The sequence below is a fragment of the Streptopelia decaocto genome (genome assembly GCF_964273445.1).
Source record: "Streptopelia decaocto genome assembly, chromosome: 10".
Classification (NCBI taxonomy): domain Eukaryota; kingdom Metazoa; phylum Chordata; class Aves; order Columbiformes; family Columbidae; genus Streptopelia; species Streptopelia decaocto.
Window position 1 is genome coordinate 15,185,870 of NC_138665.1, and position 71,578 is coordinate 15,257,447.

General features: G+C 42.9%; 1 protein-coding gene across 1 annotated transcript; it reads left to right on the top strand.

The window, feature by feature from the left end:
- The first annotated feature begins 2,538 nt into the window (after nt 1-2,538).
- LOC309444235 (transmembrane 9 superfamily member 2-like) lies at nt 2,539-33,247 on the top strand. Its single transcript, XM_082061898.1, has 17 exons — nt 2,539-2,801; nt 3,280-3,347; nt 4,655-4,748; nt 6,395-6,522; nt 6,748-6,877; nt 9,135-9,262; nt 10,778-10,889; nt 13,686-13,765; nt 14,388-14,496; nt 17,596-17,728; nt 19,107-19,226; nt 19,403-19,460; nt 22,665-22,824; nt 23,442-23,593; nt 25,073-25,184; nt 25,593-25,764; nt 32,611-33,247. Exons 1-17 carry the CDS (start codon nt 2,685-2,687, stop codon nt 32,676-32,678), a joined length of 1,941 nt encoding a protein of 646 aa, XP_081918024.1. The 5' UTR covers nt 2,539-2,684; the 3' UTR covers nt 32,679-33,247.
- Nucleotides 33,248-71,578: the final 38,331 nt, after the last annotated feature.

The window sequence follows — 71,578 nt, forward strand, 5'->3', positions numbered from 1 at the left end:
CTGCTCTTTGTGTTAGAGAAAGCAACATCACTTCGTAGATTTGTGGAGAATACAAAAGAAGGCAGCTCTCAAACACTTCTCCAGACTGCAGTGCATACTTAAAGATGATCACCTTTCAAGCATAGATGCTGAGAGCTTCTGGATGCTGTTACTGTGCATGGGAAAAGGGAAAAATGACCTTGGGTAATGAAGTGGGAGGGCACTGCACATGATAACAATGCAGTTGCTGAAGAATGGCATAGCTAGATACTCATCCAATTATCATATGAAAAAAAGGTTTGAATTCTAGTTTCAATACAGAACAATTTAAACCTCAGAGCCTCCCTGGAATGGATAGTGAAAACTAAAGCCAATTGTTAGTCTGGTAAGAAATGTTCTAAAAATAGTCACCATCTACATGGAAAATCTCTGTGTGCTTCTGTGACCTACATCAGTGTATTTGCTGACTCTCTCCCAGGTAATTGGAAAGATAAGCAAATGCAAACTAAACTCTCTTTTCTCTTCCTCTGATTAAAAGAGTAAAATACTTCATTGGTAACTCCAGGCTTCATTTTATTAACATTCTGTTAACATGTACTGTACATGTAGGTAGATGTGATTAGCACTGAAATAATTTACATTGGCAACAGCATTTGAACATAACTTGTATTATTTGAACATAAATTGTATTGGGGCCAAATTCTTCTATCCTTTGTCCTAAAAGATATCTTCACCAGGCTTCTCATCAAAATCTTAGTTCCACCTACGTTGCAAACTAGAACAGTATTTTAGTATATTCAGCTACATAGTTTATATATGGTCTTGCTCCAAGTTCAGTAAGACAGATTTTTTTCTTAGAGGACTAGAGGATATATAATTCTTCTAATTCTTTCCCCTCCTCCTTTTTTTTTTTTTTTTTTTGTAAGTTTGAATTTTTTTAGAAAAATGACAGAAACCTTCAGGGAACAAACTGTAGTCTGAATGCAGACTAATCCTTCTTATTCTGTGTTCAGTAAGAAGTTAAAGGCTGAAGAGCCAGGACAGTTTCTTTTGCAAATGATCTCTCAACTTTGAGTTTTCTGGTAGGAAATTAAGATAGTAATAAGAGGTCCTAATATTGGCCCCTGCAGAACAGGGAACAGACTTACATCGGATGGCAGTACTTTGGACCTCCCTTGTACTATGCTGCACATTTTCATCAAACGTATTGGCCTTTTACCAAGTTCATCATACTTGGAGTTTTAACTGGATAAAGGGTTCAGGAGAGCTGGGGAACGAGGACTAATATATAAATAATCTGATCACATAAAACTCATTCAGAATGAATAAAAAAGGAATGTAATTCCCTCTAGATAGATAGTAAAAAAAAAAACAAACAAAAAACCTAGTAACGGGAAACATCAGTTTAATACTTTCATGACAAAAAGCAATTTTCAAGACAGCTGTCAGTTGATAGGTATTTATAGAAATTCAGCAATTTTTTGTCTGTAAAACAAAGTCTAGAATGGATGACAACAGCACAAAATAATTGTTTCTGGCACTGATTTTGTCAACCATTTCTAAGCTGGAACTCGATTATGTGCTTCTCCCAAATCACCTGCTGGGGATCTAATTGTGCCCCCTTTCAGTTTAGCAGTACAAGGTGACCATGAGTCCCCAACATGTAGCTGGAGCTGCCTGAAATGACCGTTCAAATTTTCCAGGCTCAGCTGAAAAGACACAAGATAAGCAATTATTACAAACTTTTTATTCTTTCTCCTTTTGCCTTGTGCTGTCCTCTGCTAAGGGCAACTCACTACTAATTGATGATTTGAGTAAAATTGTTGGACGTGGGGGTTTTTGCAGGGGCAATGCAAATGCAATGTCACAGGTTGGAAACCAGAGTGACAACAGCTTGCCTAAATGGAGACAGAGAGGAAGATGGAGGTGTTGTCTACTTGGCATTGACAGCAATGCATTTAGCCTAATGTTTTAGTGAACAGTGACTATCTGTCTTGTCATGGTAGCACAGAGCTGGGCTTGCAGCCACTGCTTGTACTTACTGTGCTTCTCAGAAAGGTTTTTGCAGTCCCTGAGCGCTGCTCGTGCCTCTGCTACCTGAACAAGTGAACCTGGAGCTCGGCGTCGTGCTCATGGCAGCGCTGGGGACACGGTGGTGCAAGGAGCCACGAGGCACCACGAGCTGGTGCATGTCCCGCTGCTGTCGGCTGCAAATATCACAAGCTGTTGTGCTAGACATCAAAGCATCATCAAATATAATTCTTAAAAGTCACAAGAAATCTTGACTTTTCCACCCATAATTTCTCAGCTGGTAAAATCCAGTTTAAGTCTCTCTGCTACGCTGGGTGCTAAAACCTGAAAAAGAGGTTCTGGTACAAGCCACCACAAAGGGCTTTGGGAAAAAAGGACTGAGGTGAGAGTGGAAGGCAAGAAGAAAGGAAACCACCTCCCCAGCGAGAGGGAGGAGACAGCCCGCCCAGAGCTCCGGCAGCCTCCGTGAGGAGAAAAGCCGCCGCGCCCCCGTGTGCCCTCCCTCAAGATGGCGCCCAGCGCCTCACCGCCTCACCGCGCAGGCGCCGTGCCCTCAGCGCGGTCGTGACGCCGCCGCTACCGGGCTCGGCTGAGGCGGCCTCCGCCAGGCGCTGGCCGTGGCAGTCGGGGGTGCCGCCTCGGCTCATGGTGCCTTCGCGCCTTCAGCCTGGAAGATGAGGCTGCTGGCAGCCGGTCTTTTGCTTGTGGCACCTCTCTGTGCCGCTTTCTACCTGCCCGGCTTGGCGCCTGTCAGCTTCTGTGAGAAGGGGGAGGAGACCGAAGGCTGCAAGGTGAGAGCCTTCACGGGAGGGCCCGACACAAGGGGTCCCCCCGAGCGGTGCAGGCGAGGCGGGGAACCGGGGGAGCCGCCGTGTATCCCCGGACCCGCTGCGTGCTGGCCCCGGGCGGTCTCCCTCAGGCGGCAGCCTTCGCTTCGGGAAGCAAACCACCCGTCCTTTGGGTGCACCCGCTGTGTTTTTAGGGTGAAAACCTCCCCTTTTTCCCGTTGAACTTTTCAGTCAGCGCCGGAAGGGTCTCTCCCCGGTGCTTCGTTCGTTGTTTTAGCCCCAGCGGGACTGCGGGGGGAGCGCGGCAGAGGCGCGGCCCAGCCCGGGGCCTGTCAGGAGCTGAACTCCGCTGTGGGACAGCGAGCTCCGAGACGTGTAACAGTTCCTGCCAGCTGCCCATGCGTTTCGTGTCGGCCGCACATCTGTTCCTCCGAGTCTGTATTTTCATGTTTTTTTCTCCCCCTGTCAATCCCCGTTTCAGTCACTGATCGAGCTCTTCGTGAACAGACTGGACTCGGTTGAATCGGTTCTGCCATATGAGTATGATGCGTAAGTACATCACAGCAGCCCCGCAGAAGTGTTTGGAAAGCCTGTTTTCTGGTCTTAGCGCAGGGATGCAGCTCCTGGTACAGCACGTGTGTTTTGGGTGTAGGGGCGGAAAAGTAAACCCAGCGTTCAGCAGCACGAATTAAGTTCAAGAGGGTGGGAAGGATGAAGGTCATACCTGTGCCTCCTAACCATCCTCAGTTATTGAAAAATGCTGCTGGGTTTCTAGTGGGTGCGCTTTTTTTGAGCTGAGTACTGGGTTTAGTGTTTAGTGTTGATTGTTTGCTATGTTTGAAAGTTCTTTCCGTTGGTCAAATATGAGAAGACAGGAGCTTTGTATTTCTTGTTTCTGGAAAATAAAAGGAATTGGAAGAAGGGTCATTGTTATTTTTCCTTTGTCTTTGTTTGGTTGTGTTTTGTTGTTTGAGTTTGTTCTTTTTTTTGATTGTTGTCTGTGAAAACTATTACCTGTTTTGCAGATATTTATAGGTATGGATACACAGTATGACTTAGTGTCTTGCTCTTGAGCTTACAGAATAGAGTAACTTGCTGGTGTTGTAGATCTTAGTGTAGTGAAACAGTAGCAGCAAGAGCAGTGACAAGCTTAAGAAGTGCACAGTGTCTCTATTTGCATTAAACTTTATGGAAGCCAGTTAATTTAGGAGCGCTTATTGAGGAAAAGTACTTATTTGTCAAGGATAAGTGATTTTTTTTTTTCCCTATAACCTACTGCAACCCCGTTTAACGAAGATCCAGAATGGCTATTTTCTCTTTCCCATATTCAACTGTTTCAGACTCTGTATAGTTGAAGAGAATTGATGAATGACATTTGGTAGTGTGACACATTTAATATTAAAAGCACTTCCCTTCTTTGAAGCATGTTACACATGAAATACTATTTGTAAGGACTCCTTAAAGGAAGGAGTGTAGTTACTTTTCTGAAACTTTTGCAAGAAAGATGGACGGTCTGTAGTAGTCTTTTTTTTTTTTCCTTAATATGAAATGTTCTATTGTTTTAAATTGCCATTTGAAAAGTGTTCTTGGACTAAACATCATTCATTGTGTTAAACATACTTCAGCTGTAATATATCTTGGTTGAAATGGATATCAAAATACCACTATTTCAATATAGTATATGCCAAATTTATTTGCAAAGGCACTCACAATTCTTACTAACACTGGCTGATCCACCAAAAAGAAGCATGAAAGCTGCCATATTAAGGACATAACTTAAGAAATTGTGTTAGCCTGATATTTACATTTATATGTCAATTAAAAATTAAAGCTAATATTTTCCACTTTTTTCCCAGTTTTGACTTCTGTCAAGATACGGAAGAGAAAAGACCATCAGAAAATCTTGGACAAGTGCTGTTTGGGGAAAGAATAGCATCATCTCCGTATAAGGTTATTTTGTCCCTTGAAGTTGATCCTGTTTAAATATGATAGCTGTCTTTCTGATGGTGGTAATCCATAGACATAGCTGCAGATTTCATGATTGTGTGGTTATCTTTTTTTAATATAAACTTTATACTGTTTATATAATAAAAACAACCCCTCACCATCATAAAGACATCTTAGGGTGGCTAATTAAAGTTGGGAAGCTGAGCCAGTAATAATTTGTCTTTCTTGTTTGTCTGTATTAGAGAGAAATCCAGAAACTGTATCTTAAAGGTGTGTAGAGTGTTAGATGACATGAAATCATTAGTTAAATGTAATATTGGAGGCTGTAAACTGGTGGTTCAGGAGCTGTTTCATATACTTGGTTGTACTGTAGGGCAATTTCCAGAGTGGGAAAGACAGGCCAAGTTGGAGCTCGCTTCCAGCTTTTCCCTGCTTGTACACACTTTAACATCTGTTGTCTAAAATGAAATTTTTCATTGTTGATGCATGTCACTGGGAATCTTCTGTAAAATAAATGCATGGAAGTATTTTGTAGATTAGGTATGTAATATTTTTCTGTCTTGTTCCCTGCATTAGCAATGATCGAATGTAAAGGCTCTAAAATGCTGTCCAGTCAACTTGGGGAAATTATTGGCAGTGAAGGACATGTAGTCAAACACTGGCTCTTAATGCTTGAAAGTGTATGCTGTTCAAGTGTAGCTTCCAGACTGGGATTTGCTGGTGAAACTGAAAACTGGGCTCTGTGTGTGAGGGTTGCTAGATAACCCAAAATCCTGTGAGAAAAAGAGGGAGCAGAGTTTGAGTCTGCTGCTGCTCAGTCTACAGGGACTTAGTCACATCCTTTCACAGGACTGTGAAGGAGGTGATGCCTCCTCCCTTGGGTAAACTTCTAGAAGTCTCTCTGACTCTCTGAGCTAATGTATATGAATGCTGGCCACAATAAGATTTGAAATATGTAGCATGATGGTTCATTTGGACTGGATACCCATTGAGTAGATTGAGTATTATAACAATTACTTGTGTGAAATGGCTGTACATTACAGTGATTAAAAAATACTATTGTTATTTAGCACTTCAGCGTTGATAAGGTTACAATTTTCAGTCATGTTTTAGGTATGTTGGCTCACTAACAGGTAAACCCCAACTGGGTTAGAAAAGAAGTTCAATATACAAATGTGAGCATGTTTGTGTTAGGTGGTGTCCGCACTTGAAGCGTAGATGCTGTGCAACTTGTTGTGTTTTTGGCAGCCTTGTCTCATAACTTAGCCATGATGAGGAAATGCAGCTAATGTTACATGAAACATTCGAAAAGGGTGTAGTTAAATTCTGGTTTAGCAGATGATGAGATTGCTTTTTTCTTTTACCAGTTTGTTTTATTTTGGCAACACCTTTTCTGCTAATTTTCAATCTGAAGGTCTATCTGGAGGTAGTTTATCTGGGCTACAGATTTTTAGAAATGTGAAAGGGGATTGTTGATGCTGGCTATACATCTGATATTTAAGTTAAAGCTGTATGGGAAATTCTGGCTGTAGAAAATTTGATAGCAAGGAGGTGAAAAATCTCAAAAAGGTCAGCTTTACATGAAAAAGGGACTCTACAAGATTTTTGAAGCAAAGCTGAAATACTCTTTGTGTGTTTTTTTTTAACAGTTCACTTTTAAAGAGCAACAAACATGCCAGAAGGTTTGTACAAGATCATATGACCCAGAAAACAGTGCTGATAAAAGCAAACTGGCTTTTTTGAAGAAAGGAATGCAGCTGAATTATCAGCATCACTGGTAAGATGAGATGTGTCCTTGAGGCTGGGATTTTTTTTTTGCTGGCTTTTTTTACATTGTTATCTGTGCTCTAAGTGGTTGTCTTCTTCCTTCTGTGTGATAGTTTTCATCTACGGTGCACCTTGTGAGCACTGTTGAAAACTGTGTGCATTATGTGAATGTTAAATGTCAATGTGAAATAAAGTGCATCCATTTCTTAGGTTGTGTTCTTTGATTTCTGTTTAGGATTATCGATAACATGCCTGTAACCTGGTGCTATGATGTAGAAGATGGACAAAAATACTGTAATCCAGGATTTCCAATAGGATGTTTTGTTACTCCAGATGGTAGAGTTAAAGATGCTTGTGTTATAAATGTAAGTGGTGGAACTTTTTAAATTAGTATAGCAGATGTAATTTCATTTACAGTTTTATTTTTAAGCTTTTCTGAGAGGGAACCTTTGTAAACATGGTTAATGTTCAAAATGTGGACATTGACAAATCTGCTGCTTCTGTATGCAGTTCTTACTGATACAATTGTCTAAAAAAATATGTTCATATAGATCTTTTGGCCAATATAGATAAAACAACTGCATTGGTGTCTAAAAGCCTTAGAAAAGGGAGTTTTTGTTCTGAAATGTCATGTGTATTTATCCTTGTACCTTTTAATTCTTTGTCCATGGTGTATATGTGTGCAAAACCTTCTTTTATCAGTGTCAGATAGGAGCTTTCTAGTGAAGACCTAGAAATGGGTGCTGTGTTCTAATTGCAAAAGTTATGTCTAGCACAGTTTACAAGTTAAATGTGTCAGGATTTTCCCAGATGGCTGGAAGATAACTAACACAGCTGTGACAGGGAAAGAACTAAATTGATAACAGTTTGAAATGCATCAGTCATCCTAGAGAGTTCTATGGTAAAGTAGTACAGTTAAAGATAATAGTGTTACAGTTTTATCTCTCCTGGGATGAGGGACCGTGCTCCTCTCAGTGAGGAGAGAGCTTTCTGCTCTGCTGCATGACTTGCTGCTTGTATGCAGTGCAGTAAATTTACGTGTATTCAGCTGGTGCGATGCTTCTTGGAGGTGATGCCTTTGTCATGCATGTTCAGTTTAATTGGTTGACAGTCACTTTCCAACTCCTCAGGCTCCCTAAACCATTGAAAATGGTCTGTAAATTGAATAACCTATTCTAGTTAGGTGTTCAACTATATTTGTATGTGAGGGTTTTTTTTTGTTTTTATTATTTTAAATTGATGCTGGTGTCTGTTGAGTTGCGAGCTGTCTGGTACACAGAAAATGGTTGTAGCAAAATCAGCAACTTGGATGAATAGTTGTTTGTTTGTTTTTTGGGAGGGTGGAGCTTCATACATAGGCAGCAGTGGTTGAATTTCCTAATGAGTGCTTAGGGGGCTTGTACTGTGTATCCATGAAGTGCTCTGCAAATCATATGTGCTAGCTGTGCTGTGGATGCTCTGCCAGTGTATCTGCTATACCCAGTGTCAATTTTAGTCTGTAGATTCTAAATGGGAGGAGAATGTTGCATAGTGTAGTGTTAGAGGGGTGATTGTTACATGGGCAAATTAAAAAGTAGCCCCAAGGATATGAGTGTAATCTCTGGGCTGAGTTGCGGAATGTCATCCTCTTTTAGGAGTATACCCAAATGCCTATCCCAGCAGATATAATTATCTCTTCAAAAATGGGGCCTGGAAAGGGGTTGTTATAATGCAGTGGCACAGCTACAGTTCATTCTCGTATTTATGCAGCTGATGAGCTATGTTATCGCATCAACTGCTACTTTGGAAATGGAGGAAATGAGTATCTAAAGATGAGGTTATAGTATGGCACAGGTATGATTCTGGTCTTCTCCGGATGGGATTCTTGATCACAGTGAAAGAAGAGGAATCCAGATAAATTTAATGCAAGATACCTTCATATTTTCCAGTGAGAGGGCAGGGTAGAGAAGTTGTATGGCAATTGAAATACACATGGTGAATAAAGGTGTTTGTTTTTTTTTCCTTGGAAACCCAACTAGCAGTCTGTCATCCTGCTCCCCTAAATAAAATTAAAGTTTTTTAAACAATGACAGTGTTGAGGAGAACAGAAAATCCAAGTCCACTTTCATTTGACTCTGGTATCATCTGAGCTTTATGTAGTTCTTCGTAATTCTGAATTCGGAAAGGACAGGGATGACAAATCAGAATAGCTACTGAAGGTGAAGGTAGTTTTTTGAAACAGAACTTGGTTTGTAAGCTTTGGTAGCTGGAGTGTCTACCAGGAAGAGTGTGGAGTGAAGATAAATGATGAATTTGAATTACTTGTACATTGAATAAATACATCTTTGAACTTGTTTTGGCAGCTTTTTGTTGCAAATGCAAAAATGGTGTCAAATACATTTAAATTTTACTAGTAACACAAATGTGATACTTTATTATGTGGGTTTGTATTTCTGTAATACGACAGAATATATAGAAAATATATAAATATTTTATACAGGTATATTAAAAAGAGTGAATGTTCACGTATTTCCCCTTCTTTCTTGCTCCTTCATTGGACAGTAGTCTCATTTTTAAAGTTCTTGGCTGCTTGCGCCCCCTCCTGTTGGAGAGGTTTCTCAATCTCTTGATGATATTTTGTAGTCAGAGTTTAACAAGAAGAACACTTTCTACCTCTTCAACCACGTTGACATAACAATCATGTACCATAGTGGGAAGGATGAAAACTGGCCGGGTGCGAGACTGGTGATGGCAAGGCTGAGACCACAAAGGTAACTGTCCATTAAGGCAGCAAATTCTAGTACTAGGGAGTCCTGACAGTAGTTGCAAACTTAGAAATGATACCTGTTGTCAGTAAGTTTTGAGGGATGGGTTATTCTGAATTCTGATAAAACTTTTAGTATAGTGGTTCAAAGCTGGAACTAGCATTACAATGAGTAGTTCCACAACTGTAAATGTCATTTAACTTTGCTTTAGAAAGGTGCCCCAAAGTTTCTCCTGGTGGAAAAACTGCTTATGCAGACTCTCAGAACCTGACGCAAACAATAAAAGCTTGCTCATGTGTTTATTGATGTGCCTCTGGGTGCGCATTACCTTATTTTAAAAGGCATGTTTTCAGATGCACTGAGAAACATCCTTTAACTGAGTGACAGTTTCCCATGTCATCTCTATTATTGTTGCTGTGTTGCCTCCCAAATCTACTTTATATGAAGGTACAGTATTTTTACTGGTGTACTTTTCCCTGTGTTAGTTTGGATACTGAGGTGTAGGCAAAATATCAAGTTAATACTGGTATTCAGAACAGCAGAAGACAGCAACTGATTTTCTAAAACTAACTTATTTTCTTAAACAGTGGCTTCTTAATTTCTGTATTTCTGTTGACCAGAGAGGAGATGCAACAATTCAGAGGTCAGAAACAGACAGAAGGGATTACTATGGCCTCTTGTCAGTCTGTTCATGCACAGTTCATACTTACCTATATTGAAAAGCACAGTCTGTTTTTAGAATTTCAAAGTAAGATGCTTCTTTATTTTTTAGCTAAACTCTTCCCTATTTTCTACAGAGATTAAGTACATTCTTAAATTACACTACCAGTTTCTCAAGTCATACAGACATGTATGATACAACATGACTTGGGTATACTTGCTTTTTCTGTTGCCATGGTATAGTGTGTTTTTAGTGAGTTATACTTGCTGTGCAGGTTTACTCCTTCCATTTACCTCTGCTCTGGTATGGTGGCAAGAAGAATCTACCAGCCTTCTCCAATCTTTAAATTAACGCTTTTGCAGTTGCATCCTGACTCTTTGAAAAGTGAGAATTTATCTTTTCGCCAGTAATGCAGACCACAAGGGGGCATGGTTAGGTTACACATAACCTTAATTTTGTTGTTCTCTGACCTGATGTTTTCCTTGGTGCTTTGCTTCAACCTTGAAGCTCTCCTGAGAACTAGTGTTCAGTTCTGTTGTGGTTTTAAGGCTGTTACAGAAATTCTGAATACTTATGCCTAATTATATACATGATTTTATTTTTCTCATATTATCTCTAGCCACATACATAAGTATTCATAAAATATACGTTGAGATCTTCACGATTTGGTAGAAGAACAGAACAGCAGGTTCTCAAAGAAGTTGAATAACTGATACAAAGTAATATATACGGCTCTCTTGGTGGTGTGTTTTGTTTGGTTTTTATTAAATAACAAATTCTTTTTACTTATAAAAGAATTTGAGAAAATTCATCCTTTAGAGCATGTGCAATTTTATTTAAGTTTCTTTGTTTCCCCTTAGCTACAAACATACAGATGAGAACAACTTAAGTTGTGAAGGTCCACCTATGGAGATTCCTGGAGAATTCACCAATAAACTGAATTTGATCTATACTTACTCTGTGACATTTGAAGTAAGTATTGAATCTGTTACATGAATATGTAATTCTCCAAAAGAATGACATCAAAACAACTGGATAATTTGCTGATAGCCATAAGTGTATTTATGCAGTGTAAATTCCATATTGTCATGTGAAGCAGTTTACCCAAGACCTATTACTTTTCCATTACTGTAGTTTAAGTGGTAATTGGAATGTATAAAGACCCTTTTTTTTTTGTCTTATTTTAATATTAATAGCTAGTAGACTGAATAAATGCAAGAGTTGTCTTCCTTCAGATATGCTTTATTCAGCCTGTTTGACTTAGGAGGAAATGAGAGTTTCTTGCGAGCCTTTACCACAATGTGGAGAGTGAGTCTTTTGGGGGGGTGAGAGTAATTTGGTTCAAGCTCCTTCAAACCTTGGTACCAGTCTGTCCCAAAGCATGGTTATTTTTCTGGTGTAAGACACCAGTCTTGCAGGATTTGGCCTGAGACCACCAGTTAATTTTGTATAGGCAGTCAAGCAGCCGTCATACGGAAACAGCTTTTGTTCTACCAAATGGAATTTGAGTGAGCGTAGGACCTCATGGTGCCTGGCCCTGTATTGTATTGAGACACCTGCTCTTCCTTAGACCCTCGTGTTTCACTACGTGAATGAGCCTTCTGTCTGTTAACACCTGTGCTGAAATCTTGGTGATAAATTGCAATTTAGAATTGCAATGGGAGCTTTGGCCGGTTATTTCCATCATGTGTCTGGCTGTTGGGCTGCCCGCGGGTGGGCGTGGCGGGTGGGCGTGGCAGCGGCAGGTTCCGGCGCGTCCAGCAGGTGGCGCTCGGCGCGTCTCAGTCTCCCTGTGCCTCAAAACTGTAGGTTTTGTATTCTCCCTTGGCCCTGGTTTGAAATACTGCCCGATACCTTTTATTTTTTTTATCAATGGTTTCAAAATAACTTTAAAAGGGGAGTATTTATCAGCGAGAAGTATTTCTAAATACTAGGGAAGTATTTTTAATATATTTATGTATGGGTAAAATAATTTTATATGTATTTTAAGGAGTAAGGAAGCGATTGTCCCTCTGTACTGGGCACTAGTGAGGCCACACCTTGAATCCTGTGTTCAGTTTTGGGCCCCTCGGTACAAGAAAGACATTGAGGTGCTGGAGAGAGTTCAGAGGAGGGTGATGAAGCTGGTGAGGGACCTGGAGCACAAGTGTGATGAGGAGCAGCTGAGAGAACTGGGGCTGTTTAGCCTGGAGAAAAGGAGGCTGAGGGGAGACCTTATCACTGTCTGCAACTACCTGAAAGGAGGTTGTTGCATGGAGGGTGTTGGTTTCTTCTCCCAAGTAATAAGTGATAGGACAAGAAGAAATGGCCTCCAGTTGTGCCAGGAGAGGTTTAGGTTTGATATTAGGAAAAAGTTCTTCCCAGAAAGGGCTGTCAGGCATTGGAACAGGCTGCCCAGGGCAGTGCTGCAGTCACCCTCCTGGAGGGGTTTAAAAGGCGTTTAGACGAGGTTCCTAGGGACATGGTTTAGTGCCAGAGTTAGGGTAGTTGTTGGACTTGATGATCTTGAGGGTCTCTTCCAACCAAAATGATTCTATGATTCCATAAATAGGAGAATATCAGTTTCACTAAGCCTGAATACATAAACCAGTAAAATGTGTAACTGTTTTATGGTCCTAATATGACAGCTGATTTCTGATGAGAAAGCAATTTTATCTGCTTTAATTCATTGAAGTGAGCAAAGTATTTATCTCTGTGTATATGAAAAATATGCACCATCGTGCCTCTAGTGTTTAATACATAAGTGTACAAAAATCTAAGTATGTGGGCAGTTTAGCACTCAAGTAACAAACTTTAGAACCACACTTCTGAAACTCTCTCACAACTAGCTGTAAACTACTGATCAGCTGCTGATTAGGCCAATAAAGTGCAATTTATGGCGATTTCAGCCACCTTGTTTGTCTTATGTGTTCTTGATCCAGAGGATTGAGTCAGAACTTAAAAATTCTGGGCTGCAGACATAGTCTAAATTTTGAGAATTAACCGTACAAATCTATCACGCGGTGAATAAATGAAGTTTTGCTGAACTTCATGCCAGCCAGGAGTCAGAATTTGATAGCAGGACAGCAAACGTACATCCCGTGAGACAAGCTGTAGAGGACAAGGCTTGTGGTCAGAATCATTGCTTGTACAGCTGTCGTATGAAGTGTTTAGAGGAGGAGACAGAAAAGAATGGAAGCATCTTTCAAAGGTGAAAGTGCTGAATGATTTTTTAAATCCTTCACAGGCATATCTGGAAAAGAAAGTTATCTGCCAGGAATCAGAGTGGAAAACAGTCTGTATCAGACATCGTTATAGCAGGGAGCAAGGAAGCCTGTGCTAAATACATTAAAGATGACGAGAGAGAAAAATTCTAGGGGCAACTACAAACATACTCGTAAAGTATGTTTAACAAAATTAAAGTTTCAAAATCAGTGTGTTGTGCTGGGTGTAACTTGTGGTGATGTGGCGTGATTGATTTTGAGTGTACACATGGGAGCTGCAGGCATCTACATACCAAATCATGGAAGGATGAGGCTTAGTGAAGCCTCATTTGAAGGCAGAAGATGTGAATAGGAGATTTCAATAAACAAGATATTATTTGAGAGGCTCAAGAGATACGAAGAATTAATGCAAGAGGAAGGTCTAACATCCAGGGTTGATACCAAGCTTAGATATTAATGCTGAATGGGGAAGGTTTGTGGAAGTCATTTTATGTACTTATTCCTTCTCAGAGACTGCAATAAATTTGTACTTGTTTATATTAATTGCTATTTAATTTTTTTATAGGAAAAGAATAGTATTAAGTGGGCTTCCAGATGGGACTATATTTTGGAGTCTATGCCACATACAAACATCCAGTGGTTTAGGTAAGATTTGCATTGATTCAGTGAATAACCTTGCAGGGGGAGCACAAAGATTTTGAATTTGTGCTTCTAGGGATATATAACTTCTGCTATGGTAGAAAGAAAGTCTGTTAGTTTTCAGGCAAGAAAACTTTGTTTTCATATGTGAAATAACTTTTATCAGTCTCCCACCTCTTGGGAGTAACTGTAGTATTGCATTTGTCCAAATGAATGCACAATTAATGTCCAAAAGGCAGCTTCCATCATTTTACTTTTGTCATCTCCATTCTGTAGAACTTCTGAGACATTGTTGCTCTGCAGTGTTCTTATTGTTAACTGTCTGGCTTTCTCTAACTGCCAAGTGAGAGGTACCTAAGTGTACTGCATGGTTTGGGCTCAGCAGCTGCTTACAGTAAAAAGAAGGGCTTTTTTATGAGTAAAAGATGTATATGAAAAGCTCTTACTTATTTCCTCTGTACCATGCAAATGATACCAAGTAAGTATATAATTTATGTTGAAATGTTAATGTTTTGCAGTGTAAAGTGTTTGAAAAGACTAATCTGATTAAATATATGGTATGAATTGGAGCGCATGTCCTGAAACCTGAATAAATGGATTGAAAGCTTGACTTTTTCTTTATCTACAGTATAATGAATTCCCTTGTAATAGTTCTCTTCTTATCTGGCATGGTGGCTATGATCATTCTGAGGACTCTTCATAAAGACATTGCAAGATACAACCAGATTGACTCTTCTGTGAGTAAGATTTACAGCTCTTATGTGGGCACATTTTTGGTCTATCAATGATGGTAGTTTTCAATTACAATCTAAAGAGATGTATAACTATCAAGAATTTAATACATGGTAATAGATAAGTGTTCTGGCATTGGTTCACTATCAAGATGTGGAAATTTCTCCTGAATCCTGTGGTTACATTATGAAGTCGATCTGGACACGTAGCTGGTGGTGACACTGACCTAAGCAGCTAGTGTGTTATTTATGGGATCTCCATCCTTGGAGATATTCAGAAGCCATCTGGACATGGTTCTGGGTCACCTGCTTTAGGTGGCTCTGCTTGAGCAGGGGGATTGGACAAGATGACCTCCAGAGGTCCCATTCAGCATCAACCATTCAGTAATTCCGTGACTATGGCAATCTGGGATTACTTAAAATACCTTGGCAGCGCAGCCCTGTTTAAAGTCACGTTATGTGGCCTTAGCACAGGACCTGCACTGTATCTGTTGCACAGACATCTGTAGCACAGAAGCAAAGACTTTGCTACCCACTTTGGTCTATTTTTCTCTCTAAAAATGCATTTTGCAGTCTGAACAACTAAGCTTGTGAAGAGAACAGTTATTTTTTTTGATAACTGTCTTCTCCTCTCTTCAAGAGATCAGGCTTAAAATGACTGCAGCCAGGTATTGTCCCCATTGCAATGATGCCACATTAGGAAGCTCAATTGCTGTAATTTTTCCATTTTTGAGGTGGTGTTTCTTTATAGGAGTTTGTGGGATAGTTTGTCCAGAAAGGAAGTGTGCTAGTTTGTGACTTGTGAAGTTTGGAAAGTTTGTGGTCTAGATTTCACGAGAAATATGATGCTACGGAACTTCATACAGAAAAGTGTATTTTTTTAAACCCTACATCAGATGACTATTGCAAAAAGGATCAAAAATTAAACCAACAGCTAGTAATGGAGTGAAAGTAGTGTGAGAATCAGTAATGGAGTGAAAGTAGTGTGAGAATCAGTAATTGTCACACTAAATATTATGAAAGAGATTCTGATTAACATAGACCAATACAAATTGATGTTGCTCTTTGTCTACAGTTAGGAGATTGTAATATTGCAGTTCTTGTGCAACACACTTCTGATCTCTAATTGCATTAGAACAAATTGGTGTGTGTATTTTTTTTTTTAATTTTACTTTAATACAATTCTCCTGATGATCACTGTGTCAAGCTGAGCCTGGCTTGTCTGAATTAGCATAGAGACTGGAGCTTGTTGCCATCCAGCTGAACCTACTGCGAGTTCTTTTGAAATATATACTCCTTAAAATAGCAAAGGGGCAGGTCCATGTAGTGACTTGCTGCCTTGGTGGAAAAAAATACAACTGATTGTGAGTTTAAAAGACTTGACCAGTTCACTGTGAGTGGAAGGCTGAGTAAAAATTACTCTTTCTCACTAGTAACAGTGGCATCTGCAAGCCAAAGATGAGAAATGATGTCAGATACTACAAAGGTTTGAATTTTCACTGTTGTTGCTGGCTATCTGGATAAAGAAATACTTTAAAATGCACAAAAATGTTTCATATAGGAACTAAAATATTTGAAAGTACTTTTATTCTTCTTTGTGGTTTTGATATTTAATATCTTTTGTTAATGCAAATCCAGAGAGTAATTAAAGTGGAAGAATTTTTCCACATCCTTTTAACTGATTGTTTTTGTGAAGCTTCTGTTTGATCTCTCAATTAAATTACGTTCAGTATGTTATACTGTGTTATCTTTATTAGTTGGTCATTCTTAATGCGATAAAGAACAAGATTTGTAGAAGCTTCATTAGTTTTCATGGCTAACAGTAGAGATAGGTATGGATTTAAAAAAATTACACTTTATTTTCTCACCAGTTCTAAGAGTCTTAAAGATCTGTTGCAGTTCAAGGAGCTGATTTTAAAAAGTTGTGAAGTAATTGTTCAAAAGAGAACCTGGGTTGAGGAAGCTGCAGTGAAACAAATTAGTATCTCACAGTTAGGGAATGCTGGTGATTCTACCTGCAAAGAGATAGATGCACAAACCAGTGATCGTGGTCTTAGTATGTTCATTTAACATTCAACTAATACCAACTGGCCTTCACTGTGATGTAGATTGAGTGAGACATAGATTAATGAAGTGTTTAGAAATCATTAGATTACTTTTAGGGTCTTGTGGCTAAGAGAAGATTCCCGAACTGAATTTAAGGCAATTCACATCAATATCTTTTCAACAGTGAGAGGCAGAACTCCTATCCTCTCTTTTTAAATCACTTTAACCTGTCTTAAGATGCTGTATATCACTCACTGATTTGGTCTGTAATCTTTGTTACCCTATTTCTTGTGTGCTGTAATTCTAGTGGTAAGCAGTCCATTCAACTAAACTCAGTACTCCTAGGTGGAATGAAACCTGTAGCTTTTAACCTGGTGAGGAAGAGAGTGGTCTTCTTGAGCCATTGGTTATTTGTGGTCTGGCGTGTTTTTGTTTGTTTGTTTTTATGAGGTGTTTGTTTTGAGTGACTTTACTGAAAAGTTTTATTCTTCAGCAGTGGTTCCTTAGAGCCACTGGATTGAGGATCCCCCCACCCAGTGCCTGCCATCCATCCATCCATCCATCCATCCCTGACAGTGGGACAAAGGGTGTTGGTGCTTGCCCCCAGTGACTCTAGGGAGCAGATGTTCTTCCAGGGTACAGGGACCGTTTCATTCTCTTCCAATGTTGTCATTGAGACTGATATGCTTTGTAATGGAAGCAAAAAGAAAGATGAATGCTTGAACTAGATTGAAATGCTGTAATCCAAGTTAAATTAAATGGAATGCTTTGTTTTAGTTTTAAATTTAGAATGATGTTATATGGTGTGGCTAATTACATTTCATTTTTACTTTTTCTTGCTTTAAGAGATGAGGGTTTTCTTGATAAATTCTGCCTTTTTCTTTTCACTGAACCATTAGGGGGTTATAAAATCAATGAATGATGAATCAAATGCAATTAGTGTGCCTTTGGATCTAAACTGGAAGTTAATCAAACTTTAAATATGTATTTTTCATCTTGTTTGTGTTAATTCACTCTGCATTATGCATCTTTGCTAAAGACATTGTTGATTTTATACAGGAAGATGCCCAAGAGGAATTTGGCTGGAAGCTGGTTCATGGAGATGTGTTTAGACCTCCAAGGAAAGGAATGTTACTGTCTGTGTTTCTGGGCCAAGGAACGCAAATTTTCATTATGACATTTATTACTTTATGTAAGTAACTTCACTAAGGCGATGCGTTTGTAGTGTCATACTGTAAGAAAGATACAATATTATTAAACAAATGATAGAGGCTTGCTTTTGGAAACAAAGTCCTTCTTTTAGTAAAATGAAATACTAACACTGTTTCATAACGATAATCTGGATCACGTCAGTAATGCTGTTGTAAGTGGTGTCATTCAAAATATTGTGGTATCTGGGCTAATTCAGATTCTTAGTGATTGCAGAAACTGAGCTTCCTGGTTACAAGTTTCTTTTTGAAAAACAAAACCAGTTTGTCATGGTGTAAATTATCCAAAGATCCAGTAATGCAAGTTCAAAGACATGTAATCAAAGCTTTAATGTTCTCAGAACACTTTCTATCTAATACATTTGACACAACAGCCTGCAGCCACGCAGAAATAAGAGCAAGAATGTCTGCCAATGAAATAATACTGACACAACATTGAGATAATGAGAGCCTACCATAAATAGCTATATATGCATGTGATGATGTAGACTCTCACGAGTTGGTGTTTATATGTTACCTATAAATTATATCACCATTTACTTTCTTACTCTCTAGTAGAACTGGAAAGTAAACTGATAATTGTTACAAAAGAAAAATTTTTCAAATCCTGTTTTCCAGGTTTTATTCAGATTTTTTTTGTCTTTCATAGAGGAGTTGCCTTTTTTTTCTATTGATTACATGATGCTATAAGATAAATAGAATTTTCTTGATGGGCTTGTCTTTCAGTGTTGGTCACAATTCTTTGTATATTGCTTGACTGTAGTAGTTTCCTGTGCAACCAGTGTAGTATAGAAAGAAAGTGAGGGGAAGAAAAAACATCCTTTCTCTGTTTAAAAACAAAACTTCCCGCTGGAGATCACTGACAACTCCTGAGAGTATCTCTGGGTTGGCCTCTATAATTGGTTCAGACACAGGCAGCCTTGAGTAAATGTGACTCATAAGATAGTCTGTCTTCGCACTTATTTCTACCTTAAAAAATCAAAACCACCCCCCCGCGCCGGTAAAATAAACCAAAAACCAACCAAAAATCCCCAAACCCCCAAAACAAACCCTAAAAAAATCCCCAATAAATCCTCATCCTCCCCCCAATAAAAAAACCACCTTAGCTCTGTCAAAGGTTTTTGTGTTTTATTTTTCAGTCTTCTGGCTACAAGAAACTATTTAAAAGATGTGGTAGAAATAATGCTTTTATTATGAATTAAACAGTGTCATTTGGAGTATGGTCATGTGATGGGAACATATGATAGGTTATGCACATGGTCTTCATTTAAATATTTGGTAGTGAAAGAAAACAGTGTGATATGTGTTACAGGGAAATTTTGACATGTATCCACAGGTGACTAAATCTTTTTGTCTCTTTAGTCCTAGCTTGCCTTGGTTTTCTTTCTCCTGCCAACCGTGGTGCTTTGATGACCTGTGCAGTTGTATTGTGGGTCTTACTGGGAACTCCAGCTGGTTATGTGTCTGCTAGAATGTACAAGAGTAAGTACATGTGTTTGGTTGATGTGACACAGCAAGTTAAATTCATAATTGCTGGGCTTAATATAAATGTTGGACTGGAGCTGGTGTCTCAGACAACACATCTGCTTCTTGCTGCCATACTGCAAAATATTTGGAAAAAGTTCTGAACTTGAAATTGTTTTTACTTTTTCCCTCAGCGTTTAGAGGCGAGAAGTGGAAGACAAATGTTTTGCTTACAGCTCTGCTTTGCCCTGGGTTAGTATCATTTCCCCTCATTCTTTTCTTTATTTTTAAGTATAAATGAATCTATGGCAGGAAGGAGTGGGGCAAAAAACTGATTTGTTATGATGCTTGTTTGTGTGGTTATTTTCTTTATTGTTCTCCAAAGTGCTGTTCGTTTTGTATGTGGCCTATCTGTGAATATCATGAAAACTGAATTCTGAGGAGCTGGAGCCCAGTACTCTAGAACAGTTTTATTAGCATCTCGGTTTGTAATCAGCTGTGGGGCAAGAGGAATGACGTGACTCTCTTGCATGGTAGTGTCACAGCCTTTGAGAATCACCACACCAGAACATTAGGAATAGTGATGGGGAAATTCTAGTTTGGTACCACAGCACTTGGTGTGGTCCAGGTAACGGTGTTTTAACTGGTAATGGCTGCGGTCACTTTGTTGCAAGTAGGTGGTTTTGGGGCAACTTTGGAGTGTCTGTAGTGTGCTTCTGTAAATAGGGAGAAACTGCACTTTAGGGAGAATCTCTATTACCTTTTAGTATCAGTGTTTTATTGTAACTATGCTACTGAAAAAGATACAAGAAGTTATTACTTTTTAAAGTAAATAGTTATATACTGTTATACCATACAGTAGAAGTTAAGTGTGCTTCTGGGTGAGAATAATGTGGAGATCCTCTTAAACTGGTTATAATCATCTTATATAAATGTAGGTAGTGTCCATTTTTGGATATGGCTGCAGTGAGTATCATACTGTGCCCAGTACTGTTGTGCCTGGGAAGAGCGATAGCTCTCCTCCCTTTCGTTTTCTCGTAGCTCTCAAGACATCTTATGAGAATTAGATCAGTGAAGAAAGGGAGCAGAGACTAATTTCTTCTCCAAGTTCTCCATATTTCTTAGTTGCAACTTCGGGGACATGAAGCTATCCCTTGACAAATGTCCTTGGCAAAAGTTGAGGAAAAGGTTATAAATAATTTCTTACGGTATTTCTTCCCTCCAAAAAAGCCAAGAATGAATAAAACATGACTTGGTTTTGAGTATAGTAGAATTTCATCAAATGAAATGTAATGCATTCGATAACTACCGAGTGTAGTATTTCTATGAGGGAATCTTATTTCTAAACAAAATGTGCATCAGTCTCCCTGCTGTCATTTAGATATTATCTTGAGAGAGAAGAAAATATTTATTGGTGGAAGAAATATCATGCTGATCATTTAAACTCCCAAATAAATTAAGTTTCACAGAGGAAGTAAAATGATTTGGGATGGTAAAATAGGAACAGATGTCTTGATTATGCTATGCTAGTTCAGTGAATTTGCATAATCTCATAAACAGCCTAAGGCCATATAGTCTCAGTAGACTGATGGGAGTTCATATTTGCAGGGGTTTTTTTTCTAACTTTGGAGGGGGTAAGTGGGGTCTGTGTTACGAGTTTGAGCAGATGATGAAGATTAGCAAGACTTCTAAAATGGATTTGATTTTTATTTTTTGTTCAACAAGATGGTTACACCAGAGGTTGCTTGGTTGTGCTTATTTAACAAGTCTATTCCCCCAAACAGCTTTGGCAAGTGTAAGGCCTCTCCTAGGGAAAAGGGAGCCTGCCTAGTGCTCTGATCCTTCCCTCTTCCTTTTTAAATTAAATACAGTGCAGGATGCATATTTGCTTTAGGGCAGTGTGAATTCTGCCTCAGGACCACTTTTTTAACGAAACCCAGATAATGGTGCACTTTGCAGGGGCCCTTCCTGAGGATGAGTTTTCTGTGATACATCTCTGAATCCATGAATAACAGCAATTCAAGCAGGCTTTTTTATGAGGTTCCTTTGCAGTACTTTTTGCCTTGTTTTCAGAATGAGATGTTTGAAATCTTCATTGTGTATCTTGGAGTTCTTTTCTGGTGTTTTCCCAGGATGTTTAGAAAATGAGGCAGATGCATTTAACTGGGGAGGGAAGAACAGGTCTGGAAACATGTCATGACTGATGCAGTCTTTATTTAAATTCTCCAAAGGTGCGGACTGCTTAACTGTGTAACTCCCTGAGGTGTTAATACAAAGATTTTTGTTGTAGGAAGACCCCTGTTTAATCCACCCTTCTGCTACCCCATTGCTGTGACACACACTGTGGCAGGGTATACATTTGTTGTGAGTGATGTGCAGTTTCCTAAATATGAGATGTTACTATCACTGTGTTTTTTCAGAGGGGATTTACTGATTGTAAAGGACCTATAAGGGTAATAATAGGAAAAGTGATTCACATAAGAGAGTCCCAGAGTCCTGGGGTGCATCAAACACAGCACAACGAGCTGGTCAAGAAGGGTGATTGTCCAACTGTATTCAGCATTGGTGTACCTTGTGTGCAGGTCTGGGCTCCACAATTTAAGAAGGATGTGAAGGTCCTTGACTGTGTCCAGAAGAGGGCAACAAAGCTGGTGACATGGCTGGAAGGAATGTCCTAGGAGAAACAGCTGGGGATTGGGACTTGTCTTGTTTGGAGAAGGGGAGGCTGAGGGGCGATCCTCATGGCTCCCTCCAGCTTCTCGAGGAGGGGATGTGCTGAGCTCTTCTCCCTGGGATCCAGTGATGGGACACGTGGGAATGGCTCAAAGCTGTGCCCAGGGAAGGTTTAGACTGGACATTACGGTGCATTTCTTTACTGAAAGGGTGGTCGAACACTGGAATGGGCTTCCTATAGAGGTGGTCAGTGCCCCACGCCTGTTAGTGCTTAACAGGCGTTTGGCCAGTGCTTAATAATGTGCTTTTGGTCAGCCCTGAACTGGTCAGGCAGTTGGACTAAATGAGGATTGTAGGTCCTTTCCAACTGAGATAGTCTATTCTTTATCTTTTAGTACTATGTATAGATTTTTACTATGGTATATTTCTGTTACTTTTTGGTTTTATGTGCAGAGTCTTTGTTTAAATAGTGGCTTTACCACTGGCACCGTTGGATGTTGCAAGCGTTTTTATGTTAACTGCACTATTGCAGAAAGTAGCTGGAACTGTTAGGGAATGAAAGATTGCAAGAAGCTACGTTTTTTTCTCATGCAGACTTTTGGCTGGTTTCTGTGTTTTTGGTTGTGTGGTGTTGTTTTGGTGGTTGTTTCTGTTGGTTTGGTTGCTTTGGTTTGTGTGTGTTTGGGGGGGGGGGGTTGGTTTGTTTGTTTGTTTTAATACTAACTGGCATTTATTCTTTCCTGAATATTTTAATACCTTTTATGATTTTTTTTTTTTTTTCAGGATTGTTTTTGCTGATTTCTTCATTATGAATCTCATTCTGTGGGTGAAAGGATCCTCAGCTGCCATCCCTTTTGGCACTTTGGTTGCTATCCTAGCTATGTGGTTTGGAATTTCAGTCCCACTAACCTTTGTTGGTGCATATTTTGGCTTCAAAGAGAAGGTATGGCTCTGTGAATACAGATCAGAAATACATCTATCCTCCGTGGTTGAGCCACTGAATCCCTAAGCATACAAGAGCTGGTTGGATTGAAACCTCTATGGCCTTGTGATTGTAAAGTGATGTTTCACTTGGATTTTGAAACTGAGTATATGCTAAACTTTTTTGCTTGTGTACATTCACTAGAATCAGAATTTAATAGTGCTCTTGGAGGTCTTCCTTGCCTTTTCTACTTCAGTAATATGTCAGCACTTTCACTTTTGAAGTAGCATTTCAGAAGTGCTTCAGTTTGTACTTCACTAGTTTGAGATAGTGCCAGACAACTAAGAAAAAGGTTGTGGTGTTTTGTTGTGGTTTTGTTTTTTTTAATGACTGAACAGATTCTTTCCTTCATGCTCTGACTTGCTTACTCGCCAATAGTTGGAATGTTTAAGGCGTATGTGTTTTTTTTCCTAATGATAAATATCAAGTTTGTAGTTTTTTGGTTTAGTAACTTGTGATGGTTTCTGAATGAAAATAATGTTATGCCTACTGAATTTTTAGATGCCAATGTTAGGGAAAAGCAGTAATCTTATTTACGATGTAACAACTTGTATTTTAATTATTGATTTCTTTTGTAGCCTATTGAACATCCAGTTCGTACAAACCAGATTCCTCGCCAAATTCCAGAACAGTCGTTTTTCACAAAGCCGTTGCCTGGTATCATAATGGGTGGTATCTTGCCATTTGGCTGTATTTTTATTCAACTTTTTTTCATTCTGAATAGCATTTGGTGAGTATCACTCTTGTTCTAGTTATGCTGGTTTGATGATGAACACACAGCAAGTTTGAACATCCCAAACCAACTAATATAAGAAATAAACCAATTTAATTTTTTTTTCTAATCTTCTGGCAGACTTTTGTCTGCATATGTATTCCTGTGCTTAGAACTTATAAATTTTTTTCTTATTGACAACTGCAAAGTGTGAAATTAGAGTCCTATTGCCTTGTTTTATCTTTCTGGCTCTGAACAGCACAACCATGGTTTAATGCTGTTGTGGTTAGGTGGACCCTAATCTGGTGTGTAACTATATTGTGATTTAGGAAACTAATATGATCAGCTATTAAATCAGAATCAGCTCATGATCTTGGGATTCAATGTTCTGCAAAACAAAGATTCCAGTCCCTGTGAAACATTGACACCGCTCCTAAATCTTGTCAAAATCTAATCAAGCAGGTGCATGGAAAATTAAACCAGTGCAGTCTTTCATAACTTTCACAATGTAAATACAAAATGTTTAATATATTGTTCAGTTGAAAATATTAACCTGAAGGTGCCAAGTTTCAAGGTGTCCTCTGTTTATGTTAAGATTTCTTACAGAATGGTTTTAAAATCAGTTCTTAAACAGAAATGTATGTTAGCCTTTTATATTAGTCCTCAACAAAAGTAGAAACTGTGTAATGTGCTGGAAAATGCATTCAGCTGACAAACAGGGTACACTCTGGCTTTTTGGAGTTGGAATTACTGAATTCCCAAATTGTTGCTCGTTATTTCTCCTACAGAAGGGAACAATGGAGGGAACGTGCACCTTCCACTCCCTCTGTCAAATCTTGCACTGCAGTAATTGTCATCGTCACTCAATAGAGTTGATTTAGTTACTTCCCTTAGCTGAAAGACACCAGATTAAAAGTAAACAAGCATGTTTCCCTTGAATTTATTTCTGTGAGTGTTTTTGTGTTTAGTTTGCCCTTGGATGGGAGTCAGACTTTGTGTGGGGATAGTCTGGAAGTGGTGGAGTGTCTGGTTGGGTTCAGTGAGGAGGTGCAGAGACACCTGGAAAGCTGAGCTGCTTGAGGAGGAACGAGTGGGTCTTGTAACTAGGGAAGAGTACAGGTGGTGCAAGAGTCAGGGAAGTGAAAAGTCCTCTGAGAGACTGGAAGTGATAAACATCTCTGGTGGAAACTGTCCATAACTGTCTCTATGACAGTTTATAGATGGTAATTGCAGGGGAAGTGTAACGGAAGCCTTTGAGTGTTGCTCTGTAAAGCAGTGGTTGTATTACTGCTAGTTTAAATGAATGTATATTTACAAAGTACATTCAGGTAAAGAAAAACTTTTATGAATCAGCTAATAGCAGTATAGACAAAGTTACCCCAGTGGTGTGTGTGTTTGGTTTTAGGTTTTTTTTTTAGCTTAGCATCTGGCAATGTAACACTGTAAATTTCCTCAGACCTTTAACCAAAAATGAGACTCGTGCTTTTTTTATTTTAGGTCTCATCAGATGTACTACATGTTTGGATTCCTGTTCCTAGTTTTTATAATTCTTCTAATTACATGTTCTGAGGCTACAGTTTTGCTGTGCTACTTCCATCTGTGTGCAGAGGTAACAAGTACAGTTTTGATATAGATACTACTTTTAGCTGGGAGCTGTTAGAAACAGAGTTGAGGTATTCACAGATACTGCCATGTGCTGGATGCTGTGAATGGATTGTGTTGTCAGCCTTTGACATGTCTAACTATTCTGAAATGTGTGTCTTGCTTCAAAATTCACTGTTTGCAGCAGATAAGCAAAAATAAACAGCCTTGATCTTTAATATTTTTATGTTTGCCATGGAAGCAATACAGCTGACTTTGAGAAAGGGAAAAAAGTAGCTATGTGCAATGTTGGATTTTTTTTTTAGATAAATTTTGAAGAATTCAGTGTATTTCATAAGACAATGTTATTTTTAACCAGTTTTTTTATATTCTGTTTTCTATGTGATGTCTCTTAGTGAATGGTTGTTTCTTCCAGGATTATCACTGGTGGTGGCGATCGTTCTTGACGAGCAGCTTTACAGCAGTTTATCTCTTTATCTATGCAGTTCATTACTTCTTCTCTAAACTCCAGATAACAGGAACCGCTAGCACCATTTTATACTTTGGTTACACAATGATCATGGTCTTGATTTTTTTCCTTTTCACTGGTAAGTACAGTGCTCAAACTAAAATGAATGGGGGGGTTCTGTTTTTTAAATGAGAAACATTAGGTGAAGTTTAGTTTATCTGGAACATTTAATATAATTCATGACTCTCTAGACAGTGTTACTTCTCTGGTTTGTGACAGGACACGTAAGATATTTTTAAAGTTATTTTTTCTAACTTGAAGCTACATTTATTTATAGTGTAATTAATTTTCCTTTATTGAATATTATATTAGCAGCAAGTTCAAACCATTATATTTTCAAAGTGCTGTTCTTGTTCACTTTGATATCAAGATTAATTTAATTCTAGAATGCACATTTGGTTCTAGAAGCTCTTTAGAGATATAGAACTCTGCATATGGAGAATAGAAGATGTTGACCCAGAATAAAAGTGACCTAGGTTTGTGCTGGGGAAAGAAGTGAATGCTGCCATTAGAGAACTCTGAACTGTTAGAGATGGTCTTACCTGCTCATTAAGCACCATTTCTTAGTGGCAGGAATGTACCTTAACAGGAGGAACCTATTTGAATACCTCTCTTCATTTTCAGTAGTCTGGCTTTTCTTGTGCAGGCTAAGTGTCTTCTGTAGAATTACTCTAATGTTCATAATCACTTGACTCAAACTCTAATTTTGAGGTTCATTTGATGTGAAATCTGTGCCAGATTTACCATGTGTTAGATGAAATTAGAAGCTCTTTGAAGGGTACTGGCCCTTAAAAATAGCCGGGAGCATTTTGTATCCCTGTTCATCATACTGCTGCAGTTGTATACGTGGTTTTAACACATGAGGTCGGATCTTTTCTGTATCACTGTGCTTAGTGTCATGATGTACTGCAGTGACAGAACTAGAGAAAATGCTAGTTCATATATAATGGGTTGTTCCATAAACCAACCTTTATATTCATTCCTAAGATTTGTAATAGGGGATCTCTTTGTGGATGACGTGATGGTTCGAATTGTTACTACTTAACATATTCTACCTCATTATTAAAACCTGCTGTAATTACTTTGTGTTTGCTTTATGCGGTGTATCGCTTGACTCCCGTGATGTGGTTAAAGAAGAGTGGCTAAAATAATTAATGAAAGTAAGTCTTAGCATCAGACTTCCAAGTTTATCAGTTTGGCAGTGAGAAGGACCTCTTTCATCTTTATTGCTTCTGATACTGGTTGAGCATGAGGCAAAATAGCATTGCTCATAGTAAAGCACAAAACTACTGTATGTGTTTGTACAGAGCAGGTACTCTGTAGAAATTATATTAAATAACATTAACAGGCACTTATTGTAAGATTTTTATTGCTGTTTGTTATTTAGACCTGTCTGTCTTCAAAAGTTTAAAAAGAAGTTTTAAAAAGAAGTGGGCAAAAAAGGGAGGATTTAATTTTTTTAATTATTAGAAGGCAATCCTAGAAGTTGACATGCTGACAGTTAAAACCCTGCTTCAATCCTGGCAAAACAGACAAGTTCCAGATATCCTCTGTTTTATATATATATATTTATATATATATATATATGAAAAAAACTAAACAAACTATAGTGTAAAATGTTTTAATTACTTTTAAACTAAAGCAATATGTTAATGTGTGCCTGGGTTTTAGCATAGGTTAGTTGCTGTTCTGCCAATTTCAATTTCACTTACAAGATGCAAATTGGTAGAATTAAAAATATCCCTTTCATATATAAAAAGATAATTGAAATTGTCATGGCAGCTGCTGAAATGGTATTAAAAGCTTCAGATGTGCTGATCCTGGAGTTCTTGATGTGGAGGCCAGTGGGGCCCCAAATGTACAATAATAAACTGTGCGGTGTTTTGGTTTTTTATGTTAATAGGAACACTCTAGCAGTGGCTGTGCTGTATTTGTAGTTTATGAAGAAAGCTGCTAGCTACGTGGTCCTTTTATTTTAAGTTGAATAGAATAGCTAGTCACTGGAAAGGTAGAAAGTATATGGAGTGTGTAGTAATAAATCCTTGCTAAGGCAAAATGTTGTCATAAATTTATTTCCTATTATTAGCTTGATAATTACCTTTTTTTTTTGGCTGAAACATAAGCTGTTACAGATCGATTACTCAAGCAAAGTTACATGTAAAAATATTCCTTAATAGCATTTGCTTTGGAAAATAAAGGTTCAGTCCTTCACAAGTTTATGGAGGTGAGGGAATTTACTAACGTAGCTTTTCCATGTTACGCACAGTACTAGTGTTCTTCCTGTATGTGTGTTCCCAAAAGGGGACCTTGGTCTGTTCCACTTAAGTTAGCACTAGGTATTTTGGTTTTTTCTATTTTTGCATATTAGGTCTCAGCAACTGTGACAGAAATATAAAGGGCAGTTTTAATACCTCCTATGTGGTGGTGTGTTATGTCACTTTGGACGTAACAAGAGATCATAATGAATAAGTAAATAGGAGCTGAATGCTTGTGTGGCAACAACAACAGTAACATAATCTGACTGGTGAAGTCTAATAATTAATGTGCGCACCCAAACAAGGCAATTTTATTTTAACGTACCAAGTGTGGCTAATCTTTCAAGAAATAATACGTGTGGTCGAATGGGGATAGCTACATGATTACATGTGGTTTATGCTAGGAGGCGAAAAAATGCTGAACATAGTCAAAGCATGTTGCTTTACAGTGACCTCTATTTTTGAACATCATTTTCACTTGTGAGTTAATGCCGTTTTCAAAATTGAGTTTTGATCTTCTGGGTAGATTGTGTTTAGAATCCGAGATTCTGAAGCACCCACCACTGTGCGGTGATTGAAACCAGTATGATACAGAGAGCTTTTAAGGTACATAAGAAGTATCAGCCAAGTGCAGAGTCATTTTCTATTTACTTTCTTACAATCTGTTCGTGCTTTGAATTCTTTTTTCTTCATTAAACAATAAAGCTAGGAGAAATGAATAGAGCAGAGCAGTCTGCTTAATGTATTTTGGCATTATTCTGTGTCATAATCCTTGTTTTAATTTTGAATTTAAACTAGTTTACTAATAACTTTCCCTTGTCCAGTTAGATGCTAGCTTGTGATCTTCTTTCTGTGTATAAGAAAACCGTTGCTGAGTGGTAGTATGTATTGCAGACCAGAGTATTCTACAGTATAGAAACTGTAGGACAAAAAGATAAAACAACTGAAGCATCCATGTCTCCCTAGTAAATATGAATGGATGTTTTTTGACATATTTTGCATCTTGGTTAGAGAAATTATTTGAGACATCTTCACAACTGGGTTTTTGAATTTTAAATAGTCCCCACAAAAATGGTATTTTAGCTGTAGCTCCTGGGGTGATCTGTGATGTACAGTGAGCTGCAGGATGGCGTCAGTTCTCTAGACTGGTATTTAGGAAGTTATTTAGGAAGGGGTTATTTAGGAAGGCAGGATCTTAAAATATGAAGGGCATCCACTTGGGAAAAAATAGAGGTCTACCCATCATGCATTTCTGTGTGTCTTGAGATCAGCTTTACTCAAAGTAGTTAAAAAGGAAATCTGGGAACCTGTTATACTCAGCACTGGCCTAAAGATCCAGTACGTTGGTGCTTTTCTGTGTAAAGTGCTAAAATTTGTAATAAATGGCAAACTTGTGAAATAGGATAAAATGTAGAAACCATATTCTAACTAGATATTTCAAACAAGCCAAACTAGTTTAGAGTTGTTGTTCCCCAGTCATTATTCATTTGCAGATCCCTTTCTGATTTGGATATTTACTCCTATATAGAAAATTGGAAACATTTTGACTGAATTACCTTTTGCAGACCTCTTAGTGGTTCATGGAGTCACAAGCACCCCCAGGTCTGAAGTGGAAAAAACACTGAATTTCAAGGGAACCAGGCACTGTTCTGCTTACCTTCTGAAAAAAACTTAAGCTTTTTTGCTGCAGTACCATAACAAATCCTGTAGGTAAAGCAGTGGTACAACTTAAAGCAGTGTATGAGTAGTGTTTCCTTAGCTTACATTAATTTCTGTCTGTTAATACTGATTTTTGTTACATCAACACAAGTCTGTGCTGACCTGAGCTTTTGGAAGTTCCTAGTCTGTGTGTTTGGCCCATGTTACTGCAAAACAAAACGAAATACTAAAAACACCTAGTTGATTTGCTGCAATTAATTCTCCCTTCTAAATCTGCTTTTTGAGGTAGATTTTCAACCTAGTTGTGATTTTGCCAGCACCTTTAAACCATTCTGATCTTTGAGCATCAAGTATACTGTTTAGGAGAGGTACTTTTGGGGTCCTTAGTTTGATGCTCGTCTTAAAGTTTCTGGTCCATAGAGCTGTCTGCATCTGGAATTTGTAGGATACCTTTGTTCGTGGGAGAGAAGAAGAAATTACAATACTAGTAAGCTTGAAATATTGTTGTGGAGGTAACAACAGAAGGAAACTGCTCCCAGGGAAGGTACTGACTACATAAAGCTGTGTTTTGGTGATCAGTCCAGTCTCTCCTGAGCTTATACATTCGTGGTTCAAATCTGGTGTCTGACAAACGTTACCACTTACAGCTCATGTTAGGAAACACAGTCATAGTCTAATTCTGCTACTTTGGAACAATTTCTGATTAAAAAAAAAAATACCCCCCCTCCTCCTTTTTTAAACTTTATTTGCTAAACAGACTTTTTTTTTTAGGAGGGAAGTTGAAAATCAATGTTACTGAAACCTGTGAAAATCTGTTTATAGATGAAATGGTTGTTCACAGTATGAAGTCTTCAGATTCTGCTACATGTTTTCTAGAAAGCTGGTATATCGGCAAGATTCAGAGCGTTAAGGATTGGAGGAAAATACTGCGGATTTGGAGTGTGTTCCCGTATTAAGTTATGTCATGCTCAGAAAACTGTAGAAAATCTCATTCTTGTGTTAGTTATAAATTTTTATGATATTACGATTTTGTTCTGGAACAGCAGATAGATTTTTAAGATGTCTGTTAAACATTTGGAAGAAACATTGCTTTCAAAGCCGTAAAAGGCTCAAATTGGGCTATATTATAAAAACAGTTAGAAAGCAGATGCTGAGAACCATTATTAGGAAAAAAACATGAGAGTAAGGCTTAGAGTAACAATGCTGATATTGGAGTATTGGACACAGTAGGAAGGAGGGAGAATTGACCATAAACTGCAAAGACTTAGTGATGTCAAGCCTACAAAGGAATTAAATTCTTTCTGTGGTTGGTGTGTGATCTCCTATCAACAGCAGTAAATCTGCCGTCTCCTACTGTTTGAGAGGATGATAACTGCAAACTTGGAGGGAAAGGGTAATCTGTGGCATATAATAGTAGGCTGTCAAAAAGCCTTTAACTGCAAATATACATGGTAGCATGATGAACACAAGAATTGGCATATAGATAATAAGCATCCGCAGACAGGTTCCTCACTTATCAAATGCGTAGATGTGGTTTGAAAGACAGAAATGTAATGAATGTAGAAAAGGCAAGTGCTTAATAAAGAACCTTCTAGTTCATAAACCAGTCACAATGAAGTAGTGAGAGAAGTTGGTGCTGATGTGAAATGTGGGCTGTGCAAACAGATAGGGATGAATGTAAAACTGGAGGAGCAGAGTGCCTGGTCTTGCAAGTGCCTGTAGTGTAGCTGGCGAGGAGTGTCACAGGGCTGCTGTGTCGCTGTGTCTTTGCGTGAATTCAGCTGAAACTGAGACCTTCTTTTTTTTTTTTTTTTTTTTTTTTTTAAACTGGTAACATCTGTGTGGCAGTTTACCCCTAAAAAGCATGAGGAACCATGCATCACTTCTCTTAGAGGCTTAAGACTTAAATAATTGCGTGGTGCTCAATGTCTTCTTGCATATGAAGTTCTTAAAGTAATTTGAAAATAAACATGATGGACAATGTCTTTGCAGTTGCCTCATAATAGTGGCTGTGGGATGAAACCCACAGACTTGTTCTTCAGCCTAAAAATAGAAAATTGGTATAGACTAATCTCATTCAGCGTTATCTCCTCTCCCCACCATCTTACTCTGTACTGTACTAACTTGAGCCACATGTGGCCCAGAGTCACTCCAGAAGGTAATTTGGGTTGGATGACTGAAGAACTGGATTGGTAAGCAATGAAGGAAGGCTCTACCAAACCAGCCAACAGGGGTGCTGCCCAGGCACCCCCGCAGCCAGACTCCCAGGAAAGGGTGTGGGAACAGGGCAAGCCTGAACTGGTACTTTCTCCCAGCCTCCCATCAGCCTCAAGGGCTTTTTTAGCACTTGAAAGGGTGTCTGTGTAATTAATAGCCTTTGGATTTCTGTGTTTGTGAATTTGTTCAGTTGCCCAAACCAGTGTCTATGTTTTTATTACCTATAGTGACCTGTGGCAAGAAAATCCGCAGCTTGAATACACATTACACAAAACTACATGTTTTGGTTTGTGTCACTGCTAGTTTCTTTTGATGCTTGCTCCCAGCTGCTGTAGCATTCAGAGCATTGCTTTAGCAAAAGAAAGTAACAGGATATACAGATTAAGTAGTTCCCTGTTCTTGAGCATAAATAGAGCACAATGAACAGAAAACTGATCCAGTTGACTTTCCCCAAGGCCTTGTTTTGTGGTGTAATTCATTGGTGGCTGTGAACTATTGTAGAGCTAAAAAACCCACGTAGGTGTTGACTTTGTTGGTATAAAAGTCAGTTTCTTAAGTGGCGCTTTGTGTGCTGGCTGGTGGTGACGGTGGCATCACCGTCAGTGGTTTAAATGCAGGCATCAAGCCGCCTGGTCCTGAAAGTCATATTTGATCTAAATCAATAACTTAGCCTAGGGATGAACGTGTGTTGTTACATTTAACAATTGCTGTTATTCTGGAGGGTTAGCTGGATTACAATGTTATATTCTGTCCTGCTGGGAGGTAAACTAACCATTTTCACTTTCTCATTTTAGGGACTATTGGATTTTTTGCCTGCTTCTGGTTTGTAAGTAAGATTTACAGTGTTGTGAAAGTGGACTGAAAAGCTTCAAAGTGTCTTTTGAACATATCTCCCTTGCTGTTTGATAATTTTTACCATGTATTGAAAAACATCCTGTGTAATTATTCTAATTTGTAAAAGCTGAAGAGCAAACTACAGCATAAAGTACAGGTTTTTTAATGGAAGGAAATGGCACTATTGGAAAAATGTTTACATAAGTATGCTCATTGAACATGTTAATTCTAATAATTCTAAAAATTATACCCCAAAAATTGACTTAGGACAAATAAAAATTCTGGGAACTAGTTTATTTGAAAAAATGAGTGCATTACACAGTCCTCCAGCTGAAATTCCTTGTGTGTGTTTGTATTTTTTTTCTTTTGTTGTTGTTACCTCTTTTGGTTACCATTTATATACCATGAAAGCATAGAACTGTCAAGCCAATCTATGTAAAATGTGAATTTTTTTAACTTAACTATGATTGTACATATTATCCTGCACCTTCTTTACAACTAGATATCTTCTTACAAATGTACATGCATTTAGTGTAATGTAGACTTTATTAAAAATACCGACACTGGTTTTTGTTCAAATAAAACTGCACAACTCTGGCTGACTTGCTTCCTTTCTTGTTAATTAGCCCTTCACTACTTGGACACCGATCACATTAGTTTGACTGGAGTTTTGTATTGTTTCTAAGCAGTTTGGCTGCAGATTGTCCAGGCAGAAGGACCGGTAGGTCACTTCAATCCATGGTTGTAGGATGGGCCGAAGCTCCTGAAGCTGCTGTTGTTACCTGCGCTTTCCTGACTTTCCCCCAAATACTTTTTTGTTGGGCAAACTATTACTTTGTCAAAGAGCGAAAACCGTTTTCCTTCTTTTAGCCCTTTAGCCCCATCTCAGTTCTTCATCCTGTGAAGGTTGTGTGAAGCTTGTTCGGGGTGTTTAGCCATAAATCTAGTGGGTTTTGGAATGAAGCCTTTCTTCCTGCTCTGCAGAGCTTGTGCTTAAGCGCTGGGTTACATGAGATGGAGTATCTTAATAGCCTCTTCAGTTCTAAGATTGCAGGCATTCTTCTCTCAGGAATGACAAGGCTTTATAGAGGCTCCCCAAAATCCTGAATTGCACTTGAAGCTGAGCAGAGAGTCACTGCAGCCACATAATTGAAACGGTCACGTTACTGACCCGGCTGGGGATGAATAAGGGGATGTTCACTCAGATTAATGGGTGAAATACTCAAAGCTTATTAACTGGCATATGGAAACAGTCATCGCTGGAAGCTGCTTTTCCATGTCTAAGCCTGCAATTTAACAAGACCCAAAATGACTCCATATCTTTTCGTAGTCATACAAATACCAGATAATTGTAGTTAATGTTTAATATCCTTTCCAAAATGTAATCTTTGGTATGAGGATTTCCAGTCTCACCTCTGTGTGTAGTTGTTCCTTCCAGGTTACCAAAGCGTGGGACAGATCACCTGGCTAAGCTGGGATAAGTACCAGGCTGCATCTTTCAAACAGTGCCTGTGACATAAAAATGGGGCTTTAAACAACTTAATGAAAAGAGCCAAACGTTAGCATAGCAGGAGGAACTGGCTACAATAAAGGTTGTTCTGAGTGAGGTTCAGGTGCGCTCTCGATGGCAACTCGGTCTCACAGATGTTTTCCTCTCCTACCGCCAAAATCTCCATTTCCATTCTGTTCCCTCCCAGAGGTGGAAAACTACAGAGTTGCTCTTAGAGAAGTTGGCTTGTGCTTGTTTGCTGGTTCAAGAGCACCATTTGCTGTATTAAAAATTTCATGCTCATATTGAAATCAGTGCTGATCTGTTTAAAAAGGTCCTTCCTATTAAACCTTATATTTAAATAATTTTTTTATGGGATTCTTCAGAATTGTTGGCTGAAGCTGCCTTTGAATTTTACATGTTCAAAGGGAAATGAATTCATGAGAGAATTTGGAGCTGCAATTGGCATGAAACCTCAGCAGGAAATTTTGCCAAATTAATAAATATGCATTTCATAAAAGGTAAAGTAAAATGAGTTATAGAATTGTCTATGGTGCTTTCTCAACTTTTGCTGTGACTGCTAGTGAGCTAAGACATAGAAACTGCGTTAAGGCAGTTTCTGAAGCTTGCCAGCAGTCTAGAGCCAAAGCCATAAAAGTAAAATGAGTCATTCTCATGTAGTTACCATGAGAGCACTTGGTTTGCTTTTTGTAATAGGCCCCATTCCGGCAAATCTGTCATAATTCTTAATTCTACAGTCTTTGTGGTGGAGGCAATGTTGCAGAGCAATGTATCTAAAACAGAAAGAGTCTTGAGTTTTGGTCTCATTTCTTCAAAATAGATGGATATTGATGTGGCAAAGGCAATTATCATGCTGTAATGATCTGACATGGGCTGTATGTTTGAGTACAAAGTAATTTTTAGGGATGCTCTTTATGTCCATGCTACAGGGCTGAGCCAGGGCAGGCGCTATCCTGACCGACTGAGAGCTGAGTGGTGGCGTGTTTGAAAATAGTGCCTGTTGTTTTCTCATCCGTGGGCACTTGTGAGATTTGCTGCTGCTGTGCTCTCCCTGCCCAAGAGACAACAACCCCGCTCATCTCTTGATGTCTCTCTACACCTAAACACTTTTGCTGGCCCTAAATCTAAGATTTGTGCTGTTTGCAGGAAATTTGAATATAAGCCCTTTGATTTTTCTGGCATCTTTTTTTTACTGAGGTAAATCTGCAGGCTGCCTTTTGGCTTTGCACTTCCAGAGCAAGTCACCAGGCTGTAAGTTCTGTAGGAATTGTCCTGAGCATGTATCAATGTAAAGGTGCTGTAAGCCCTAACCAGAAAGTAGTGGATAAACTTCATAATTTTAATAGTGCATAGAATGGGCTGTAATCATGTGCTTTTCCAGCGGCTCTCAGCGCTCTTTGAGATTTTTTTTGAAGCTATGGGTGAAGATCTTGTCCACTCTGTGTTGAATCAGCCATGGGGTTTGAAGAAGAAATGGTCAGTATGGGGAGACAGATGTTTTAAGTACTTTGATTACCAGTAACTGGTGTCTCTAACCCATTTTATATTAACTTACGAATAATAGCTGTTAAGTGGAAATGATTGTTATTAATCTATTCTCATTAGAACAGTGGGCTCAGAAAAGCATTTCTGTTGCAGATACTTGAGTCTTCCTGCCCGCTTTAAAAAAGATTAGGTTAAGTTCTAGGAGTCTACATTGCACTTCTGTGATGCTCCCAGTAATGACTCGCAGCAGACAAAGTAAAGCATCTCCCGTGTAAGAATCTTCTTGTAACAACCACCCCAATCCAGCAGACTCTGTAGAATGTCGTTTTTTGTCATATTTTAAGTAGAACTTGACAAGTTACAACAGAACCTCAAAGGAAGGAGGGATTTCAGTGCTGACGTTTTACATTTCATTCCACTTGCTTGAACGGTGTTGAACAGATACAGACTCACCTTCATTCCTGAATGTAAATGCCAGAACAAGGCCACGCTGACGTACAGCTGGATGCAGCATGTATAGGGGATTCCTGCCCACACCTATGTAAACTTCCTTGAGGAGTATAACTGGTGCTGCTGTGGGGGAGCTGGGAACACGTGGCATATTTGTGATTAGTTATGGTGGGAGGGTGGTTGATGAAGAGCAATAAACTTGCTTAATGTTCCTTCTACTGGTTGTGCTTTTGTGTTGGATAACACATTCCAAGTTCAAATTTAAAATTTATCTCAGAATTAAGTCTGGAGTGTGATGGAGAAAAGTTAGGTTGTGCTGGTCAGAAATTGTAAGATAAAGGATGTTTCCCTGATGGAAATCTGTCCCCCATAGTCTTACACCAGATGTTCTCATGTCCACTTCCATTCCCATGAGCTGTATCACTGAAGATAATGGAAATAAAGAAGTTCAGCACAGGTGTCACTGTCTCTCTGACCAGTCTGATATTACTTTGCATTTTCACTTACAAGCAGGAATGAAATCACATTTCTACAGAACAGCTGCTGGTGCTTCCAGGCTTAAGAATAAAAATGTGAAGCTGCTGTGCTCTTCCCTTGCAAGTATGACTTGTTTAATTTAAATAAACTTAGATCTGAGTATTAAAAACTGTCTGCTAAACGCATGTAATGGAATTATTTTAATATTCCTATTTTTATTAAATACTAATTGTATGCGCTAACCATTCCTTATTGTTAGAAAAGGCACTCAGGCCCATGCAGGTGGCTTTGGGTTATGTGGCCTTCATTTTCCCTTTCTCTTTCACATCTGGGGCCACCGTTATCCCTGAGCAGAGCCTCTCGTGCCAGAAAGTGTGAAAAAGAGTGTCTGACCTCATTTCCCAGAGCTTTCCAGTGCACTCCTGCAGTGACCGAGCCCAGGAGGGGGTCCGGGAGGGCCCACGTACATGTGAAGAGATCGAACTGTTTAAACCTCTTCATTAAGGCCAAGGTCATGACTTGGTTGCAGTGTGATTTGCTCGCAGAGAAGGGACTTTTATGGCGAAGAGTGGGAGGGAAAGGGCTTTCCCCTAGGATAAGAACCAGCAATGCAACTCTCCTGGAGACACGGTGCATCCTTCTTACTATGGTTTCTTCATGCGTGGGTGGGATGTCTTTGACTGTGCTGGGATAAAAGCAGGATGGAAGCCTTTCATGTTCTGTTGAGATGCTGCAAGCCTGTGCCCAAAACTTCAGGTCAGGGTCACCATCTATTTTGGTATCCAAAGCAACTGCAGTTAGCAAGTTCACAGTATGGTACTTTATCTTTCTAATCTAGATGCCTTTTAGTTGCAGGCTGCACACACTAATTAGCTTTGCTCATACAAACCAGGAAGCCCTTAGACTTTCTGTGAAGCTATTTAGCACCAGGATTTTTACAGGTAACGTTAGTGTCTGCAGAGTTTACCCAAGGTAATTTACGTTCTATTTGCAACTCAGGAAAAACTCTTAGATGTTTGGCATCATAAAACAGTAAAACCAGGAGAGCTATTACAGGGGCAGAGAGAACGGGGCCCTTGAGCTGCTTGGTTTATCACAGAAAGGTTAATCAGATGTGCACGTGTGCCTCCTGTATTTCTTTCTTTCGTTTCCCTCCTGTGCTGCTCCTTGACGGGCTCTGCAGCAGATGAAAAGGCGTGGGAGCCCTGGAAGAAGTCCTTTGGACTCCACAGGTGAGGATTGTATTTGTACATCCAGAGGATGTTAATAGGGAAGAGACATACACAACCAAACTCTCAGTGAGGCTGTATCTTCTGGAGAAGGGCAGTATAGAAAATCCCAGTAGCATGGGTGGTGAGTGGATCAAGAGCCATCAATCCCAGACTGCGCTGGAGCTACCGGTGCAACGTCAGCACCTCAGAAACACCCACCCCAAGGGATGATGGCTGCAGGCAGAAAGAGAGACAGTAAAGAAACCTCACAAGCAGGAGGCCATGCAAAGCAAGCTGGAGCTTGCTGGCTCATGCCAGACCCCAGCAGCTGGGAGCATTTTGGGCACCATGGCCAGACCTCACAGTGCCTTGTGCTGGCAGGCAGGGCTGTGGTCACTGCATCAGCCTTGGTAGCCCGGCCAGCAGAGCGGGGCTGGGGAGGGCAGCCTGTGGCCAGATGTCCTGGCTGTCTTAGTTGGCTTCATAAGACTCCCTCTGCCTAAAGAGCTTCTTCCATCACTGTCCTGAGACCACCACGGCTGCAACAGCCTTCCCTCTTTCTCATGGGGGTTTCTGCAACACCAATGTGAGTAATATCTGAGTGTTTTGGGGGGAGGTTTGCAGGGAACTGCTGTCACCTTGGAGGTGCTGTGACCAGCAGAAAGTGGTTTCCCCAAGCTGCGCAGACGCTGCGGCTGCATTTGGCTCAGCAAATCCGGCAGATGCTGCTCGTGCCTTTACATTCACAGGTGTCCGTGTTGCATGGCCTGATCACACGCTCGGGCCTAAACTTAATCCAGATTAAGAGACAATCCATCAGATTGGCAGGGGATGATGTGTAGTTTCCCTGCAGGTTGTTATGGGCTACTTTTTCCAACAAATTTGCTACTGATGCCAGCACTGAGCATCTCAGGATGATCCCCATCCTGCCTGCTATAGCTACTCTGCTCTTGGTCTTTCTGGACTGGTCTTCTGTTTGCCATGGACATGTGGGATGCATTAAGTATATGTTCTCTGAAGATCACAGGCAGCAACAGGGGACACTTTTCAGGTTTCTCACTGGTGTTGGTCTGGAGCAGAAAGAGAAGCGGTGTTAGTGTTGGGTGGATGTTCAAACAGGGTGAAATGGCTGCATGGGGCTGGCATCCCTTTGGGAGGAGTGCAGATGAGCCAGCAGGGGGGATCCCAGCCAGGCTGTGGGAAGTGGGGTCATGCAGGTGGCTTTAAGTCCTCAGGCTCCACACAGGCTCATCTGGCTTCCAGCTTTCTCTCCTCTCTTCTCTCCAAACACCTCCTTTGGACTTTGCACCAGCAGGGAAGCTTTGGTTAAGAAGGAGAAAGGAAAAAAGTAAAAAGGCAGATACTTATCTGAATCAAGAGCCTTCATGCATTGCAGGGTGAGCTCGTGCTGCAGGAAGAAGTCCCATGGGAATTAGGGAAGCAGAGGAAAAGCAGGTAAAATGGTCTAGGACATGTCTTGGGGGGGCTGCATGAACAGCTTCATGTAAGGCAGACTGGGGGGACTGAGCTGTATCAAAAAGGGAAAACAGTTGAACTGGTGTTAATTGTGCAGCTGAGAGTTGTTAAGCAGCAAAGCCCATAATATCTTGTGACTTTTTGAGGGTGTTAGGGCTCTCAGCTGTGGTTGGGAGAGGAGTTGGAGAAGGATGTGAGTACTGGGCTGTTGGATGCAGCTTCTGTTGGTTCTTTCTGTGCCTCAAGCGACAGGACAAGATGTGAGTTAGACAAGCTGCGCTTGTTGAGCTTTCTCTCTCTGGGGGGGTGGGGGAAAGGGGGTGTTTGGGCAGTACCTGCAGTGACATTACCTTGGGATGGGGCTTTCCTGGGCAGAAGTGGGCTGGGTGGTCTGTTGGGAGCTAGGACCTGGTTTCTGAGGCTCCTTGGAGCAGGGAGTGTCACTGGGCAGGAGAGTGTCTTTGCTATGGTGTGTCCTGGCAGGGTGTCCCCAGGTTGCAATGCCACTGTCACAGCAAGCTTGGAAACCCCCTGGTGAGGTACCTCCCCAGGAGCTGGAAAACAGCAGGACCTTGGTGCTGCAGGACCTTGAGGTGGGGAAAAGATTGTTCTGGGCTTAGCTGAGACTAAATGGCTTCATGGTGAAGTATTCAAATGGGGAAAGTTAAAGCAGGGAATGAGACCCTGCAAACTTAGTCTGTCAGCTGGGGTGTTTCTGTGCTTTGGTGTAAAACCAAAAGAATGATACTTGACTCGCAGTGGCAATGGGAGAAGGTGCTCGGCCATCAGAGTTGGCAGCACAGACATGTCACTGCCATGGGTGGTGAGATGTTACATGTGGAACCAGCTTTTTGTTGCACAGGAGAGGCCCTCAGGGCACGTGTCATACTTATCTCCCATCCTGCTGGGCTGTGGTCTATGTTATGGCTAGTGGAGATCTGTCTGAAACATGTTTAGGGCTTACACTCCATGAAAGGGTTGACTGCAGTGATTGTGGGCATGGAGAACACCTGCAGACCTTTAGGACAATCTTGTGTTGGGTAATGTAGGGAGGAGGATGCCTTTTACCTCCCAGACTTCTGATTCAACCCCAAACCAGCCTGAAAGAAGATCCCTTTGAGGCCCCGGAGGCCTGCAGATCAAATCCAGTGACTGGCTGTTGTCTCCACCTCCCTCTTTGCAGCGAGTGCTTTGCAGGAGCAACCAGGCTTTCCTGGCCCCGCACAGGTATCCCTTGGGAGCGCAGGATGCCTTCCCACACAGTGCATCACTAATACCTTTAAACCACCATTCCTGCATCCTATATGTAATTTTCTTACTGACCAGAGGTGTCCAGGCTTCAGAAATGCTCTCACTGCGTGTATGAAATCACACACTGGCAGAGATCTAATTAGCTGGCTCCTCGGGATCTTGCCACAGGGCACGTGGGACCAGGCCTCTTTATTTCCCCCCTTCTTCCAGCTCTGAATGACTCCCGGGTTTCCTCCTGCTCTTTCCTTTAATGAGTTGTGCTGCGCTGGGACAGACGTCTTGGCTGAAAGAGTCTAATTGCTGGAGTAAGGATGAAATGGCCATTAGCGTGTTTGCTGCTAATTAATTATTGCTTGTCACTGCTCAGAAGTGGAAGGGTTCAATTGCAACGTAACAGGCTTACCAGTGCTAAATAACTCCTGTTTACAGCTACAGGGAACTGAAGGCTGGTGGTTACTTGCTACTTGTAGTGCTGGTCTTTTGGTGATGTGGGAAGAGCCGAGACCTTGACTGTGTCACACCTTTTCTTCGGCAAAATCTTGTGGCTTCCTGCTCAACCTGCATGTGTTGGGTTCATTTAAAATGGATTGTGTCTGCCTTACCAATCAAACATTGCGCTCTAGGAAGTATCAAAAAACTAATTAACCTTTCAGGCTGCTTAACGATGTTACAAAAAGGTTTCTTGTAACTAAATCCAGGACATATCTGCTGTCTACTGTGCCCATTTTTAATTTAGAAAAGGTGGAAAGCTGGTGGGGAGAAGAGGAGAAATCTGTGCATCCAACTGGAGGACTGATGGTTGACAACCAAGCAGTGGTGATTTATGGCTGGGTAATTTTCCAGCTGCCATAGTTTGTGTTAGTGCAAATGAGAACTGATGGGAGTTTGAGTTAATAGCCGATGCAATGAGGAGCTGGCACATATTGGCTTTGATCTCCTCTGCCCTGGGAGCAGCCGCTTCTCGAACCATCCAGGCTCATCTGCTGAAATGCGGGGGGAAGGTGGGAACGGATCCAGGCAAGACCTGGAAAAGGCTGTGAGTGGGGCAGTACGGGGGAGCAGAGCCCAGTGTGTGCCCAGCATCTTTAGGAGGAAATTCGGATTTTTCTATCTGCTCCCACTTTCCAATACCTTGCTGCTTTGCTGTCCAGAGCACCTCAAACCCTGTCTGGGCTGTGCCCTTCCTTAAGCACCTCACGCTGCTCCTCCAAGCACTGATAAAGTGATAGAACCTGAGGGAATGGCAGGAAGATGTGTCAGAGGAGGTTTAGGTTGGACATCAGGAGAAGATTCTTCACCCAGAGGGTGCTGGACACTGGAACAGTCTCCCTGGGGAGGTGTCATGGCCCCAAGCCTGACAGCACTCAAGAAGAGACTGGACAACACCCTCAAACACGGTGTGAATTTTGGGATTGTCCTGTGCAGGGACAGGAGTTGAACTCGATGATCCTTGTGGGTCCCTTCCAACTCAGGACATTCTGTGATTCTGTGAAAACAGCCAAGGACAGTACTTCTCTATCATGGCACGATGCCACCAGGCATCACGATGATGCTGAGACTACTGGACAAGGAGCCGGGGTGTTTGAGCATGATTAAAAATAATGGAAAGTTTTCCCTCCTCTCCCTCGCTAATGCCCGGGGTGTATTTGGGAACCCTCTACCCAGCCCAATTGCCATCATGCCCCACTCCAGAGGGATGCAGAAGCTGTGGCAGGAGCATCATGTCTGTGAAGCGGGAGCAGGACCAGAGCATGGAGCCAGTGTCAGGGTGGGGGCAGGACCAGTGCTGGCACCGTGGTGGTGCCCATCGTGCATGCACAGGGCTCACCTGGCCTCAGGGAAATGCCAGCGGCCACCAGAGCAATGGAGAGGGGTATAGTAGAGCAGTAATGAAGTGCGAGGAGTGTTCATCAAACACGAAGCCCCTTGGAGTGTCCCTATGCCGGAGCACCTCGTGGTGGTAGCCTGTCCCCCAGCTTGTGCAAATACGTCGGTGTGTGGTCCCCAAAGCAGGAGTTACACTCCCTAAAGGCATTTTTAATTTTTCACTGAATGCTTTTTCTTAGCTCTAGTGGTGATAGAGATTTTTATTCCAATGTGGTTTATTTTCAGTAATTAAGGGGGGATAATAAGACAATTGCTGGCAAAGTACGCTGCTTATAGCATAAATAGTCTTTGTTTTAAGGTTTTTCCCCAATGTTAAAGTTCTTCAGTGGCTCTCATTAGGAAATCTAACACACGCCAGGCTTTGACAAGCGGCAGAGAAAGGAGCGTAGCCTAGCGGGAAGAGTCTAAAATATTTAAATATAAATGACTTACCTCCAAAGTTGACTCTCTGAATGTTTCTTGCCACTGTACCTGACTAATTATCATGTTATCAAAGGGGTGTGCAAACCTGTAAGCCTCAGCGTTTGGAGTGGTTTGACAGATCAGTCTTCCTGATGGAAATAGATGTAACTTTGCTATCATCAGTCTGGTTTGCTTTTGAATTTTGAATTACTTTTTTTTTTTTTTTTAAAAAAAAAAAAAAAGAAACAAAAACCAAACCCTAATAGTCTGTTTTATGTAAACCGCTCAGAGATTAGGAGTTGATTTCAAAGATCATCCTCCATAAAGTCTCTTGATCATATTTTACGGTTCCTGTGACTCATGGGTGTAATCTTGTATCCCTGGGATATTCATGACATGTTCGCCTGATTCCCCACGGTAGCTAATCTCACTTCTGTACCTTAAAAAAATATTAAAATATCTTTAAAGCAGGTCTGGTAGAAAGGCAACTTTTACAGCCAATCTTCAGCTCCAATTGCTCCTGCTGGGGAAGTCATAATGATGAATTTGTGACATAATTTCTGCGGCAACATGCTGTGATTTCATAAATGGGGATGGTGATTATAGAGCAGGATCAGGTGAAGCTGGATTGTGATGGAAAAAGCCCCGATTCAAATGCAAATTGTTCAATAATGGCATAGGGGATACCAGAAATTACTGGCAATTTATTTTATTTGGGTTAAGCTCCTCATTCAGTTGTCTCCAGTTGGAAAGTCACTCTTTTAAGGAACCAAGCAAAAGAAATGGCTGGAAAACATATCTTTCTCCTCTCAAGAGAACAAAACTGTCCTAATTTAATAATAATTAATCAGTGTAATTAATAACAATGTTCCGTATTTCCATGATTTCTCCCATTCAAGACTCTCCACATGCTTCACAAACCCTAATTGATTCCACCTTACCGCTCCCTGTAGCAGGATCACATCATTTACCCCATTTTCTGGAGATGGGGAGCTGTGTGAGCCAGGCAAATAATTTTAACCAGGTTAAATGATCTGCCCAAGGTCAGAGAGGGAGCCGAAGTCAGGATAGATCTACATTTCAAAGATCAGCCTGTACCCAGTTGGGTTTTGGCTGTGGGACACATGTGCCACTATTGCATGGCCACCCAGTTGCCACCTCAGAATAAATCTGGCAGTTTTCTGGTGTCCAGCACGTGGAGTTGGGAATAGGAACAAGCTCCATGGGAATGTATCAGTGCTGAAACCAGCAGAGTTCTGGAAACAAGTTGGTTTGGATTTGGGGTTTTTCTTTTATTTCTTTTTTTTTTTTTTTCCTTCCACTCAAATCACTTGGAGTTTAAACTGTTTAGCTGAGGATTAAACTAATTGCTTCTGTAAAATGCTGTTTCCCACACCATCTAGTGTACATCTGTTAACTGGAAAGGGATAACTGAACCAGTTGCCAGATGGTCTCTTGGATTTGGGTGGCTGGGAGCCAAGGAGCTGCCAGTTGGTGGTTTGTGGGGTTCTAGCAAAGAAGTCACGCTACGTGCACATTCCCCTCGGTTACTCTTCTCTGCCTTAATGAAGATACTGCCTAATGCAATAAAGCAGCCACTAGTCCCCTCCCTGCACTCCCCCTTCCCCAAAAGCAGTGAGTTTATAAGTCTGATTTGTCTGACTGAAGCAGGCTTTTCCAGGAGCTCGGGTTCTCTGCACGCTATGTGTGCAAAGGCACTTTCTTGAGTATGCGAGTTATTCAGTCCTGTGCCCACTGGTTGCCTCTTACTGCGCTGTAGTGGAAAAATGCAACAAAACTGCTATTTGGAAGTGGGTTTTTTTTACCTTTATAGCTAGCAACTCAAAAACTTCACTGCTTAGCCTTGATTGTTGAATGACAAGCCTGTAATGTGTATTGGCTCACATGGTACTGTACCAGTTTAAAAACTCCAGCCTGAGGGTTAGATGTTCCGCTTTGTATAAAAAGCATCCAATATTTACCTGTGGCTGGAGGAGGATGCAGCCCTACTCTGCTGGAGGGGAGGGAGTATTAGGTCAGACTCCAAAGAGACTGTGCATAGTGGGGTGATGCAGGTGCCCTTGACCAAAACTCAGAGCATCTTCTGGGCCAGCACTCGAGATCCTCAGAGGTGGCAACTCAGTGGTTTGTTTTGCACTAAAATGCAGATAAGGAACAGCCATGGCATCCAGAACCCAGCCTAGACATGAACCTGGCTCTGTTTCTGACCACGCAGTGCTCGGCAGGGATTGCATCTGGTGGGTGGTGGAGTCTCTCCCAGGTGTGGGACAGCCAGAGCCTCGGGTGGGAAGGGGCTCCCCATGGCACAGGTATGGTGCAGAGGAGGCAGAGTGGTACCTGAGCTGGTGGCCGCCTTAGGCTGCATTGCCCCTTAGACATTTCCTCCTCAGGGTGCACACCTTTCATAGCCATGAAAATCCAAAGCTGCCTGCTGGGGCAGGAAAGGACAGAGCTAGGAGCAAATTTAGTTTTACAGCAATGTTTTCTTTTTGGTAGAGAGTGTATTTATTGAGAAATATTAGTCTTATGTGACTTACGCTGAATGTTCAGCTGCATCCCCCGCAATGTAAGTACTTCCTAAGCCACGATGCCATTGCTCTCCTATCTGGGCTGGAGCTTGCATGCAGAAATGTGCATGTGTCTGTCCAGGTGAAGCACTGCTCAGTAAAAATAACTAATAAAAGCAATGGAGGTGATGATAAAACCAAATCTTCACAGCCAGAGCCTCATCCAGAGCATGCTGTAGTCTGTGGGAAGGTTCCCACTGAAGCAGGTGGATTTTGCAGGTAGAAACTTCCTGCATCTGTGGGGTTTATCTGCACACCTCAGCACAGGCTGTGGTGCCTACTTCAATTTGTTTCTGGAAATTTTTTTCTTAGTTGTTAGAGTTAAAAACTACTTCTCATGGTCAATGACTGCCAACTTACTGAATTTGTCTGGTGTGCAACACGAAGCAAAAAACACAAAGGCTAATGGGTCTTGCCGTATGCAATATCGTGTGCACTTCAGGGCAGACTGAACCATTTGGCTCTATTAACAATGGTGTTAAATGGACTGCTTAGCAATTGTTGTTGCTTTGAAAGGTGAATTTATTTTCTCTTAAATAAGGGTTTAGCAAGGGACAGAAGTGGTGTGTGCCGTTAGTGCTGGGTTCACACAGCTTGCTGACCTTCCTCGGGTGGGTTGGGCTGGTGAGTGAACCACCTGATATTGCAAAACAGCAGCTGTTTCCAGATGCGGATGGGAAACAACCCCGTCCCCATGGAGCTTTCTCCTAGTTTGCTGTGGTGCCCTGTGGCACGTTCCCAGTGAGCCCCTGGCTGTGCCTCTTGCGCAGCACATGAGCTTGGGTCGGGCAGGGGCTGCGTGGGGATGAGAATAGCACACAGCTATATACGGAGATGTCTGTGCCGCCCTTCATCCCGTGTCCTTTTGTTCCTCCTCTGGAGGAATGAGATGTTTCCTGCCAAAGCGCCATTCTCTGGAGAAATGATGCACTGTCCTGGGGGCCCTGTGTCAGGAGCAGGCAGCTGCCTGTGCTGTTGCCCTGCCAGGCAGAGCCCCAGGAGACATGGGGCACCTATGGCTGTTCCATTTGTTGCAGCTTTAGTGTGAAGTGTCTTCTAGAAAAATATGCCCGAAACACTTGGGGTTTGGGCAGGAGCAGGGGAGGGAGGAAAGGGGTCTCTGAGTATTTGTTCTCATCTGGGGATGTTCCTGCTCCCTTCAAGCTCCTTCATTTGCTCCAACCTGGCAGTGCCACAGGGCTGGCTTACTGATGCAACCACCACCGTGTCCGTGTGTTACACACTTCCCTCCCCAGCAGCCCCGCATAGTGCTGGATCTTGACCTCTTGACAGCTCATGGCTTATGTGAGCAATGATGCATCTTGATGGTGAGGAAATAGAGTAAAAAAAAAAAAAAAAGAGGCATTTTTCCTCCTGGCAGTGCTGTTGAAAGGCTGGGGATACCTCGACACCCTGTTTGCAAAGCCTGTGTTTCCAGGGGTGTGGGGCAGGGAACAAAAGGGTCCCACAGAAGGAGTAAGTAGTGGTGGGGATGGGATGCAGTGGAGCTGTTGGAACTGGGGCCATTTCAGCTGGACCTTTTTGACTTCCCAGCGAGGAAGAGAGTGTTGAGCGGGCGTGCGATGGTGTAGGGAGCCAGTGATTTGATTTGCTTTTCTTCCTCGCTGGCTGCAAGGCTCTGGTGGTGGGTTGGGGCTGGCATGGGGCAGGAGCTGCTGGATCACATCCATCGCTGCATGGCAGCTCTGCTGGGACTACACTGTGCCAGCCCAGCTACAGCCCTCCCGCTGAGCCCTACGTTGCTTCTTTGTCTTGTGCCTGCTCAGCTTCTCCTGTTCCCGCCTGCTGCTTGTACACATGCAGCGCCAAGGGAAGACAAAATGTGCATGCGGTGCTGGAGGAAGGTGGGGGTGAATGGCGATTTGAGATCAGAAAGGAGTTTTGTCTGCTGTCTACAGTCATGGATGTGGTTGAGGCCTTGGCTGAAATTCCCAAGGAACATAAAGCAGAAAATAGCACGCTCTTTTGGGAGTGGAGAAAACAAAGCCAAACATCCTGAACGGGACTCATCAAGAGCACAGTGCTGCTGCTTGGATATCCAGAGTGCAGGCCCAAAAGGCTGCCCTTGGAGCAATATTAGATATATCACCAAGTTGACATACACAGATGTACAAACCCCATCAGTGCAGTGGCACTTTGCCCTGCCCATCCCCAAGATGGGAGCTGGTGCAGCCCTGTCCTTGGAAGGCACTTCAGAGAAATATGAAGGATGCCTTTACGGCTGTTTTTAAGGATGAATCAAAGAGATAAAGGCAAACTGAGATGCTGAGAAGGTGCACATATGGAAGAAGCTCCTTTCTTGAAATTACAGGCACACAAATCCAGAAAAGCCTCGTGGGTTGGGTCTAAGAAGCTTACCAAAATCAGCACCTAATCAGCATGATCCCTCCTTGCCCGGGCTACAGGGAAACTGACCTTCAGAACCTTGGGTCTGGGATGAGCGTGGCAATCCCCGAGGCTGCGCGGTGGCACGCGAGGGGCCCCAGCCCTGCAGGGCTGTGACACAAGGCAGAAGAGTGAAGGAAATGGTCAAGGGCAGAGAACACACCTCAGCTCCTCAGAGTCCCAGCTTCCTGAGACAACGCTGAGATGCTCAGAGAAGCCTCCTTTGGAAATGACTGGTGGTGAAGCATTAGCTGTATTTTCTGTACCCATCCACTGCATTTTTAGGAGAGCTGCTTTTCACCTGGTCCAGAAACTCTGATTTATCGTAGCCCTCATGCGGAGAAGGTTCTTGGAGGCTGCAAAAGCCATGGGCAGCTTGGAAAGACCAGCCTGGCTTTGGGGTGGTGCGTGGCTTTACATGGAGGCATCCCGCTGTGCAGAGCAGTGTCACTCCTTTGCACGTCCAAGTGATTAACATGCAAGGAAATTTGGGAGATCATCATTCAAAGCTTCCACATAACGTCCTCGATTTCTTCAGGCTCATTTGGAACGTGTTTGGGGGTCAGATGAGAAATGAAGCGGGATCAGTCAGCCTGAGGGAAGCTCCAATTTACGTGCATTTCTCTCTTTCCGAAAAGAGGTCTCCAGTGTACGTGTGTGTAGCAGAAAGTGATCTGGGCAAAGAACGCGCCCTCAAAGCTATTCCAGTTCTGTCTTGGGGATGTGCCTTGCGTTTCACATAAACTGAACTTGGTCCAATACGCTCTGCATGTTTGATTATGGCTTCGTGAGCACGTTCAAATGTGACACTAGTATTAGTAGGCACTCACGCTTCAATTTATGCTAAAAGCCAACAGATGGGGAAAGTAAATGCCAGGAAACCAGGCCCTGATCAGGTGGCTTGAGCTGTGCTCATACTGTATTTAGACAATAGGCTGTATTGCATATTTGGAGGCTGATCTTGTGAAAATGAAGCCCTGCTGGTGCTAACCCACAGAGGCTTTGCACACTGGGAAAATGGCCAGATTCCTCTGGAAAATGGTGAACCTCCAGCTGGGGGAATTAATGAAAATTCACTTTTGCCAAAAGCAGAATTTAATATTTTTGCATGACAAAGATTGGCTCTCATTGATGGAGATTCTCTCTCTCCTGCCATCCCCATCTTGTACACATGCAGGAGGAAACATGTGGCAGTCAAATACCCAAAACTGCTGTGGAGGGGAAGAGTAATTTGTTCCCTGTATCTGCTAGAGCTAAGGCAAGAGGTCAGGGCTTTAGGTTGCAATAGAAATAAGTAGACTTCATGCCCAGAAACCCTTTCTAGATGTGAGGAGCCACCAGGGGTGGGATCACCCAGGGCATCTCTGGCATTGGAGAGTTTGAGAACAGCATGGTAAGTATTTTTGCAGAGATGCGGGCTTATACAATAAGTCTCAAGTTGCGGGTTAGGACTAGGGCATCTCTTCTAGCTGAATTTCTAATGTGAAAGGCAACAAAATGATCTGGGATCGCTGATCCCGTATCTATCCTGGAGGATCTACAACACGTTGTGTATAAGGAAATCTGCTGAGCTTAAACAATATTTGGGCCTAAACTTTTAATCCCGTTGAACAGTATTGCTGTGCTCCCTAAAAAATAACCTGCAGAAGGATTTCCCTCCATTTGGGAAAGGGGAAGAGCCGCTCTTTTTGTTGCAACAAATGTGCTGTTCTAGCCAGGGATAAAGGAGTTTATTGCTTCTAGGGCAGGTGTGTAGCCATTGCCCACCTCTTGTATGGCTCCAACAGGTGAGTTTGCCCAGCTACATGGTTTTTTTTTTGGTCACTATAATGTGATTTTGTGTGCTCATCTTAAAAGCCAAAGGCTGGGGACTTCTGGCACGTGACAGAAAGGATTTTGTGGAGCCTGGTGTCATTGGCACAGAGAAATGGAGGGTGGGTGCAGCGTTCATGGGGTGGTCAGGGTGGCCAGGTGGGATCTCTCCTTGTCTCTCTCTGCATGGAAGAGGCTTCCCTGCTGCTGACTGGGTGGCCTGTATCGATGTACATCACCTCGCACCGGGGGTCCCTTGCAGGTCCCCGGTCACCAATAGCTTTGCTGGGGTCACTGGCTCCTGCAGCCCGCTCCCCAGGGCCTGGCACTCCACTGACAGCACAGCGCTCCCCTCGGGACATGCCTGGCTGCATTTAACAAATATGGGCTGTAGGGAGAAATGAGAACATCTTTAACCACCCGGGAGAGATTTGGGTCGTGCTTATGACTCAAATGTTTACTTGATGAAGAGTGAATTGATGCAGTCTCCCCCCTGCCCCCTCACAGCCCTTGGGAACCACTTGTGAAATGAATAGCAATTGTTCTCTGCTCAATTAGTCATATATAAGTGAATGCCTCGTGGTGGCTGTCCCCAGAATGGTGTGTAATTGATGCATTTCACCGATGGCTACACCAGAAGGATCTCACTTTCTTTGCATGGCAAAGGATGGGGAAAAGATACAATCATGGTGGAGTTGTCCTGGCCTCTGGAGGGGAAGCGTGCGATTGCTGTATGCGATGTTATTGAGCCGAGTCCGGTGCTCTCCAAACATATTGAGCTTATTAGAAGTGCATGTTGACTCTGGGGCTTCAGTCTGACTGCGTGGCGAAACAGTTAGGCCAACGAATATGTGATAATGTTTTTTATAAATGTGATAATTAGATAAAAGAAGGGGGAGTTGGAGTTTAGACTCGAAGACACTAATTAAATTCACATTGACAAATCAACATATTGGTCTCATATGGATTAAAGCAGCCCTGAAATGCTTCTTTTGTTTAGATTACACTAATTAAATTCACACATTTTGCCAATCCACAACAGTTACCTTGAAACACAGAAGGCTGAAGCTAAAGCTTCAAAATGCACGTCGGTGAGCGTGCCGAAGTTGGAGCCTTTTGCAGAGCTAATAGCTGGGAATTTGAAGAAATTTTGGGACTAACATTAGTGAAATTTTTATACCCTCACAACCAAGTGCTGTCAGAATGATGCATGCTTTTACTTAAACGCTGAGTGCTTAACTGCAGTTTTAAATTATGCTCAGTGATGAGGTAATAAAGTATTTCAGTAAATATGTCTCAGAGGAGAACTTGGGAAGGAAAAAAAACATGTCTATTCCCAGTAGCCAGTCTGTTCAGGTCAGTATTTAAAAACCATAGGTCACACGTCAGAGAATTATGGCCTGCTGCTGGCAATATTTGTGGAAGTTAGGACTTCATAAATATATCAACTACTGAATGCAGGGCTGCCCCACAGCAGCCACTGCTGAACAAAAGCCAGGGGACAGGATTTTTTAAAAATTAAGCCAATGTTTGTGTCCAGCAGTGAGTTTCTATTGGGTTAGATCTTAACCAACCAACCAACCCCTCCCTCCCCAAAAAACCCAAAACCAAACCAAAAAACAAAACCCAAACTCATTTGAGCTCATTGAAATGTGCATTGCCCAGAAATGGGAAAGATGGTATCAAAATGGGAGCACCCTGTGTAGATCTGCTGGCTACCCTGTCCCTGTGGGGCAGGCAAGTGCCTTGGGAAGATGCTTTTTGGGGTTGCAGGCTGCTTTTCCAACCTCCTCTGGCTGGAGAGGACCCCAGCAGCGCTCTAGGGTTGTGTTTTGTGCTGTACAGTCTGGATAAACTCTGTGTTTCATCTCTAAGGACAAGAATTCCAGTGCAAGCATCACTGCCTCCTATCCAGTCTTAGGTGTGAGGCCCCCACAATAATCCTGAGTCATCACGATCTAGTGATTAGTGAATATTCTATTTTCTGTCAGTAAACACAATTTAAGCACTTAGCAGTTAAGCTTCTTAAGATTCATAGCTGATGAGGGAGCAATTAGGACAGGATTTTAATGAATACACACAAACTGGGGGTTCCCGCTGGGAAAGGAGAGGTTCGAGCTCAGCCTAGAAAAGTGTTCTGACACATGGCAGTATAACATACTTGAATGGGAACTCTTTACTTTGGGGCTAATTATACTTATCTTTGCCATGTTATCTGTTAAAAATCTGGCTGTCAGGCAGCTGACCCTGCTCCTGCCTGTGGCTGCCCCTGTAGCTGTCACAGTTTGGGGGATTTCCACTGCAACTGGTCCTGTGCTACTGCAATAATTTACTATATTTCCTCGAATAGAGGAAATATAGTAATGTTTTTGTCTGTATTTCTCCCAGAAGGTCTGGTAGTTACAGGGTTTGATCGCTAGTACAGGGAGAGATTTGGGGTTTTATTTCAAGACAGGCTGCACTTTAAATTGAAGAGTTTCCAGCTGCAGGTGGAAGGTGGGTCCATGTGGGAAAGCAAGGAGGAGCAGAGGGGGCTGTGAAGGGTGGTGGTGCTTTTCACCAGTGGTTTTTCATTTCTACTGTGTTTTTTTTTTTTTTTTTAAGAAAAAGAAAAAAATCAAAGCACTGAGATGCTGGTGGATGGCAAGTGCTATATAAATGCAAATTTCATTCACTTCTCTCTGCCGTCAGCTGGGGCATAGGTGAATCACCGTTCCCAGGCTCTGGAGTGATGCAGGTGTGTGGGGATAAAAATCAGCATCCTGGGGGATAAAATCAGCACCACTGGGGCTCTGCTCTCCCTGCTCTGGTTTAAACAGCTGTGGGGGTGGCAGGGCAAGGACTCGTGCCCAGGGATGGCACTGGTGCCCTCTCAGCCCTAGTGTGGTTCATGGGCAGGACAGGGGACGGTGTGGTGGCTTTCCATTTAGTGACCTTGAAGGTAAAGTCCGACACCTAGCAGCTACAAATCCTGGTCACCTTCAAACTCCTTTACAGACATGAATTAATTAATCCTGCCTAATTTGGGCTGTTTGTCTGTGACTTGCACTTGGTCTTCAAAAGCCGCATTGAGGAGCAGTTGGTTGTTGCTGCATGGATAAGGTGACAGCCAGCAGCGGTGAGGACTGGTGGCTGGGAATTGTCTGATTGCAGACAGGTTTATTACAATATAGGGTTTCTGTCACCCATCTTTGCCCAAGGTGGGGCTTCTGGGTTGCTCCTGCCCTGCAGTTGGGACACTCGCATGTGCAGAGGCTTCAGCTCACAGAGTGCGTGGTGGGAGGTGGCACTGGGTCCCCAAGTTGGCCCCAGCAGGGGACACAGTCCTTGTGCATGGCTCTCACTTCTCTGGGGTGGGTGAAAGTTTCTGTTTGAGCACTGAAAGCTCCTTAAAGCCTCCAGCTTTGTCTCGGCTCACCGCGGGGGTTGTGCTGCTGAAGCTGCAGTTCTTGCATAGCTCTGCTGGTGACAGTGTCGTCTGAGTAAAAACCCACGGTGGCTTTTGAGAGATACAGCTGCTGGCTGTGTCCATGGGATGTATGTGGCTGTGGACAGATGGTGAGATGGATGGTGCCTGGGCTGTGGGGGTAGGAGAGGTTAGGTTGAGATGGGATGAAGCAGGTGAGGAGGAGGGATGAAGGGTGAGAGACTCAGCTAAGTTTTAGTTGAATATCTAGACACTAGATTTGCTCAAGGTAGCCAAAGTTCAGACGAATACTGGTGTGACTGGTTTAAAAGTGTCCGTTGCTGTCCATATCCATGAGGTCCCCTGGGAGCTGGTTTGCTTCAGATCTCTGATTGCAGGGATTTTTGTGCGGTTACACCAGACAAACACCATGAGATGGTCATATGGTCATGTAGAAATTGGAGGTGGCAACTGGCCCAAGCAGCTGCAGATCTGGAAGTCTGGAGCCATCCGAGGTCTGGACAGCACGGATGTGTTTTTGGGTTTTCTGTTAGACCACCTCAGGTACAGAGCCCTGTACGAAACAAGGCACTCAGGTGAGTCCACACCTTGCCATGCCCACACACCTCAGCTGTGCAATTGCATTTTGCAGGGGATCTACCAGCTGCCGCATCTCCAGCCCATAATCAGTCTGTACGAGACAGCCTGCTACTGGAAACCAACTGTGCTTTTTGGCCGGTGGTGACCTTGAGTGGACAAATGCTCAGCCATGTATCAGGTGCATCAGAAAATTGCACAATAAATGTAGCCAAGTGGAAACTTTGGTGGGAAGGGATTAGCTGATGAACTAAATAATTGCACACTGCCAGTCTCCCTTCATGTGAGCATAATGAGTGTGTAATTTGGGTAACAAGCAGAAACCAAGGGCCCACCTTACCTACTGGTGAACTGCAAGAGCAGAGGAGTCCTTGGGACTCAGTCTGACCTTGGTGTAATTCTGATCATTGGTGTCACTGGTGCTTTGAGTCCTCTGGAAAATCAGCTACTCATAATTGTAACACACTCCATCCTGTGGCAAGTGACCCTCCTGCTGATTACCTTCTCATTTTAAAAATAAGGAGCATCTACTCTGATGTGAGGATGATGGGTGTTCTGGCACCTCCAGCCTCTGCTGCTCTTGGTGAACAGCTCACACCATGTGGGCATCTTGTGTCCGTGGTGTCCTCAGGCTGCCTGGGTGCCAGTGGTGCCACTTACTGCACAAATCTCTGCTGCTGGAGAGGGGCTGGGTGTGCTTCCATGGAAAACTCATTTTTCCTTGGATTTTTCATCTTCAATACGGTTCTAAAGATAAGTTTTTCCACCCTAAAGGAGCCTGGCAGGTGTCTCAAATGTCTTTTGGGGGTCATAACAACTCTTTTTTTAGGCTTTTTGCTTGCTTCCAATCCCAAAGCTGTCATTTCTTTTTCAGAACAAGCTATTCTCAAAAAAAAAGAAAAGGCAACAGACCAACAGAATAATTTGCTTAAGACTCAGATTCACAGCAGCAAGTAAGATATAATTGCACCCTTTGATCTTCAAAGATCTCATCCAGCGTCTGCTGAAGTCAGTGAAAGCCACTCTGTTTGACTTCAATGAACATCTATAATACACAACTCAGAAATATCCTTCCATTTTATCTATACATGTCTGATACCTCTCTGGTGAGAATAAACTTCCGTGTGTAAGTTTGGGCATTTTAACATAATTTTATGCAGCATGAAAGTGTTTCATATTTGAACATGAAAGGAATAAAATTTGTTTGCCTAAAAAAACACAACCGCTATTAAAGAAGAGTGTGGCATCAAACCCAGATCACCTAATAGGAGTTTATGCAACACTTGTAGCTGCATCAGCATTGCTGAAACAGGTACTCACTTGTTAATGAGCTGTCAGCCAAGAGGCGATGCTGCCATCTGAAAACCTTTCGGGTCCTTGGCATCTGCCTGTAAAAGAGACGTGTGATATATAAGACCAGAAAATTATCTTCGCTATGCCAGATTAATTCTGCACATAGTCCAGTGTTTTAGCCTACTGTAAAACTGGAACTATCTCTATGTAAATGCGCTAAATAATTATCTGAGATTTGCCTCTATGTGTGGTTTGGCGTTTTCCATCCTCTTCTACATCCCTATGTACATCCTCAACAGCAAATGTTACAAACTAGTCTGGAGGGGAAGGTTTTAACAGCATGAGGAATTTGTAATAGAAATCAAATATTAGTACAAGCAAGATGATATCTTGCCCAAATGAGACTTGATTACATTATTAATCTTGATAGTTATACATGATTTTGTGTGCATGTGATTTGAATACTGCATTAAAAAGCCAGGACGTGAGTCACTGAGATGATTTGGTTTCTTGGGAAATCCAGGCAAAAAGGTGGCTTTACCAATTAGTAAAATCTATATGGACTGTGGGATAAGTTTGTAAGGACTTTATCCTGCTTGGATGCCAAAGGGGGCCTTTTCCTGCAGGAGTCTGGCAAGCTAGATCCCAGATATTTCAAAGACCAAATATCTTACACTTGGGGTGTTTGACATCTGTTTTTCTTTTTTTCTTTAAATTGCTTTTTTATTCCATATTTTTGGAATGGACTAGTTGTAATGGGGTGTGAGGGAAGTCTCAGTGTTTGGTCCTTATATTTGCTTTCCTGTGGGATTACTCTAGTTCTCCCACCTGCTTTTTTGAAGGTTGCTTGTAGGGTGTGTACTTCAGCAAAGCAGAACTTTGCAAGAAAAGGCAACTCCTGTAAAAATCACTGAAACCTCCCTTCAGGTGCTATTGTTTTGGTTTTGTGTTTTGTGGTGTGTGTGTTTGGCTTTTTTTTTAATTGCAGCAGCATAATTATTACTCCTTCTTCAGTCCCCTAAAGTCTTTTAGGAATCTGATGTGAACAGAGGAAAAGTCCCTAGAGAATTTTGTAAAAGTTAACACACGCCTGTGTTTGGTGCATATGAGTGAAATATGACAGAGCATAATCTAGCGGTGGGATATGTGCAGCTGAGCAGGTTGGATTTGATGCTTATGGATGGTTTTGTGATTGGCGTTTCAGTCATGCTGGTTTCAGAGGAATTATTCTGGATGAGAGATTGAGCTGGGGTCAGAGCAAAGTGAGAGGAGAGGATGGAGCAGCAGATGCAGAGGTGAAAGTGCTCTCCGCGATGCTGGAGATGAACATGGCAGTGAGAGGTGCCTGCGTGGATGGGGCTAGCTTGCAAAGTTCAGGTGGCAGCACTGGGTGACTTGTATAAAGCTTCCTGTTGTCACCACTCATGTGGGACTTCCTTAGGAGCCAGATGCAGCCATGATGAGAAATGGACACTATGATGGAGGCTGTGCCCATTGGTGTCTCTGGTGTCGCACGTTAGGATCAGTTTAAGACACAAACACATAATCCGGCATCACAACAGAAAAGTGTAAATGCCACCATGTTCCCAGGAATGTTTTTGAGCTCCTGCCATTAAACAATAGCCTATGTACAGCTGGGATCAACTGGACACAGCTCAATTTTAATGGTGCAAGAGTGACAACCAGTGGCCAGCTGGGCTAATCCAAGATGAGTGCCATCCCTCCAAACCAGGGCTGGCCCTCCTGGGGCTCTCAGTCCTGGAGGCGGCTGGGGTCACACTGACACAGCCTTGCCCAAGCAGTGGAGATACCCCACCAGAGAGGCTCCTGAGAGCAGCAGGCTTTGACGTTTCCTTCTGCAGGGTTGTGATTCCATGCTGCTAATGGGTGAAATGTCAGCTTAGTGTTTTTGGGCTGAATTTCTGGTACTGGGTACTCAACTGCTGTCACACAGGGGAAAACATTTGGTGTAAATAGTCACAGAGGGAAGAGCATGCCCTCTATGCTTCAGGAAGAACTCAGGCGTCTGATGCTACCAACTTATATTTGGGGATGTGCTCACCTCCAAAGCCTTTATTTCCTCACTGTATCCTTGTGTGCTGCAAATGGATGTGACCTCATGGTACGTGGTTTGGACACCTTGTAGAAGACTTTGCTTTGTGTATCTGGGAGGGAAGGAGGGAGGGAGAAAACGCCTCTTTCCCAAAGATCTGTTTGTAACCCAGCAGCTAAATCCACCCCCTCTATGAGATTTGGATCCTGTAGATTTACAGGATATGTTGGTCCAGATGGCTTCTCCTGGGGCATCTGTTTTTTGGGGAGGTGTGGATCTTTGGGGCAAAGTAGTGTCCGCACTGGGCGGCGTAATCAGATCTTGTCCAACATGTGACCACCTCTGCTGGCAGAACTCTGGAGGCTGCCATGAGATGTTGGCTTCGTGTTGCCTACTTTGTGCTGCCCCTACCGGGGTACATGAGCACTGGGTAATGCCAAGTGATGTATCCAGCACAGTCTTTGCACTGGGACATCCCAGAGTAAAGCCTTTGTCTCCAAAAGCTTGGTTTTTACTCAAACTTGAGCAGCAGCAGCTCTTTTCTGTTGGTCCAAACAAGGTGGTCTTGTGGCAAAGTGGATGGTATCCTGCCTGCGCTGTGGCTTGGAGCAGCATCTCTGCAGCCTCAATTCACTCTTTGTTTGCTCATTTTGTTTTTTCCCTCCCCACAACCTCAAAGAAGTCATTTAGACCCCAAGGTGCTTGTCTTGCTCTTTGTGTGCAGGGAACATTTACCGAACACCTCTATCCTGGGAAAAGCAGAAATCCCACTGACTGTCTCTACCTGGTCACCGCTACATCCCACTTGCAGCATCTCTGAGATCTTGGCACTGCATCTAGCACATCATCTTACTGCAGCCTTTCCCCTCCTGAGAGAAGTTTGGGGCTGTGCAGGAGCTAATGGGGCTCGAGGTTCTCCTGTTCCACGTTTGCCATCTGTTTTGGGCAGGCCTTGGTCCCTTTCCCAGGGAGGTGGCAGCATCCCTCTCTGGGGCCACCGCAGGGCGGGCGCACGGGGGAGGCCAGCCTTTGCTTTTCCCCGGCATGTTTGGCAGTTCAAAGGCTTCTGATCTCCTTGTTGCTGCTCACAAATCTGTAGATGACACAGATGTGCATATCTGGTTATATTGCAAAGGAAATGGCGGTTTTGTGTGTAAGGGTTTGAACAGCTGGAGGCATCTATCCGAGCCATGGGACTGCCAGTAAGTTGCCATTTGCAAGATCTGGATCAATTTTTTTTATTTTAATTTGGGACCAAGGTAAGCCCCTTGTGAGCTGGCATAGGCAGCCCGAGGGTATTGACTGCTCTTATGCAGTGGTTGGTGCTGGACCAAGCCGACTCGTGGGTACCAGTGGTAGAACCGCTTTGGGTCCTCAGTCAGCAAATTTTGCTGAAATCCAAAAAACTCTGAGGTCTTTCTTGGCCCAATGCGAACGCATTGTGCGTCCCAGTTTGGGTTTCTCAGGTGAAGCAGTGCCGACTTCCATCTGCATCGCTGGTCAACTTAACTAGTTTGATTGGAGTTCATAGTTCGTAAGATCTGAAATTCTCACCCCGTTAGCCATTTTGACGTCTGGGGCCACCCAAAATAATTCTGGTTTGTGGTTTGGTGTGCTTTGATTTGTTTGTTTGTTTTGTTTTTTTTTTTTTAAATTTAATAAGCGCTTTAGAAGTTTAGGAGTTTGGGGTCTAAGAGCACCGAGCACGCAGCTGAGCTGCTCCTTGGCGAGAAGAGGTCAGGCAGAGCCCGGCCGACGTCGCTCTGCGCCTGCGGAGCCGCGATGGAGCCGCGATGGAGCCGCTGACCCCGCAGTGCATTGCCGGCCTCTCCGCCGGGGCGCCCCGGGTTAGGATCCGTTCTCCTCCTGCGCCTTGTTTCCCTGACCAGATTGGGCTAAAAGTAAAAAGTAAAACATAAAACAGGAGGTGAAACCCTTTACTTCTGTTTGTTAATCTTTTTCTTCTATCTTTCTTTCTCCTTTCTTTTTTTCTCCTTTTTTTTTTTTTTTTTTTTATTATTAGCAGGGCTCCTTTTTTCTCTCTCTTTTGCCTCAATAGAAAGAAAAAAAGTTTTGTCAGCACTCCTGTTTCTTTTGTTGTTTTCTTTTTCTCAGAAGTCTTTTCTGCTTTTATCCTAATCCCAGGCATGCATGAGGGAACAGTTGTGCTCTGTTGTTTGTCTGTTCTGCTAGTTTTGAACCAGTAGGGCTCCCGCTTTGTTCTCTTTATTTTCTGAACACAGAAAGGTAAAAGAGTAGGAATAGTGATTGAAACTCTTAAGAAGAGAAACCTTCGATATTTATTTAGATTTAATTCATTTTTTTTTGGCCATGTTGGTAATAATTAAGGGATGATGACAAATAAAAATAAGAAGGGAGGGAAAAAAATAAAAGAGAAAAGTAAAGAAACCTCTTTTCACGTCTCCAAGATCAGAGTTTTGCTACCCGGAACATTTTTCACTTGTACCCCTCAAGATGCTGCATTTTTACCCATGTTGTCCAATTTATTCACTCTCTGGAACCAGACAATGATTTAAGGTATTCTGGGGTTGTAGGGGTTTTTTTGCCCACACGCAGAATTGCTCCTTTATGGAGATGGTTTGATGATTGAAGTGCATGTTTGAAAAGCAGCGTGTTGATGTTTTACCTGATGCCTTGTCAGCCTGATTTTCAAGTCAGATCTGGGGTTTAAGCCTTATATTTATGGCTTTAAATCCACTCTGATGCTTCTCAGCTTTTTGGGGTGCGTATTGTAGAACTGTCGGTAAAGCTTGTGCAGGTTTTACGATTGCTTAGACTGTTTCCTTAATAGTTGGGCATACTGGCTGATAAATTGCCTGAAACATTTTAACAAATTAAACTAAAACTGAGCACAGATCCATCTGTTTCTGTTTCATCCCTGCAAAACAAACCTTTTATGATTTTGGTATCCAACATGTGCTTGTTCCCTGTTGCCATGGAGATGTTGTAGGCCCGAATTTTTTTTTTCACAGGCTCTTACGATGAAGTTTTTTTTGAAAACTGTTTTGATTAATTTTTCCTCCACTTCAACTTCTTTCCCACTTAAACTGTTTTCCCCTTTTGTTTCCCACTTGATTTATGGCAGGTCGCTGTCATTTAAATAGATGCGCGTTTTGAAATTCCTTCTTTCTGTTCCAATGCAAAGAAAAAAAAAATAACCCATGCAAGTCATGCTCAAAGACTTGGTTATTGTTGCTTGTTGGATTTCTGCTCTCTGTGGTTGTCGGGCCTAATTCAAAGTAATTCAGGCTACTCAGTGGGGGCAGTGCATAGCTCCACAGGAAATTATGATAGCAAAAGTCTTCCTGTAGAGCTCTACACTTGGCACTACAAAGTGCCTCAGGCTGCAGTTACCTGAATAGGGTTGAATTAGACCAGACAACCGCATCATCCCACTTCTTAATCTATTAGAGCGATATACAAGTGGCAATTGTTGATTGCAAAAATGGGATTAAGAGGCTCTTCAAGTGAATTGATTTTCTTGTGAGAACAAAAAGAGGAAAGAGAAGGCTCGTTTGAATCACGCAGCCAGAACGTTTCGTGAATGGGTTCCACTCCAAATGTTAGAATTAAAGCAATCAGTGTTTCCCCATGGAGCACGCAGGTGAGAGGAATAAACTGCTGAAAAATAGAAAATTATGTCTAAAACTTAAACTTTGTGGTGCTCTCGCTAAATCACCCTTCTCCCCACTCCCCACCCCTCCCTCCTTCCCTTCTCCTGGCAGCAACAACAAATCCTTTTTTCAGCCAAAAACTTCATTGCTCTTCATCAGCCTCTGCTTATTATTCTTTAATCTTTATTTTTACTGACACATTTCATTTATTTATTTTGCTTTAACTCGGGGAAGAAAAGGGGAGAAAATCTGCTTAGACTCCTCCTGGTTTCCCTTGAACTTTTCTATTTATTCTTTCCCCCACCAAGATCAAAGCAGTGCTGTGTCCCTCCCAAGGGACCTCCAAAACCTCCAAAATGTGGTGCCTGCACCACTCCTGGGGTGATTCCTTGGGGGTTTCCCCCTCGGGGCTACTTTTTTTACTCTAACTACAAGTTTTGTGTGGTCAAGCACTAGAAATCTCCCATTAACCTCAGTGTGCCATCCATTGGGAAGAGCAGAGCCTGGCATTTGAGCCTCGCTGGGATGGGTCCTGCTGTTTGTATTTGGCTGGCTCGTGATGATGCTGGACATGGTTCTGCTTTGGCTGAAAGTCAAGGCGCTGGGCATACAGGTGGTGGATGTTGAGCTGCACGGGGAAGGCAAAGGCACGTCCCATGCTGGGTGTACCGACGACGGTGCTTGGGCAGGGATGGCTGTCAGCAGTGCGGAGAATAGAAATGAGACTCAGCAGGGAAAAGGAGCTGCTGGGGCAGATGGAGGGAGCCTGGCACTAGTGCTGGCATTGGGACTGGCTGGTAGGAGCTAGTGGGGAAGGTCCCTCTTGGGCATAGGGATGAGAAACCTCCTCTCTGACCGTAAAAGCATGCGATGTCACCCCAGGAGCTGGTGCTGGGGCAGAGGTGCAGGGGATGAACCACATTCAAGTGGCTTCAGAGATTTTGGGGAGGGGAAGAAGCAGTTGAACAAGACCTTCCTCCACAGGTTGGAGAGGACATGTCCATCCTGGTAATGTCATCACCAGCGTGGCTGCTCAGGGCTCATCATGAGGTTTGTTTTCCTTTCTTTAAATTTGTCATCTAAGCTTGTTTTCTTACCTAGCCCCTGCTTGGTGGGCAGCTCAATGAGAAACATCTTGGAGCAGAAAGGGCTGGCAAAGTCACTTTTGTGAACTGGGGAGCACACAGCCTCCAGTGAGGCTCTCACCCTGCTGCTTTGGGAAGGGGCAGAAACGTTTTTGGAGCAAAACCACCATTTCAATGCTTTCTGTAATTCTTTGTTTCAGAAGATAGTTAAATTCTTGCAAAACCTTTCCTTTTGGGTAGGTGGTGGTAGGAGAGGGCTGAGTTTCAATGGCACCAGAGACACCTCTTACAGCCACAACATCCTATGTGCCTGTTCGCAAGTGCTGCAAATCCAAATGAAACAATAAGACACCATGTTCCTCCCCTTGAAGGTTGTATTTGTACTTCCCCAAAGCCTTTACCTTGAGTAGTCACCTTAAGTTTCCTACCAGTGCATTCCTGCCCTTCCTGCCTCTCCCTCAGTTCTTAACAGTTTTATAGGGTGTAATTTCTAAAGACCCAGTTGCAGAAGTTTCCCCTTTTCATCTCTTCTTCCCCATGGAAGGATTTTTCCCAAAATCTCAGTCATAGGATGCCAGGAGCACCCACCAGGTGCCAGCATCTGCTGGCAGCAAGAAGGTGCAAATCCCCCCTTTGCAGCAACATCGCTTTCTCTAACTGTGACCCATAAATTACTCCATATTTAATTACCCACAATTGCATCAGGTCCACGTACCGGATTTGTGTGCGTGCTATCAATTATGTCATAATAAATGAATTTTCTTTTCAGGATTCCCTGCAGCTGATGGCTGGGCTTCTGTTCCTCCTTGACTGTTCTGACTTTGAACAGGTTTATTCAGCTGTTGTCTGCTAAGCCCTACAGAAAAGAACAATAGCTTCTGATCTGCCTTTTATGGGTTATTGGGAACTGGTGGTCCGCACTACAGCTTTGGTCAGTGATTAACCAGAGTGAAAACAAACTACACAAGGCTAAGTTGATGTTGGAGGAGGAATGAACCCACTTCATTAAGGCTTTAAGAGGAAACCTTTTCTTCTTCAATGCTTGTTCACAACTTTTCAGGTCTCTATTTAATCACGTAATTCTCTCTAAGTAGGAAGAGAAGCTTGCCTCACAGCAAGAGGTCTTTTGCCACATGACAACTTAGAAAGATAAATTATATATAAATATCTTCATGGTTTTGTGGAGAGGAAACCAAATTCAATTTTACTGCATGCAGCTAATTTACCAGTTTCTTAGGTGCTATAGGCTTCCAAACATCCCCTTGCAAGAGGGGAAATCTTTGCTGCAGTTGCCTTAACTTTTGGCATGTGTGTGTGTGTAGGGTGAGCAAATCATATCTGACCAGTGCCAGACATAGGCAGCCGATGGGGGCCAAGGGCAGATGAAGAGGTAGCGGTAACAGCAACCTTTTTCTACAACACCACTGAGCCAAAATGGAAGTGCTCCTTAGGACGGTGTTTGGTGTGTTCTGTTGCTTTTTGTTGTTGTTGATGTGTTTTCTTTTTTTTCTATTTCACCTCCTGGAGAAATCACACCCTCTTGTGTCCCGGGGATCTCTTTGTGGTTGGCACCCCAGCGAGCTAAAGCAAAGGGCAGGAGATTTGGGGTGTATGAATTTGGTGCCGGTGAATGTGGTGAGCATCTCTGGCCCGTGAGGTCCAGCCCTCATGCTGCGCTGGGTAATCGCACAAAGCTCATCATGTCAAGGCTGCCCGCGTGCTTTTGTTTAGAGTAATTTATTATTATTATTTTTTTTTGAGCATGACAGTTAATTATGGTTTGGGGAGCATATGACTACAACCCAAAGCACAGCAGTAATAAATCAACCCACCAGCTTCTCTCGGGGTTATCTGACAGCAGCAAAACCCACTGCTCCTGCAACCCCAATGGTGCAGTCAGCAGCCTCTCCTACCTACAGGTGTGTGGCCAGGGAGAGATAACATAGACACCCTGGGAAATGCCAGGGAGCTGCTTGCTGGGCACTCCACTGCTGGGCATCTCCACTGAGCCCCAGGTGGACAGCAGAGATCTTTGCTGGGACCAAAATGCAAAGGGCGTGTGTTAATCTGGTGCTTGTGGGATGAGCATGGCTGGTCCAGCCTCCTGCCCATGTGGTGGGATAAACGTGGGTTGGCTTTGGGGCCAGCACAGAGCAGGTTGTTGCTGGGTATGTGACAGGGTACCTGGTGTTCTTTCCTTTCCTTCTGAGGACTGAAGTGGGAACATGTAGGAGATGCCACTGAGCAGAGCTGACTGTACCCCTGGGCACCTTCTGCTGGCAGGGCTGTCTCCTGTCCCACCTGGGCACAGCAGCCGGCTGCCACTGCAGTCCGCACCCCACCCCAAATTCAGCATGAAGCCTGGATCTGAGCAGTCAAACCCCTCAGCTGCAGCTGGGAGACCAAAGGTGGCTTCCCAAGAGCAGGGCACACTCAGCATGGGGTGAGTCCACACACGCACTCCAACACCTGCAGCTTTTCCAGGGCTGCTCCCCTCTCCTGCTGATGACCCCAAGCCACAGCCCTGTCCCTGAACACCCTTCCCAGCTACCAGGAGTGGATTCCCTTCTTTACCTGCCCCAAGTGATGTACATCACCCCTCTGCACCCATCTATTAAATTTTGAGGGGAAATCTGGACCTTGATGAAAAGACTTTTGAGGAGGAGCAATTTCTAGTCCCAGCGAGACAAGTGAGGAGCAAAAAAGCCGGTCTTGCCTGTGGCACCCTCCATGCTGCAGAAGCCGTGGATAAGGCTTGGCTCTGCTCCTGGTACACTGTTGCACCAAGGAGGATGGACCCACCTGGGGTAGGAACAGAAAACCCATCAGTCCCCTCTTGGGGGAACGGTGGCTGCAGGTAAACAGGTTGGGAGATTCAGGGGAAAAGAGGGTAAAACATCTGCAGAAGAGATGTTCCACTGCTCATAAAGGCAAGAAAAGCAACAGGTGATGGTTTTCTCCTTAAATTGAACGAAGAGAGCACAATTTTCCCTCCAGTGATGCATTGCGCAGCATGATTTTGCATAAAACTACCAGTTTGTTTTCTCCGGGTGTTTTGTAAATTGGTTAGTTTGGGGTGCAAAACTGTTTAAATACTTCATTAGCTAAGTTCTTTGAACTCAAATGAGAGGAGCTTGCTGAAATAATTCAATGAAGCGCTTTGGTATGAGCGGAGGGCCGAAGGGGAGGAGGGCTGGATTGCTGGGACAGGAGCAGCACAGGTTTGGAATAGGTGAGGATGTGGCTCATTGTAGGGTCTGGCTATTAAATGACAGCACTAAGCTGTCTCAATAATTAAAATGTATGCTTAAATAATGCATCAAAAGAAATTCCTTAAATTGCAAACTTGAGATTTTGGGGGTAAGTTCATGTTCAGGCTCAGGCTTCAACTGTGGAAGGAATTCAGTATCGGTACATATCTAATGTACCGACAAGAAGTGGGGGTTTCAAAAGCTTTAGCTTTTGTGTTAAAATGATGAAAAGAGAGTGGTAGGAAAAGAGACTGCTGAGCTCCTCGGGGTGTTTGTGAACAAAACAGCACCTTTTTGGGGAAACAAAGGCAACCATTCAGAGTCTATCAAACAGTTATGCCCCAACTGCTGCAAAAATTGGGCAGCAATAAGTATGAGAAATCCTTTAGATGATTCCTCCGGAGGAAAGGCTAAGCTACAGATTGAACAGAGAGAAAAGAAAGGCAGATGTGCCTTGGAAAAAAGGGTTATCAGACTAGTGTCCATTTAGGAGTCTGCAGCTGAATGAGGAGAAGAAACTGAAGCAGGGTGAGACTTCCCACGATGTTTTATACCTGATGCAGAGCTCTCCTTGGAGACAGTGTAGGGTCTCACAGCATCAGCCCAGGATGTGCGGCACACCTGGAGCCACGGTGAGATCTGTGCATCCTTCCTCCAGTGAGGTCCAGCGCCTTCCTGCGACCGTGGTAGCTGGCACTGGTCGGTGCTTGGATGCAACCAGCTGTTCTTGGCTTTTCCCATCCTCTGACTCCATCCTGCTCAGCCCTGTGTAAGATACACAACAACTGGCTGCTCCAGCTTGTCCTGTGCCCCTGACTGCTTGGTCATGCCCCTGGAGAAACACAAATTTGCACTTGGAAATGTGGCATGTGCAGGGCAGCACAGTGGGACAGGGAACACGTGGAAGGAGCCATGTCCAAAGTGACACTGATCCAGCATGATGGCATCTATTTATCTCACTTGCATCTCTGCTGCCAGCCAGTGCCGTGTTCAGTAGCAGAACTGTCTCTTCTGCTGGAGAAGCAGCAAGGGTGGGATTTCCCAGCATTTATCCCCATACCAGGAGCAGCACAGCACAGTTTCACCCATCCCATATGAGCCTGGTTGGGCTCCTTCCCCTTCTTGCAGGGAAGTAAACCTGCCTCATGCTGCCAAATCCCAAATGCTCCTTTCCCCGTGTCTCCTAGGGATGGGGCCAGTGGCAGCAGCATGTCCTGGCTGGTTGTCACTGTTGTTTTGCTCCCATTAGGTTTGACCATGTTGACGTCTGCCTGGTTCAACTCCAAACACAAACCTCTCCTGGACTGAATAGAGGGGATTCTTTGGTGCAAAAGGCCAGCTTTCCCTTCACACATGAGGGGTTTGCTCCATTATGCTTTGACGTCCTGCAAAGAAGCTGCCTCGGCATCAATGGCATCTAACACGGTGACACATGTAGGGTCCGAGGGCTCTGGGAGCAGGTTTAAATAGGACCATTGAATCTGTACGCCTGCATGCACGTGACTGTTGGCGGCAAGAGCCCAGCAATCAATTGAGCTGTCAGTGCTTTCCTATGAACCAAATTTTGGACTTTTTGCTCGTTGCAAAATGACTGGTCTCAGTGCATCGGGTCTGATTCAAGTCTTAGAACAATATTTGGCTGCTCAGGGTTCGACCAGGAGGTACAGGACCTGTCCAGTGTGTGCAATTACTGCACCATGTCTATCTCAAACCTGTTGAAAGGAAATAATTTAACCTGCAAGTTGATTTTTCCATAGCGGAGTGATGCACAAAGGAAAAGTCTCTGTTGATGGTTACTATTAGATCACAGGGCTTTGGGGATGTTGTATCTAATAGAGACAGAGGCAAGTAGTGTTTAAGCAACATAGGAAAGAGTGTTTAACCATAAGCATGTCTCTCTAATTTCTGCTTACAGCCCTAATTGTGAGCGGTTCTGAGCATCAAAGGCAATATTGCTGATGCTGACACAACAGGGATTTCGTCCCTTTACCAAGGGATGAGAAAAGGCTCTGATAGCCAAGGATGGGTTTTCCCCCGATTGGCTGCTGCTGGTCCAGACCTCTCCAGCCAGAGATGGTCTTGGAGACTATGGTCCAGCACTGGAGCAGGAGGGCTGTGCCCAGACACCTCTCCCTCCAGCCTGTCCCTACTGCCAAGCTCTCCAGCAGCTGCCAGGTGCCACTGTAGCCTTTTCACATAGCAAGTATCTGAGCAGGCCTGGTTGGTCCCAAGGGACCTCTTCCAGATGGGAACATGAGATTGGGTCTGCCCAAGTGATGATGCTGATGCTTTTCTCCTGTATGCTGGTGTTTGCCCATCTGTGAAGTGCCCATCAGCATTTTTTGGAGCACACGGATGTGATGTTTGGAAAACAGGACCCATGTGCTCAACCTGGGAAATGATGCCTATGCAGGGGAAGGCTCTATGGGGGAGATGGTTATGATTCAGATTTATTAAGATTATCAGGTGTCTGTTGATTTTGGCTGCTCTTTGTGACCCCAGGACCTTACTTTTCACCTGGGAACAGCTGGACAAAGGCTCCTGAAGGAGGAGGGTGTTTTGCACCAAGCAGCTCTTTGTGTCTCTCTGGAAAGTGTGCTAAAAGGGTGGTGGAGCTGCTGGTCCAGGACATTGTGACTCTGAGATGGAGAAGAAAGGGTGTTAAGCAGCTTTGTGAACTATGCTGGGTCAATGAGGTAACACAAAATCTCTATTTCCTTGTGAGTAGGAACACTTTTTATTCAAAATTTTCCTTTGCAGAACTTCTTTAGCAAATGTGCACAATGGAGCATATTCAGGAAAGGGTCTGGACGATGCTTGTCTCAGAGATGATGGGTGAAGTTGGACTTTTCTTGTCCTTTTGAGGAGGCTTGAATCTTGCTGGGATGCTGCTGGGCTAAGACCTGGAGGGTGATGTCAGGTTCTCTGTGACCCCCTTGATCCATGAGCATGGGGACAGCATGCCAGGGAGCCTCAGGAGAGATGAACAGGGCAGCCCTGGCAGCGCAGCCCCTCCACATGCAACCCTTGCAGCAAAGCATGTGCTCCTACAGTAGCTCCCTGATGGATTTGGGCTGATCCTGGTTCCTTGCATGGTCAAGGAGAGCTGGTCCAGGGTGTCAGCACCCCTCAGGTTGCCCTGCCTGTGCAGCAGATTCCCATCAAAAACCACTGCCTGTACAGGGATTCATGGCTCTGATGGGGGGGAATGCTGCGGGGAGACCCTGCCCAGAGCTGGATTAACTTCAAACCCAAAAAAGGGGAGGGGGTGGGAATCTCTTCTTTGGCCATGCAAGGCAAGTTTCTGGCTCTGGTGGCTCAGGATTAGTGCTCCACAAAGGGAGGGTAGCAGCATTATAGTGAAATGTAGACTCTCCATAGGAGGCACCCATACATCCCAGCGGTGCGGGGAGGAGAGGAGGGGGAAGGCATCTGTGGCCCAGCCAAGTTTGCCGAGGGAGACAGATCGCCCTCACCACTGCCCAGACGCAGGTGTCAAACCTGAATAGAGCGGGTGGAAAGCGCGCCGTGGGTACCTGCAGGTAACATCCCTCCTGGCTGCATCCCGGGGGATGCCCGGCCCTGGTACCCCACAGCAGGGATGGAAGGACTAAGAAGAGAGGACATGTGGGAGGTGGGAATAGAAAATGTGTTTGCGTGCGTGTCAGCGTATAGGGGTAATGTCTACTGGGGACTGCAGTTAGCGATTGCACGGTCAAGTGTGAAACAAGAAACCAGGTTAATGCTGCATAGAAGTTGGCCCTGTTTTCTCGGCGCCCACAAGCAAGGTGTATGTTCAGCGTGACACAGGTTGGTCCTGTGGGCACAACACCTGCAGGAACCCACCTGCACCCTCCACACGGGCTGGAGAAGAGGAGTGGGGAAAGAGTTTGTTGCGCAATTGTGTTTTTCACCTTGTTCTCAATGTTTAATTTCCTCACGAGCATGCTTTTCTTAAGAAACAAATGGAGAACTTCTCCTGCTGGGTCGAATGCTGTTGCTCCTCTGCCACTGCTCCTTGCACGTTAAGTTTCCATCAACCTCTGGCATCAACAGCAAAACACAGCGTTCCCTAAGGAGGTGCTTGGTGCCTTGCTCTGGGAGCTGCTGCCTAAACAAAATCTCTGGCTTTCTGGAGGATGCTAATGGCATGAGGGCTTTCAGGGAAAGGGACATGTAGAGTGCACAGCTTTGCAGCTGGGATGGGAGGAAAAATGCCTGTGAGTGCTGGTGATGCCTCCTCAGGTGCCTCTCTGCATCCACTGCTTCCTCCCAGGGCTCTGGGGACACTGGGGAGCAGTGGTGAGGCTCTGTGGAATTAGTTAATCAGGTTTAACTCACTTCACCTAACACTGGAAAAATGGCATGCACAAGCATATGTGAAATTATCTATATAATTATGTATGTACACATATATATAGTCTGAAGACTTTTTGTGAATAGAGATCTTGGAGGGTAAATACAGGACTGAAACCCAAGAATCTTAATTTTGCCTCAAATTTTGGCTATACTGTTTCTATAGAGACCAAAAGGAAGCTTTGGCTCCCCCACTCAGCTATTAAAGTTTAGTGCATTGAAAACTGTCTTCATGCTGTGATACCCTTTCACAGAGTAGAATAGGGTCTGAGCTAATCCATGAAAGTTGTCATGCTATGAACTAGTAGTCAAGCTTTTTCCTTTCAATTGAGTCTAAAACTATACTGTACTTCACACTTGATTGGCCCTTCAGATGGCAGGACTCAATATCCCTGCTGGAAATAAGCTCGTCTTCACACAGTGATGTTGAACGTGGAAAGATCTTGTTTCTGTGGCATAATTACTAGTGCCGCAATGTGAAAGTCGTCAGGATGAGATTTTTTTTCTTTCTTTGTCTAATTAATATATATCAAACTTTGCTTTCTTCTTCTTAAAGCATGCTTGGTGAGGTTTGGGTGTGATGCTAATGTGAGCAGCACATGGTCCACTGAGAACCTGGACCGGAGCAAAGACTCCTGCTCACTTGGGAGCTTTTCTCTCCTCAGTGTTGCATGCACAAATATAGCAGGGCAAAGTTATCATCCGCACACCAGCCTCAGCCTTCCCCCATTGCACGTACTGTAGCAAAGGTAATGAATGGGTTTTTTAAATATGTTTCTTTCTTCTTTTGAAATTTTTTTCCTCCCATCTATCAAGATAACTGTATAAAGCAGGATTTTGTGCCGGGGCAATATTTCTAATGGAAATCAGCCCCTTCCTTTGACCTTATATGTAACTTGTGCGTCTTCACAGGGGTTAAATCAGTAGCAGGGACAGTGGACCGTCACTATATGTGGAGCAGCCATGTGAATCTTGATTAAGACTTCAGCAGTGAAAAGTTACTGTATTTTTACAATTAAATTTTTAAATGGGGAAAAATGCCTTGAACTGAATAGACCAAAAGGGGGCACCAAGGTATTAAAAAGAAAAAAAAAAAAAAGTGATGCTGGTTTTGGTAGTTTACATATAGAAATTGCGATGGTTTATACTGTTGCGTTCTCACTTAGCGTAGTTATTAAACAACAACAATCTCCTCAAAGCTTCTGCAAATCTCCAGTATTTTCACTGTGCTGATGTGACACTTTGGTTCAGCTGGGGAGGCTGCTCTGGGGATTTGTTTTGGTCTTTTGTTTGTTAACATTCATCAGTTAATTTTTTTAAGATTTGGAGAGTTTTTGAAATGTTGAGTTGGGTTCTGTGGACTTTCTTAATGCAGGAGTGACGCTTTAGAGAATAAGCAGCAGTTTCATTTAATTATATTAATCTCACAGCGCTGTCTGCCTTTTCTGCAGCATTCGCTATTGCCTCTGCCACCACTTTTAAAGACAGATTGAATTTTCCTTTTGGCTGCATTTACCCCCTTTCTGGGTGTAATAGGATTTCTCCGTAGCTGGTGGTGGAATGAAATGGCACAGGTAGGGACAGCGTTAGCCCCCTCTCTCCATTCGGGGAAAGCAGCTTTAATTACAAACAGCCTCATTCATGCATCTCTCAGCCCAGTGTCGTGGTCGGGACAAGGCACAGGCATTGGAAAGAAATCCGCCCTGTGACTAACATGACGTCGAAGTTTCTCTTCTCCCACCGCTGCGGGAAAGGGATGAAAGAGCAGAACAAACATATATTTCACCCAGTTTCCAGCCCCATCCTATAGACAGATTTGGTTAAAAGACTACTTGGTGTGAATGGCTGCGGTGTAGGAAGGGCGCAGAGTAATTGTGTTCTCCAGTCTGGGGGGTTTTTCCTTCTCGGTTTTATGGTGCACAGTGCATGTTTATAATCTTTTATTATTTTTTTTTTTTTTTACAAGTATCTAGCATGTAAAACGCCAGTTGGATGATTATACCCATTTTGTAATCTCAAGCTTTTATTTGTGCCTTTGTAGCTCTGCTTGTCCTTTCATAAAATTGTCAGCTTCAATTGTTTTTCACACCAAATCGGAACAAGTTTGTTTTCCTTATTTTATGAAGCCACCCTTATTGGTTTTTAAATTATAATTCAGAAATGAAAGATGAGATGTTTTCAAGTACTGAATATAATGTTTTATAGTTTAATTTGTACTGAGACCTAAGCCTTATTTTTAGTTTTGTTATGTTACCTAATTTATTGGGTCGTATATTACATAATGCAAGGCAACTGAA

Bases quoted from the DNA above. Each gene is read 5' to 3' on its own strand.
- LOC309444235 (XM_082061898.1), top strand. From the start codon at position 2,685: ATGAGGCTGCTGGCAGCCGGTCTTTTGCTTGTGGCACCTCTCTGTGCC. The intron at 3,348-4,654 runs GTAAGTACATCA...CTTTTTTCCCAG, and splicing joins CTGCCATATGAGTATGATGC to TTTTGACTTCTGTCAAGATA. The intron at 25,185-25,592 runs GTAACAAGTACA...TGTTTCTTCCAG, and splicing joins ACTTCCATCTGTGTGCAGAG to GATTATCACTGGTGGTGGCG.